Source organism: Mirounga leonina, unplaced genomic scaffold, assembly GCF_011800145.1.
Source record: "Mirounga leonina isolate KUSES-001 unplaced genomic scaffold, KU_Mleo_1.0 Mir_165, whole genome shotgun sequence".
NCBI lineage: Eukaryota > Metazoa > Chordata > Mammalia > Carnivora > Phocidae > Mirounga > Mirounga leonina.
This window is the reverse complement of record NW_023270415.1, coordinates 39,699,397-39,771,485: the sequence shown is the minus strand read 5'-3', so window position 1 is coordinate 39,771,485 and position 72,089 is coordinate 39,699,397.

Sequence of the window (72,089 nt, the reverse complement as noted above, 5' to 3'; positions counted from 1 at the left end):
TATTTAGGCATGTACATTACCTACCACAATACCTATCACTTATTATACAATCAATATATTATCAACTCACCTTCCATTTGCCTTGCTTTTGTTCTAGAAAGCAAAAACAAAAATTAAATGGATCTTTCAAACTTAACTATGCTTTCATTTTTACATCCTATCTAACTTCATATGGTTAGGGCAGTCTGATAGAACAATGTTCTAAACTTTAAGCTACCACTACCAACATTGTAACAAGAATAAGAAGATCCAGATTCCAGGATTCACCAACCCTCCCTTTTTTATTTTATTTTTTTCTAATAAATAGATTTATTGTATTTTCTTTTTTTTAATATTTTATTTATTTGAAAGAGAGAGTACAAGCAAGGGGAGCAGCAAGCAGAGGGAGAGGGAGAAGCAGGCTCCTTGCTGAGCAGGGAGATCAATACAGGGCTCGATCCCAGGACCCTGAGATCATGACCTAAGCCGAAGGCAGATGCCTAACCAACTGAGCCACCGAGGTGTCCCAGATTTCTTGTATTTTCTAATAATAAGATAATACATGTTCATTGGACTAACACAGAAAACCTAGGCAAGTAATACAATTCAGTAAAACCTTTACATAACACCACTACACAAAGGAAATCAGTGGGAACATTATGGAATATATCATAGTTATTTTCTGAACAGGAATCAAGCCACCACTATTTGCTTCTTTCTTCTATGATAGATATTTTTTCCATGTCTATGAAATTATTATTACTGTTTACATATTGTTTAATTTAAACATATTTTACCAATCCTTTATCAAAGTACATTTATTCCTATTTTTGATATTAAAACTAAGTTTGATAAATATTCTTGTGCCTATATTCTTGTTCACTTAGCCAGTTACTTCTAGTTGAATTTGTATAAGTAGAATTGCATGATTAAATATTGGTATGTTTAAAATTTTGATGCATAACACCAAATTATCCTTGAGAGAGGTTGTACCAGTTTGCATATCCATCAGATTACAGTGAACATTTACTCATACACAGGCTATTGTCCTGTTTTTCCTCTTTGCTCAAATGAGTAAAATTAGTAAACACATTTTGTTTTTAATATTTCACTTATTTGATTAGTTTTAAGTATCTGCACATTCAGCTCCTTATATTTTTCTATTGTGATATATATATTTTTCCTATATGTTTTCTTTTTACCTTAAAGGGCATAGTAATATATGTTGAGTATTTACCAGTTAGTCATTTATTGTTGAGTGCTTTTTATCAAGCAAATTTTTGTCTTTTAATTCTTTTTTTTTTTTAAAGATTTTATTTATTTGACAGAGAGAGAGATAGCGAGAGCAGGAACACAAGCAGGGGGCGTGGGAGAGGGAGAAGCAGGCTTCCCGCCAAACAGGGAGCCCGATGCGGGACTCGATCCCAGGACGCCGGGATCATGACCTGAGCCGAAGGCAGACACTTAACGACTGAGCCACCCAGGCTCCCTGTCTTTTAATTCTTATGTAGTCAAATCTATCAGTTCTTTACCTTTAAGATTCCTAGGTTTAGTATAATTTTAAAAATTTTTTCCACCCTAGAACAACTGTGTTTAACTTTTAGAATTTTTATCTACTTTATATATTTATTTTTTCTGACATATATTACAGTATAGAGTATAACAGAGGATTATGATTTTTTACCAAATGCTTAGCCATTCACTCCAACATCAGTTATTGAATAATCCATCACTTTCAAATTAATTTTAGTGGCTAATTTATCACATATACATTTTATATGTACTTGCCCTAGCAATCTGGCATTTTCAAAAGCAATGGATTGACTTATTTTAGAAAGAGAGCATAGACACACTCTAATTCCTCAATTTAAAAAAAATGTATATAGCAATGTGAACAAAGCATAAAACAGATGGAATTATGGGTGAATTTTTTTCCTTTTACTAACTTCCTTTGAGGTCTTTGTTATATATAAATGTTATTACCTTGTGAACAACATTCAAGTCTAAGCTGTTAACTTACTGGGTAGATTATGGTGCCCTTCACTGACACTGGGAATATAGGAAAAGGAGATTAGACAGAGGGACAATGGTACATAAAGTGTGAGAATTCTTTGAACACCCAAGTAGAGGCAGCTGTGTGTGTGAGTATGGAACTCAGGGGAAAGATCATGGAGAAAAACCAAGGCTATAAACATGACTTGGGTATCTGTTAGTGTTGGAGGAAAACAAACATGGATGAGACCACCCAAAGAAACTGTGTAGAACAAAGTAGAAGTTCTTAATTCTGGTTACTTATCCAGACATATCTGGGGAATCTTTTGTGTCTAAAAAGTAAATATCCAGGCATTCTAAGTCAGAATTTCTAGGTAGAACCCTGACACCTGTATTTTTATAAAACTCCATATGTGGGCCTAATTACAGACAAGACTGTGAATCACTGATATAAAGAAATGTTTAGAGAAAAGAACCTTGGTTAACATAAAATTTGAGAGTGAAGATGAAGCAATAAAACATTTTCCAGGAAAAGAATAAGTCTGTATGAAGACCCTGGGTGTAAAAGAACTTGTCATGGTCTATAAATTGAATAAAAGCAGTTGTTTAAATATGAATAACAGCAAACAACTGTAATTTTGTGAGTAGTTATATTAAGCCAATACTATTTATCTATATGTTTCTATCTAAATAGATATGTGGATAGCTATACAAATAGATAAATATAGACATATAATTTTTACAGTAATCTAGGGAGTTAGATGTAATCATAACTACTTACAGAAGAGTAAATCGAAGCACAAAGCGATTAAACAACCTGACCAAAGGCATTCAATTAATTGGTGGTAAAGACAAAATATAAAACCAATGCCATTTTCTTAAGTACTAGAGTATTGTTTTTTAAAAACTGTACACCAGCTGTGTGATAGATGCAAGTAGAAACCAACCTGAAAACAGAGAAACCCAGTAACTGAGGTGAGAAGTGAGGGCCCTGTCTTTCAGGGACTTCAGCTGCAATATGTTACATCTACTCATTGAATCCCCTGTGGCTTTTACCTTTGTTACTATAGTTTCCATTCATTTTTCCCTCCATTTCCTTCTGCCATGTCTTCCAGTCCACTAATTCTCCCTCTCGTGGAATCTGCTGTTAAATTCATCTCTTGAATTCTTTACTTCTGAGTTCTAGAATGTCCATATGTTTCTTTTTATTAAAAAAAAAAAAGTTTCCCATGCTCTACTGAAAATTTTAATCTTTTCTTATTTCTTTGAACGTAATAAAAGTTATTTTAAAGTTTGTGTATGATGCTTGAGTATCTGGAGCTCTTATGAATCCTTTCCTGTTGTCTGTTTTTCTTTATTGATTTTCGTTCTTGTTATCATGTCTCTTAATGTCCCTGGTTACTTTTTACTGATGATAGAAATTACATTCACAAAACTGTTTGTAGAAATAATTTGAGGCCTAGGATGATATCATCTTTCATGATTGGATTTACATTTTGTCTACAGAGCACTTGCAGGCACAAGCCATTTCCTCAATTCAATCTCAGTAACAGAGGTGACTTAAAGCTGAACTGCTCTCTGTTCCACTTCACACTTACTCCCATTGTGCAGTTTTTAGGGCCCTGACACAAGGCAAGAAGCTTTGCTCTGTTCCTATGACTCACACACTGGCAGAGCTTTTGTTCACTTCCTCAAACTCTCAGCTGACTCTCAGGGATGAGCAAATGTCCTCAGGAGAAAAGCAGCCCCCAACACTAAGCTCATTCTCTATATCTCTGTGGTAGGTAAGTCTTCACTACCTCATTTCTTCTTCTTCAAAAAAAAAAATGCTTCTAAAAGAAGGAATCACAAAATAAACCAGAGCAATTCAATTATTAAGAGATATAGTGTAGGTAAAATAATACAGAGAATTACCGAGGTAAGGGAGGAAAAGTACTTTGTCTGGTTTAATCAGGAAAGGCATCTTGGTGGAGTTGGTATTCAAATTGAGATCCGGATGGTGATAAGGAAGCAATCTAAGGGAAGAACATTCTCAAGAGATGGGAATGAGCTTGGCATGTGTAAGACACAGAAGACCAAGAGGCTGCAAACTCAAGGACCATGCACACAGTGAAGGGAAGCAGTATTGTGGAGGTAGAAAAGGGCAAGACCAAGCCAATTAAGAATTGAGGTTCATTTATTCTAATTTCTATTGAGGAAACACTGGAAGATACTAAGCTAGAGATTTATGCCCTAGAAAGATTACTTGGGCAGTGATATGAGGATTGGGCTGTGAGAGGTCAAGAGCAGAGCCAAGAAATCAGAGAAGGGGAGGCTTCAGGAGTCCATTGAGTGATTATGTGGTTTGGACAAAAGGGCAGCAGTGGAGATGGGGATAAGTGGTAGGACTCAGGATATGTTGTATCTCCCTTTTGAGATTTCTACTTGTTCTCTAGTTCTGTGTGCTTGGGTATGATCTCACCATATCTTTCTGGCTCAGACCTACTCAGTAAAATAGCTTGACTTCTATCTTTATAAAGTTCAGCAGGGATAAAGTTCCCACTATAAGGAAATAAATACTAAGTCTAGGACAGATGTGACAAGGCACTGTTTTATGTACATCACATGGACCAACTCAAACTTCTCAATCATTCTATGAAGAAAGTACTCACATCATTATCCCCATTTTAAAGATAAGGAAACAGGAACAAGGACTGAACAATTTGCCCAAGGTGACATGGCTCCTGAAGGGACATTTGCTTGCTGCTGTTGTTGCTATTTTGCTCCACCACGTTCATTTCCTTTTTTTGGTAACATCGCCCTGATTTCCTTCTGAGAATTCACTCCTTCCCCACTCAGACTATTTGGTTTCTATGGTACTGACTTTACTCACAGTTGGGGGGGGGTGGGGGGGCATGTGACTCAAGCCTAGCCAATCAGCACCACCTTCCTCTAGACAGAGGTACTGGTTTGAGAATGAACTAATCAGAAACAATGACATTGCTGACTGTGAAGCTGGGGGTCTGGTGTTCCTGTTGCCACTGTGAGGTGAGAAGTCTCTAAGTCTGATGTCAGCAGAGAGTGAAACACACAGAAAGAAACTGGATTCCAGACATGGTGTCTAAGCGCCTGGGGTCTTGTACTACTTCAGCTTTACAATTACGTCACTCGTTAAATGTCCTATTTGGCTGGGCAAATTTGAGTTGGCTTTTTCTGTCACTTGCAACTGAAAAAGACTTAAAACAGAAACACCCATCATTTGAGGATCCCCTGGGCAATACAGGGAATCTGCAAACAGGGAAACTTGCAATTTTAGGGAAGGTCCATATTTCTCCAGAGCACTCAAACTCTTGCTGTTCCACGAAAAGTTGCTTTCTCTTTCATTAGTGAGACAGGTAGAATAACAAATAGAAGTCTCAATAGCCTTACGCTAACACTTTTGCACTTTACACTTCCAAAAGAAAATATTTCAACTTCACATTTAGTTCCCAGTTATAAATCTTACCTTTGCTTCCATGCCTTTGCAAAAGGCTTGCAAATTGTGGAGGACAAGTGTTGATGCATACTATCTACTTATTGAGTTTTGGTCCCCCCCCCCCTTCTAAAGGAAGTTATCTATGCACACTATTAGAAATGCTTCCTAGAGGCAAAGGAAGAACTCCTGGCCAAGATTTACTTTTCAGTTAGAAAAAAATGAGAGGAGAGGTCTTTTTTCCTGCCTATAGCAATCTCAGCTCATCACAGACAGGCAATGCATTCTAGAGACCCTAAAGAGGAACACAGTGCAAATAAACTAGGGTTTGGGGGCCTTTTGCAGTTGAGCATTGAGATTTACGTGAGTTCTGTGTAGGAAGGAGCACAGCACTAAGAAGTGTAGGGCATAAAAGCAGCAACTCTGAGTGCTTGGTGCAACCTTGCCCACAGGAAAAGGAGGCCCACAGGGGCCAAGAGTGGGGCAATGAAGAGTACAGAAAGGAAACGCCTGGCTGATTTCCAGCCAAAGACCTGACATCTGTGTGAGCTTGGGCCTGGGATTGAGATGCTACCTGGGTGCCACTGCCCTTATTTTAGTTCAGAAACTACTCTCAAATTGCCTTGACACTAATACCCTGGCCCTGCTCCTAACTCAGCCTTTCTATGTTCTCCTGCTTCTACATGGATGAGATCATCTCCAGACACCCATCTTTCACCACTGCGATCTTCCAGGTTTGCTCTTTTCTAGCCCACTCCTCATCCAGAGTGATATAAATCTTTTGTCACTCTTCTGTATAACACTCTCCACTGGCTTTTCATTGCAAATAAAGTGTCTTGAATTGAATGGTGCCCCTCTACCAAATATGTCCACTGGGAACCTATGATTGTGAACTTATTTGGAAGAAAGGCCTTTGCAAATGTAACTAAGTTAAGGATCTTGAGATGAGATCACCCTAGATTATCCGAATGGGCCACAAATCCACTGATGAGTGCCCTAAAGAAGAGAAGACATAGGGAGAAGAGAAGAAACACAGAGAATATTTTGTGAAGACAGAGGCAGAGATGAGAGTGATATATGTATAAACCAAGAAACATCGAGGATTTCCAACAGACACAAGAAACTAGAAGAGAAACATGAGATGGATTTTTCCTTCAGAGCTTCCAGAAGGAACCAACTCTGCCAACACCGTGATTTCAGACTTTTAGCCTCTAGAACTATGAGAGAACGGATTTCTGTTGTTTTTTGCTCTCCAGTTGGTGTGATTTGTTCACAGCCCTAGGAAAATAAAACATTGAATATAACCAATATTCTCCTGACGTTACTAGGAGACTCTATACCTGGGGCCCCCTCATACCACTCAGATTTAACCTTTTACTACTCCCCTCACTACTCACTAGCAGCCTCTCCTCACAGTCTCCCTTCTGTTTCTTCAACACCCAAGCATTCCCCTCCCTGGGGCCTTTGCCTGTTGCCATTGTCTGCTTGGAAGTCTCCTCCCCACCCCCACAGTCTTCTACAGATGGCTCCTTGTCCTGTGAGAGACCCTCCCAAATCTCTCCAACCAAAGTAGTCATCACCAACCCATTTCTTTCCTTCTTTCCATATCACAACATTTCTTTCCTGTACAGACTCATTACAAATGATAAACAACTTGTTTGTGTACTTACTATGTTGTAAACTCAATGAAAGCAGTTTTTGTCCTCTCATTTGCTCAAAAATCATTACATGAACATCTGTTATGTACTAGACAGCATTCCAGGCATTGGGGGAATATTGTGAACTGAACAAAAGCAGTCTCCACTCTCTTTCTTTCTTTCTTTCTTTCTTTCTTCTTTCTTTCTTTCTTTCTTTCTTTCTTTCTTTCTTTCTTTCTTTCTTTCTTTCTTTCTTTCTTTCTTTCTTTCTTTCTTTCTTTCTTTCTTCCTTTCTTTCTTTTTTGATCTCACAACCCTGAGATCAAGACCTGAGCTGAGATCAAGTCAGACACTTTACTGACTGAGCCACCCAGGCTTTCCCCCCACCACTTTTTTTCAGTAGGCTCTACACCCAATGTGGGGCTTGAATTCATGACCCTGAGGTCAGGAGGCACATGCTCTACCGACTGAGCCAGCCAGGTGTCCCAGTCTCTGCTCTTATGAACCTATGTTTTAGCCCATTTTCCAAGGCTGTCTCCCCATCTCTGAGGCACTCCCTGCTATTTATTGGTCATCCATTTAACGTCAATTGAATAATAGATGAAAACTTTATGTTTTAGTCACTAATTATCTGCTTTTCCCCAGTAAAGCTTGGTTTTACCTGTTAAAGGATTTAATAAATCCAGGCAATTTTAGAGACCTTCAAACTTGCCATTCACAAGATCTTTTTCTTACAAAGACATTGGAATTCCTTCTGCAGTCTTGTCTCATCCCCAGGTTTTTGCCATTTCTACTAGTGTGACTGAAAGGAAGATTTCCCGCTAGAACATGTGTGGGGCAACCAAACAAAAGATCAAGCCACACTGGACTTGCAAGGCTTTGCCAAAGATGGCAGACCCCAGGGCACTTGGCTCAATTAACCACTGCCATGTCTAAAGGTCCGCCTCTGGGAAGGTTTAATTGTGGCCATTAAAGTGTTTGAGCAGCTGCTTCAGAGCAGTAATTTGGAGCCCAGGAGAAACCAGAGGCAGCAACAACACACCAGGTCATTTGAAAAAAGGCTGCCTGGACTCCACATACAGCCCGATAACAGATGGGGATTTCCAGATGTACTTAACCTGGCTTTGAGGTCGTGGCCTAACTAAAAGTAGGTCTCCCCTCATTCCAAAGTGAAATCATAAAGTGGTTCTTTGCCATCCCCCTCCCCTAACCATCAATTCATGTCCTCCACATTTTTAATCCTTGACCCAGAATTCCTGAAATCTTATTACTCAATTCATCAATTAATGGATGAACAGGCCTTAACTTAGCAACTGTTATATGCAAAGCAATGGCAAGACTGCTATCACATTTCTACCCCATTCAGTTCATTGCACCCCAGCCCCACTCAGCTCCACACCTTGAAAGTATGGCTAGCTCATCATGGGCATACTTCCCTGCTCAGCCTAGATATGGGCTCAAAATTTTTCTTAACCCAACTCTCCAGGCATTCATTACCCAGTGCTCAGGCCTGGCACCAAGACAATCTTTTTGTTATCCCTGAGTCCCTGTCCAATCTCCTCCTTTGACTAATCAGTTTCAATGAGTTGCTAAAGCTACACAGCTGGTTTGTGGTATACCTGGAGCCCAGGTACCCTGTCTTCTTGTCCAGGGCTATTTATGGTGCTCAGTATAAACAAGGTAAATATCAATTCAAAGCTAACTAGATCTGTTAGCCAAAACAAAAATACAATCTATGTTAATAAGAAGTGCAAAATAACACAGTATATAGAATTATATAATAAAATTTAGAATATAATGTTATATATCACCTGTGCAATATACATATATTGTCATAGTTATCATTTACTATCTTATTACATTCTTGTAGTATCTCTATATGATAGAGATATGTCAAATATATTTCACAGATGAGGAAACTGAACTCCAGAGAGTTTAAGCAACTTCCTGAAAGCTGCTAAATAATAATGGTGGAGCTGGATTTGGACCCAGGTAGATTCACCTGCTCTCCATATGCAATGCTACCATTGTTTCGAGAGAATTCTCCATGGAACTCATAATTCTATACAACTGGTGAGCAGAGACACTGACCACCTTTTGTTCTAAACAGTCTTTTCAAGGATATCTAGAGAGTGAACACTCTTAAAGAGTTGAGCTAGTGTCTCTCGGCAGATAAGAGGACATGTTTGTTTACCTTCCAGTATAATAAAGATAATATCTCCCTCTGGGGCCAAGTTTGGACAGGTTTGCTTACAACCCATGAGAGAAGATTAGAATTTCCTAAGCTCAGGGTTCCTCAGATAGAACTCAAACCCACGGCATACACATTGCCCCATGGGGACCTGGGGGGCGAGGGGAACCGACGCAGACATGACACTTACGGTGCCTGCTGTGCCATCAGTCATAAAGTCCTTTGTCCTTCACTCAGGAATCACGAGTCTCATGATGGCTTGCAAGTAGGGCAGAATCTCAGACTTCTCACAATTCTTAACCCCCATGAGCTCAGCAGAATGAAAACTCACAGACAGTTGAGTTGCTTCTTACTGTCTACTTCACGGGAACCCGTGTTGTCGGTTCATCTTGTTTTCAACTAAGGGTAATCACCTGAATAAATATGCCTGAAGTAGTCTGAAGTAATATCAATGATGACTATATTTACCTCTCAGAGATAAAAATAACATTTCACAGTGACTTAACCTTATATATTAGAAATGTAGCTGTTTTCAGGTATCATGGGAAACCAGAAGAGTTGTTAGTAAGAAGAGAGGCTTCTCCCTGGCTGAATTAAATCAGAGCATATCTGGACTGCACTCTTCCTTCCCATCTGGCCAGCCCTGCCCACCCCTTCAGAGAGGCCAAGGATTAGCGTGCTTTACCCAGTTCTCTCAGGCCAGCTTCATTCATGCTTCCTTCCCCTGGAATGAATTCTTGGCTTTGCTTGGACCGTAGAGACTTGTTCATGTGTGCTTATTGTCAGAATAAATGTATGAAAATCCCCATTCTGATTTTTCCCTTCTCAGGTCATATGAGTCATTAGACCAAATCATATAATAAATAAGGCTGAGAATTTTATTCACTGAAAATGTTCTATGAGACTGATTGACAAGATAAGCTGTTGGAGGGAATTAAATCCACACCTCCCAGATATACCTTCCTACATGAAGTAGGAGACAGGACCTAAAGCTCATGGCAAGGTGTCTGGCCAGTGGGTAGGGCCAGACATGTCATCCTTTCCTCCAGCCAGGGGGAAGGGAAGGAAAGAGCAAAGGCATTGATGACTCAGGTGGCAAGGAAACCAAATAGATGAGAGCAGAGGAGAGATTTTTAGTGGTTATCATGAGTGTGATATTGGAGAGTCTAATGTCTAAAAAGTATTTCTCAGGGGTGCCTGGGTGGCTCAGTCGTTAAGCGTCTGCCTTCGGCTCAGGTCATGATCCCGGGGTCCTGGGATCGAGCCCGCATCAGGCTCCCTGCTCAGCAGGAAGCCTGCTTCTCCCTCTCCCACTCCCCCTGCTTGTGTTCTCTCTCTCGCTGTGTCTCTCTCTGTCAAATAAATAAATTAAAAAAAAAAGTTTAAAAAAAATAAAATAAAAAGTATTTCTCAGAAACTCTGTACAACATTTTTGTGTAAGATCCCTGTGTCATCCCCTTTGAGAAAATTAGTCATAATTCGTATTAACCTTCAAAGATTTTAGAGTCCTCTTCATGTTTTTGTTCAATGTGACTCTGCTCAGAGACCAGCCCTACAGAGCCCCAGACTATTTCTTACACTGACTTAAGGACATACAGCAGTTTGTCACTCCTTTCTAGGAATGGCACATGTATTGAACTGCTTTACTTTTCCTATAATTTTTATCCATCTAGCAAGCAGAGTGGACATCAGAGAATGAGAACTAGAATTATTTTTTTGCTGTGATAAGGAAAAATATAAGTACATGAAAGAAGAGGAAACTAACTGGAAAAAGAAAAAAAAAAGGCACCACCTAAGGGGCCTCAGGACAACCTCATAAGGTATATATGTTAGCCCCACTTTACTGATGAAACTAAAGCAGGGTTTAGTAATCTTATTCAAATGTATAAGAGTAGACTTATACAGTTGACCTCAAAATCTCTGCTGCCTCATCCATGAAAACTTCCTTTTCGTCTCATGTGACATTCCAATTTAGTTTGGCCATGGATGAGGTGGAGGTGATCATTGGCCAGAATCTAATCATGTGACCACACATCATGCAAAGGAGGCTAGGAAATGCAATCTGGCTATGTGGCCAGGAAGAGGAGAAGATGGATATTGAGAAGCAGTTGCAGGCTCTGCCACCAAGGTAAAACAATGAATAAGCAGCAGGGACAGACTTCCTATAGGTCTAGTGGACTCTAAAACCAATACACTCAGCTAAAGTGCTATAGCATTTGCTCTTCTGAAGCTTTATTGACTTTTTGATTAGGACAGATTTGGATAAACAACTAATCTGCTTCTCACCTTCTACTTCTTTAATGCCCTTTTCATAGACCTCTCCTCCTCCCCATATAAGAACTCAACCTCAGAATTTTTTGTTTATGGCATGAATCGTATCAGAATTTTGGTTCCTATTCACCTTTCCCATAGTAAGATTTGGCATTGATTAAAGGGAAAACAGAGTGAAAATAAATTCTTCACCTTTATCATCTCCCTGCAATAGAGAAATGGGGCAGGGGGTGGGGGGGAGGGTTGAAGGTCTCAGCTAGAACAAACCCCCTCCCTGAAAGACAACGAGGGCCAGAGGAGAAAGGGGGAAACCAAGAAGATAGTCTTCTGAAGCTTTTCCAGAAACTTGTGCCCAAAGATTTGCCCAGAAATATTGTATAGTTGCTCAAGTGGCTTATATCAAGCATTATACTACAAATGTTCCCATTTTTATATGCAAATACTTTTCCTTTTCTACATCTGAGAGCCACATGTGATTTTCAATCAGCCAGCACAAACAGACTGACAGACAACATCCCTCAGGAAATGCTTGATATGCCATCAAGTTTCAACACTCTTCTCCTTCCCCCCTCTGGAGCAAGCCTATAATTCTGCATTTGTGTAAATACATATGTGTGGCATATTTATTCACATGCTGCTGGGTAGAGCAAATGACTCTGCATTCTTTCCTGGTTATGCTCTCAAGAAGTGACTGCATGTTCTCTGCATGCTGTTCTCACCCACAATGGGGAATCCAAAGGTGCTCACAAAATATCAAGTAGTGCAAGGCTAGAGGCTGCCTTGCAAGGACCACAAACATCTTCTGACCACCGATCCTCACCCCCAAGAAGACTTGGGGTAGGTTCTTCTTTTTCCATGTTCCCCCCTCACTATTCCCAGGGTTCTGAATACATAACTTTTGATGTTCCTCATACTCTAAATACTTGTTTACATCTGTTGTCAAGTTTATGGGCAATCCATTCAGTTTAGAACCTAGCACAGACCATTACATATAATAATTCTGTAAAATTTTGTTGGTAAATGAGTGAATTAATAAAAAAATATTAGACCCTTAAATAGTAACTTGCCTTAACAATTCAAGAACCTGAAAATTTGACATCAAATGATCACAGAGTGTTCTGGTTCCGCCTAAAACCTTAAGCATTTGTTAAACCTGTGTAGTTATTATAATGCTTTTCAGCTTTAATCATGGTTAGAAATGTAAATGTAATTCTTTAAATTGCGAACTGACTTTTCTGAGTCCATAAGATGTTCCACATAAGCACTGTTCCTCTCTAGTACATGTATTAATTTATCTAATCTTAACCCTATAAAGTAGGTGCCATGAATATCCTCATTTTATAGATAGGGAAACTGAGGAAACTGTCATAAAGAGGATAAGTAATTTGCCCACAGACTTATGGATGTCAAATTGTCAGGGCCAAGACTTGCTCAGGAATAGAGGCTCCTGGTTGAGTTCTTAATCACTATGCTAAACTCATTCATCTAACAACAATTTAATGATATCCAATGATGTTCTCAGTTAAAATAACTTCAAATATCGTGAAGTTCTCTGAAGGCAGTGGTTTGATATGGTGAGAGAGAGGAGCATTAGCTGGTAGGGGCCAGGGAAGTTCTCTCTAAGAGCTAACTTTGGAGTTGAGACCTGTTTGATGAGAGGGACCAGCCAGGCAAAGTTGACAGGGTAACGTGTTCCCAGCAGAAAATACTGCAAGTACAAAGGCCATCAAACAGGGAGAGCTTGGGATGTTGAGGAACAGGCCAGCATGGCTGGAGTAGAGTGGGCGGGGAGGATAGTACATGATGAAGTCAGAGGGACTAGCAGAAGCTAGATCATTAGAGATGCTATTAGATTCATGATCAGTGCCATGGGACACCACTGGTGGATTTTAAATCATTGTGATTCTTTTGTGTAGAATTAACGGAGGTAGGGGGAGAGGATTTGAATGGCAGAAGAGAAATACTGAACTTGCTGCCGTAGTTCAGTTAAGTTCAGAGAGGAGCCAATGGAGGCTCACACTAAGGGAGTAGCGGTGGGGGAGGCACAGGTGGTAGCCAGACAAGGCAGTGGTGATGAGAAGCATTTAGGTGTTTTGGTGATGGTGTGCACATAGGACTTCCCAAATGGAAGCAACCTTCAGGAAAGGGCTATGCTGGGGAGTCAGCTGATCTCATCCACCTGGAACAGATATTGGAGACCAGAATGCGGGGATGACTTTTTCTTGGTCAGCAGGCATCTTCCATGCTCTAGTTCCTAACTTGGAGTTGTGCTGCATGGAGTCTCTTCGGTGAGAGATCATCATTCAAAATCTATTAGAGTGACGTTCAGGAGCTGTCAGGGCTGTTTACCTCCCCTGCCATCAGGGGATCTGTGTATTCATATAACACTGAAGGGCATTCACTCATGCAGAGTGGATGGGAATTTGATAGGTAGATATGTCCCCAAGCAGAAGGAACAGGTGGAGCAGAATGTAAGGTCAGGAGAATGCAGGGAGAATTCGGGGCAAGTGCAGAGAGAGAAAGCCAAAAAGAGAGCGAACTGAGGTGCATTTAGGGAGGATCTGGAATCTTTGTTTGTGTTGCTTATCCTTAAGGTAGTAGAGAATCAGCAACGGGTTTGAGGAAAGGGAGAGAGAGCCATGAAGTTTAGAGCCGAAAGGAACCCAACAATTGCAAATTCCACCTGCCTAGTATTGCACACTCTGTTGTCTCCCTTTAAGGAAACAGCCCCAGTGTCAGCGTGCGTTACCCATGGATAAGCCTACAAACTTCATTATAGCAGCACACATGCCACACAGGAGTCTTGCTGAGAGTAAATCAACAGATAGTTTTGAGTGCTTACTATGTGTCAAGTTCTCAGGGAAAACTAAAGATTACTGAGGCTAGTCACCTGGTCTCCATTCATACCACCGATCTTAAACTTACCCAGCCTAAAAATGTAAGACCAAATGTAAACCCCACCATACAAACTAGATTCTCTGTGCCACCTCCTCCACAGGTTCTCATGTTGGAGTGTTCCTCTGACCAAATCTTCAGGCTCTTCAAATGGAACACCTTACTGTGCAGAAGAGCAGAGAGACCCATATCTTAAACTATGTGAAGTGAACGTGTTACAAAAAGAAACAGCCTGAGAAATTGAGACATTAAGAAGCAATTTGCCTGAGTTTTCTGAATATCCAATGTCTTTTAGCAGATGTATTAAGATACTGGTTTGGTTATTTAGCAAAGAACAAAATAACAATAATTCAAACAAAATAAAAGTTGGTTTCTCTAACTTAAGAATCTGAGCTAGTGGGCAGTTGGTGAGATTATTTGGTACCTGAACTCCTTCTTTCCTGCTGCTTTACCATTCACTAATGTTGCCCTTTGCCACATGGTCACGGATGGCTCATCACTACCCTGTCCATAGACTAGTTAGTGAGAAGGAAGAAGAGAGAAAGGAAAAGCAAACCCTTTCTTTTAAGGACTTGACCCAGAAAGAGCATACATCACTTTTGTTCCCATCTCATTGATCAGAAATGAGTCACATGCCCACACCTTGTAGCAAGGAAGGCTGGGCAACCATGTACTCACTTAAAATTCTGGAATGAGAATACTAAAAGAAAGAAGGGAAAATGGGTATTGGAGGCCAACAGTAACCTGCACACAATGAAAATTTGTGACATGATTCTAGAATGGTCTAACATTATTGTGTTGACCATGCTCTGGGTAACATACCTAAGAACAGTTTTCACTCAAGTCTGGTTCTGAAATGTGAGGATATAAATGAATCATCTTCAAGAGTTATTTTTTAAAAGATTTATTTGTTTATTTGAGAGAGCGAGAAAGAGAGAGAGAGAGACATTGTGAGTGAGGGGCAGAGGGCAGAGGGAGACAATCTTCAAGCAGACTCCCTGCTGAGTGTGGAGCCCAACACAGTGCTCAATCTCATGACCCTTGAGATCATGACCTGAGCCAAAACCAAGAGTTGGACACTTACCCAACTAGTCACTCAGGCACCCCTCAGGATTTTTTTTTTTTTTTTTTAGTGAGAAATTTTAAGCTCCAAATCTTGTTAATCCAAGAATCTCCATTTTTAAAGGACACCACAGGTGATTTTTATGCAGTTTCCACAATTTGGGAGTGGCGGCCACTACTCTGCTGAATAGAATTTAGGAATGGTTTATAAGCTTTGCATAGTTAAAACCTACCACTAGTGGCCTACACATTTAAACTTGAGTTTAGATCAGTTTTATAATCCTGAAACAGTGACCTGAACTGAAGGATCTTAGATTTCCTTATCACTGTTGAGATTATGGTAATCAAACTTTCTCATTCAGATCCAGAATTCTTGGAGTATAGACAGATTATGGCATCTTGAAAACTTGAGTCGTTACTTCATGATGCTGTAATGAACACAATAATAACAAATTACCATTTCATATGGTTTTACAAGCACTCTCATGGACTTTATCTCCTTTGGTCTTCCGAGTGAGCACAGTTTTACAGGTGAGATCGTTGAGAGATCAGATCACCTTGGTCATAGGCCCCCAATCCAGATCTTCCTCTCAATGCTAGTGCTCTTTCCCCTATGCTGCAGTGCTTCTCTTTGCTTCTCTTCTGAAGTGAGATCAAAATAGAAACAGCTCAAAATAGAGCAGGAGCTGTGAGCAGAATGAAGAGTAGACAAATGCATTATAAAAAGCATGAGGTAACAACATAGATGAACCTCAAAACATTATGCTAAGTGAAAGAAGCCAGACACAAAAGACCTCATATTGTATGATTCCATTTATATGAAATGTCCAGAAAATACAAACCTATAGAGACAGAAATAAATTAGTGGTAGCCTAGGGCTGAGGGAAGAAACAGAGATTAACTGTAAATGGGCATGAGGGATCTTACCAGGGAGATGAATATATTCTAAAACTGGATTATGCTGATAGTTGGGCAACTCAGTAAATTTACTAATAATCACTGAATTGTATACTTAAAAATGAATGGATTTTGTGGCATGTAAATTATAACTTAATAAAGTTGTTTTTAAAAAGCATGAAGTGTTAATACTAGGAGAATAGATTTCATTTTTGGCTCTGCCACATAAAACTTTGATTAAGTTGAGAAAGTAATTCAACATCCCTCAAACTCTGGGTTCTTAGCTCTAGAATGGGAATAAAAATAGTGTCTATCTCATACAGCATCGAATTTCTTAGCACACTGGAAGAGCAAAACAAGAGTAAGTTTGGAGACTATCGGTCCACTTTGGCTACCCTCAGATTTGTGAGTACCACCTAACATTCCCTTTCACTTCTTAACCGAAATCTAGAAACCACTCTCCTGTCAACATACACATCTAAAGAATTAACCTCTGTTTTGTCTCATTACGCACTGGTGGTATATGCTGGACAGCGGGTCTGAGTCACAGCTTTTGCGGTTCATGTCAGAGCATTATAGCAACAACGATAACCAAGATGGCGGCTCTGATTACAAAACACTATCTCCATGAGACTGGTGCAAATATGCCAGGCCTCTTCTTTCCCTGGAATTACTTTCTGACGAGAGATGATTTAAATTATTTTAAGTTGTTTATTTTATCATCTCCTTCCTTCCTCATGTGATTATTGAGCATTTAGCTTTAACACATTATGTTCCTCTGATATAAGCCTTTTAATGTCAACTTGTCAAAAGCTAATTGCATTTTCTTTGAGGTCGAAAACACTTGATAGCTGATTTTTTTTTTTAATTATTATTTAAGTCAGCATCACTTTTCTACCTATCATTCCAGGAAATCTCCTCTATATATGCTTAGCCTTCGTCAGGTCCAGGGTGCACTTGTAAAGAATGCAAGGCTCTGCTGGGGCAGGGCTAAATCCTCTCCTGTGTTGCACAGGTTTGCTGTGCTGTTTAATGCATCCTTAGCAGATTGGCACACCAGTTTCCTTGTATAATTTAATGTTAAATAACACTCCTAAAACTGTGTCAGGAAATAAGTATGTGTAAAATGTCACCTTTGGAAAAAAAACAATTACAGTTACGACATACAATTTGCATCAACCTCTTTTGAGATAATTAAAGAAAGATAACAGAATACACTAGCCAATAAATGGGCTAGTGGGGAGGAAAAAAGAAGAGCCTTTTTATTTCCATGGTTCCATATTCCTTGGCACATCCAAGCCAGTCTTTTTCTGAGTCTACTGAACAAGCATTTGTCATAAGCTTTACTGTACCATGAAGTTATGATTAATATTACAGCTCAAGTACAGCGGGTTGAAAGACCACATTCATTTTCAAAGTCACGTCGCATTGATTAGAATTCACTGCAGGTTATTCAAATAACGATCCTCTCTTTCCCCAGGAGAATCTCTGTCTGATTTTTCTTTATCCTCATTAAAGATCCCAGGTGCAGACAAAGCTTTGCGTACTTCTAATTTGCATTATCCTTGGGAAGGAGGTAATTCACATACCTTCAGTATATAGCACTTGTTTTTGTACTTTGCTCTTTCCTATCATCTATTTAAATAAATGAAGAAATTAAGTCTTTAAAAACCATCAGACAATAGAAAATGCCAAATTTTTATTATCTTCAGTAATGTGTCCATGGATCCCAAACCCTCCATGATAATTCAGATAGATTGAGGCCCTTTTGTTCAGGTCTTGGCTGTACTTGGCTTAAAAAGACAATGATTTTTTTTTTTTTCTTTCTTGGGGAAAAAAAAATTCATTTTAGTGGTAAAGAGCAGCTAAGAGCATTTTTCAGCCTTACCAGAGCTGAAAAGCAAAGATTCATTGAACAATAAATGTGGTATTCAGATAATCCCCGACAGAACTAGATATGTTATTTGGCTAATTAGATAAATTTCTACGCAAGGACTGATCAGTTATTGCCTCTGTTGAGATAATTTATTAGCTACTCTTCCCAGTTTAGCATTTTTATAGAATCACATATGGATTTCATTGGCATAAGGTGTGGGCCTCAAAATTGTGACAAAGAATTCTGCCTTGGACTATTTTTACCTTTAGTTTTTGTGTAATGAGTTTAGCCTGAAGCAGACTGACAGCATTGTTGACATTTCATTGAGTTTCCATTTCTCAAGAGAGGGGAAATTTTAGCTAATTAAATAATGTTAGAGTGTCTTAGAAACTACAAAGGCAACACAAAACCACACGGCAGTCATACCATATTTGTTAGGATCACTTGTATATTTCTGAGATCTTCAGAAAATTGAAGTCTGCATAACAAAACTTATAAAGTGACTCAGAGGCTCAAAATGATGTGACTGACATAATTGGAAAGATAGGAGAAGAACAAGTGGAAAAGAATTTTCATAAAAATAATCATTTTTCAGTGTGTGGATAAGGAGTGAATATGATTGTTTCCCTGGGTGGTACAGCAGCTTAATGGCTCTGAAACTTTGTGTGTGTGTGTGTGTGTGTGTGTATGAGCACATGTGCGGATTTCACACTGAAAATCACATGTGCTCTTTACAGGGTGGAATTGTAACTTCCAATCCAGTGAATCAGCATTAACCATACCTTTAGGTACTAATGAAAACTGGTCTATAACCTTCTCATTCATCTTTCAGGACAAGTTGGTTTTCTGTAATCTGCGAACCTGCTCATGAGGAGTCTTTACATACATAACCAATAAAAGAGAAAATTAAACATTTTGCTAGCATTTGTATTTATTTCTTTCTTCTAGAAGGATTTGCAACGAGGCTCAGAACCTCATTAGCTTTGAGTAAAAGGACATGGAGTGTGCACATTTGGAGAAAACCAAACCTTTTCAATTCAATGAGGGACTATTTAACATGGAGTAAAATTTTAATGAAAAATAAAGATTGAACTCATATATGTCTTTTCAGTTGAGTTTAGCAGGGCAGCCCTGTGGATTCAATATAAACATGAGTCAATGGCAGAACCCAAAAGCAAGACAGAAATGTTACTGTGTCCACTTAGAGAAATATGCTAAATCATTCTGATCATAAGATAACAATACAGCTGTTGACATTCTGGAGCCATGTTGAAAATGATGATAAAGTGATATGTGAACCTACTCTGGAATAAATACAGTTTTGAAAAGAGCATTTCTTAATGAACCAGATGCCTACTGTGTGTGTATGTGTATGTGATGTGTATGCATATGCACACACGTGCACATCCGTGTGTGTGTGTGCGTGTGTGCGTGTGTCTCCAATCTGAGTATCTCAGAGAGGAAGGAATGGAGAACCCATTGAGATTTATTTCCCCTTTAAGCCTCAGGGAACCTTTGAGATTTCATTGACATTAATTAAGCCCACCCCAGGATCATGGGCTTGGTGGGCTTGGTGAACTTTTGTTTTAAAAAGCAAGCTTGCTTGCCAGAGGAGTTTTTTTTTCCCAAGCTCTCATTTTATTGTGGTTTCCAGCAGGGAATCTTGTTTCAAGGGATATGATCAAAGTAAAGGACATTTCTTCTGGGACATATTTTACATAGATTAAATCTCATTATGCAACTTACTCTTTAGTCTATATTCTTTTTTATAAGCTCCTATTGTATGAATGAATTTAACATAGAAAAGTGTGAATTTATTACATCAGATGGATATACTAAGCTCCAAGGAAGTTAAGGTCCAGGAGAGTCAAACACTCTTCGTTTTTCTTATCAACAGTAAATTTCAGCTCACAGAATCTTAGTGTAATCTTAAATGAGGTTGCTATATGTATGTGTGTGTGTGTGTGTGTGTATATATACACATATATAGGACTGTGGACTTAAGATTTCCATAGTCTTTGAACAATTTTATTTTTAAATATCAAGTGATATCTTTAAAGAACACTCTGCTATTCTTTGGTTTTCCTTCCCTGTTTTTAAACTATTTCCCTCCTTTTTCATTTGAAAGATAGGCTAATTATTTTAGATACATTGCGAGGTATGCCATATTATGGATCATAAGAAGTTATGTTTTCTCACTGAACATTAGGAACTTGAAAATTTGAAATAGCGTCCAGAAAAATCTTACACTGAACAATAGATATTGGTTAAATCCACAGAGCTAATTCAAGCTCGCACCAAAATTTACAGTTCTGAAGAATGATCGTTCGATACCTAGCTCTTTCATACGTATATATCTTTGCTTTTAGTTTAATATCCTGAGAATCTAAGAAAGACAAACACATTGAGTAGCAAATCTGCTTTCCAACAGCTTCAAAATAGGGGGAAAGTGTCACAAAACACAATGTGAGATTCAGTAGCCCCTGCCCAGAACCCTGATATTTGGACTAAATGAAAATTTAGTCTTTCAGTTATTTTCTGTAAAAATGATAAAATGTGTGTCCATAGTGAACATGTATTTCAGAATGCTAAAAACACATGCTCAGTCTTTAAGTAAAAAAGATGCTCTATTTTCAATAGTTATGTTATTTGATTGCCGAACTAAATTACATATTTTCAGATCTAATCTCACGTTTGTTTTTCTGCAATTTCATTGGCTTTGCAATTAAAATTGCAAGGGTAAGCTGAGGAATTGATATTTTTTAGAGGGATGAAAGGATACGAATGAACCGTCAGGTTTCAGGTTAAACTGTCCTGCTCGTTCTAGAAATTTTCTTCACCATTTGATCTCTAATGGTACAGTTTCCTTCAGTGGAGTATAAGTCCTCTCCTGTTTCAGGTCTCAGGCTCTCTACTGTGCATTTAATGAAAAACTAATTTACAACACTCTTTGTGATTGCAGTTGTTTTATAGTATCTGAGAGGGCCTCTTGCTTCCTGCCTATAAGTTGGGTGCCTTACCCCCATGTCCAAAAGAGGACAATTGTAGGAAGCTAAAATGGTGGTCAGTTAAATGGTTAATCAGGACATAGACTTTTTTTTTGCCTCCTGATCAATGAGAGTCAAATTCCCTGCATAAGTGGTTAACTCATCTTTAGAACTGGAAGCATAATTAAACCAGAAGGAGTCTGTTATGATTGGAGGTGAGAGGCTGGGGCGAGTTAAGCCATAACAAAGAAAATGAATTCATGTTAAGCTTTGCACAAAATGCAGTTTTTCTATTCTGATTATATTATGTAAAATGTATTTCCTATTGCTTTTGAAAAATAAATCTATTTCTATAACTATTCAAAAGATATTTTGTTATGCAGTGTATTCTGTTCTTTGAGGATTTCTGACACAAGGCGTTCCATTGAGTCTGTTCCCAGAATCATCCTCCTCCCCTCTGGTGGTTTAATGTCTTTATGGTGACCTTAATAATCTTCAGCATCCTCACTTAGTTCACTTCTGAATAAATATTTCTCCAGACAACTTCTGCATAGCTTAATAATGGATGGACTATCTACCTTAGACAATAAATTTCTAAAATCTATACTATTTATTGTGTTCTAATTCTTTATGGCTGTAATAATTTCTATTGAATTCCCACTATCTAATTAGATTTTAGAGCTTTTATGGTATAGTACAAAGGACATATTCTTTCTCTTGGTATAAGTTAATCTTAGCCAACTTTAAATAAAATGAATATAATTATCAAATTTGTGAAAACATTTAGAAGGAAATGCATGTTTAAAATGTGCTCTTGTCTATTTCATTATGAAATGTTCTTTTTTCATTCCACTCTATTTTCATTTAGCTATTTTCCCCTAGATAGTTATGCTGCAGTTATTTCAATGTTTATATGTTATTATCTGCTTGTGCATTAATCAAGGTAATGGTACAAGTAAAGATAATCTTGGCAAAAACAAAACAAAATTAATGTCATGTGAATTTTGGCCAGATGCAAAAAGCGCCACATTCCCTGTTGAGTTAACTTGTCGAAGGTGCAATTGGTGACACTGTCCTGAGCTGTCAGGGTAGAATAACATGCTACCTACTGACAGCAATGCTCCCTTCTATAGCATCGGAAACTACATACCTCAGCACCGGGTCAGTTTAACTCTATATGTTATATTCAAGATGAATGGGAATGACATGCTCTAATCAAGTGTTCCCTTTATACTGCAGCAGACAAGGAGATCGTCCATCAGCACTTTCTAGAACCTGGGGACAACACAACCGCCATGCAGCCAGCCCATGCCCTGGATATCAGCCTAGCAGGCTCCATTATCATTCCAGTCATGCCTTCGCAAAACACGACTGAAAAAGCAGTTACACGTGGGAATCTTGAATTTTCTATGAAAATGTATCTGTAAGCCCCAGATCTGGCAGCATATTGGTTAATAATTAGGAGGGGGAGAGTGTGTTTGTGTGTGTGTGTGCATTTGTATAGTCTAATACATAAGGTAATTTGTACAATACAATATTGTATGAAATGTGTCTCTTCCAATGCCTCAAGACTTAAGAGTACAAAAATTTTCTTTTTTTGTGTGATGGTTTTGTTTTAACTTAAAGATAGTCTATTTTAGGCCATTAAAAAAATAAATATGGCATCAAGTCCAGGCTAGGCAGCGTGAGAACAAGGGTTAACCTGCCATCTGGCCAGGCGACACTTGGCCATGCGTCTACCTCTCTGATGGAAGAGTCAACTAAGGTGACCAAACCAGCGACCCTGTAAGGTATCTTTCACCTGTAAAACCATGCTTTCTTAATATTTATAATCATGTGTGTGCCCACTGAGGAAGGAAGGAAGGAATTTATAAAGGAGTTTCAGTCAAATATCTTCCTGGTTTCTGTCATCTAAGCCATGTTCTTACTTTACCATGTAGTTCACAGAGACTCCCACTTGCTTTGTTTTACTTCAGACAAGACCTCTTGAAACATTACTCCAATCTTTAGCAAGAGAGTAGCAGGAATAGTCTAGGAACTAGTATTTGAAACCTTACTCTGCCTTCACTGTTTCAAGCATTCTACATGTACTAATTCATGTCACCTTTGTAACAACCCTATGATTAATATATTGTGAATAGTCCCGTTTTGAAGATGAGCAAACTGAGGTGAGAGACTAAATTTTCTGCTCCTATAAATACACTGAGCTGAAAACCAGCACAAATTCAAACCAGCTTTTAAGAGTATATTTATCTTTGAGCCCACCTTCACTGATGGCGATTACATAGTGGCCTGGATACTGAAAAGTTCTATTATAAAGAAATCTTTTCTTTTTTTTTTAATCCCCTTGCTCAGTTACGAAGAAAAAGTGTCTTGTGCATAGCCGACAGGCCTGTGCTTGGTGCTCTTCACAGTCAGCAACACATCCATAGGCACAGACCCTGCCTAACCTGCACAGTCCAGGAGCCAGTTCCAAGTTGTGCAGTTCTGCTTTGGGGAGCGAAGGGGAAGTTAGGGCCTTGGACAAAAGAAGGAGCTAGTTCCCTGGTTATGGAATGTGATAACCCCAGCTTCTAAGAGTAGTGACTGTTCCTTTCTAATACCACACAATTTTTAGTTAGCAGCTTTGTGATTAGCAAAGGGTTATATAATCCTTTTCTAGTTATTTTATTTCAATTTTGCTGCAATGGAGGTAAGTCTTCAGTAAAAATGCAGCACTCAAATTCCGAAACTCACATCCTGGGTGTGTTGTGGGTATTCATTTGACAACAGGAACCTACTACGTGCAGACCCAGGGTGTGCGAAGGTGAGCAAAACCCACCATGGGCCCTGTGTTGGCAGAGCTCACACAAAGGCCACAACAATAAGAATGACTTTTACTAATTACTGAGGGCAAAGTGTATGAACATTGTTATGAACATTGTTATGAACTTATTGCTCTGTTCTCTTCTGAAGAGATATGTTTCATTTTAACAACAGAATATCCTTTGGAGCAAATGTCACAAGGCAAAAGATGGGTTGGCTTTGAGTGTGGGCAAGACTGCAGAGTGAATGAGGCAGGGAACTAGAACGGGAGTCAGGGATCAGTGGTATTTTAGCTCATTTGCAGCCCTCTCATAAGTCACCACATCTCAATATCCAGATGCAACGAGGCAGGCATCTTCTTTTCTTGTTTGACCATTGCTGCTTTGGGGCATATAAGTATATTTAGAGGAAACCAAAGCTCAGAGTTCAGTGAGTTGCCAGGGTCCCCGGGTCATAATTCAGAGAGCTAGAATTCTAATCTGGATCTTTCGATAGGTAAATCAGTATTTTTTCCTCTGTCATGAATTCTCAATCATATTTTTAACTACTAAAAACTCTAGCTGTATTATTTGTAAAAATATTTAAAAATGCAAGAAAAAACATAACTCACAACATAGCTAAAAAATAATCTCAGTTAACATCTTGTTGTCTGTCTTGCCCGTGTACCTTTTCTTCTATGTAGCTACATGTGGATGTACAGATGAATAGTGTGTTACTTTTGTTTTGTTTAAGTTACTCTACAATGAACATGAGTTACTTTTCTATAAGAAAAAAGTTATTTTAAGCAATAATTCGAATCCTTTGGAATATCTTTGAAATTATTAAAGAAAGTATATAACGTAACTATTTAAGCACCATATCCGTTACACACAGTTTGGGCACTTGTGAGTATGTGTGTGTTTGTGTGATGTGTTTTATTCAATCAACAGTATATTGTAAATGTCTTTCCATATCATTAAATATTGTTGTATATCATTTTAAATTATTGAATGGTATTCAATTGAACTAATGCACCATAGGTTATTAGCTAATTCCTCATCTTAGACATTTAGGATGCATTCAATTTTTTTACTCTCATAAATGACACCATGGGGTCTAAATGAACAGTATATAGCTAAATCTTTGCACACCTTCGTAATTATTTCCTGAGATTAAATTCCAAAGGATAGAGTTCCAGAGTGAAAGGGCATGCAAAACTCTCAAAATTTAAAAACACATAGGCTCAAACCACCTTTAGAAAAAGTGTATCATTGTACATCCCATAAGGTGTATGCATAGCTTCATTTTCCATCACCAATACACAGTTTGATTCTTTTTTCTCATCTTTGACAATGATAGGCAAAAAGAGCTAGGCATTTTAAATCCACGTTCAACGATTAATAGGGAAGTTGAAATTTTAATGCATTTATTGCTCATGTGTGTTTTCCCTTTGTTAATTTTCTTATGTCTGTAGAATGATCTTTTCTTAAAACTCTTTGCAGAATGATTTCCAATATAAGATTTTCCATGTTGTACATTTTATATTAAATCAATATTCAAACTCAAGTTAGCAACTCAGCTCAATATGAAAAGTAATGGCTTGAGGATAGGTTTTCTAAGGAGCGTAGACAGTGGAAGGTGACTGCTTCAGGACTGGGCATACCACTCATGCTGAGATTTGATTTTCCACTGAGTCTAAGGTAGAGGGCAGACAAATTCAAACATATGATGGGATGAGGTCTACTGGTCATCTTCATGGAGGTGATTTGGGCACAATGAACTCCAGTGAGATGGTCCTGGGTAGATAATATTAATGATTACATGTGACTGGTAAACCTACTTTTCTCAGAAAAAGTTAAATTTACAGGACTTAGTGAACACCTCCTAGGTTAGGAGTCTAAACTGGTGGAGAGAGATCAAAGATTTCACATCTAAGATTTCTTTAGACAACAAGAACAATGAAACTGAAGTTTGCAACATTTTGGAATAAAGAAGAGTGTTAAAGCAAATCTCAACTTACAACTTTAGACTTTAACAGAACCGAGTCCAAGTGATTGGCAGAAAGACATGTGTAGATTCAATGGTAAAATAGGCAATGAAATTTTTGAAAAAAAAAATGCACACTACCTAAGTACATCACACTGTATTCATACTGCATAAATTGGGTGACAGGGTTCAAACTCTTTGTTATTTTTTAGCTTTCAAGGTTTAACCAACAGAAGTGTCATTTACTCCTTGTAAATGAAATACGCATACACAGCAACTCCCCACACCCTCTTTGATGAAGAATCTGGACTTCTAGTTCATTTAACATGAAATAACAGATTTGTGTTGATGGTGCTTTTGTTCTTGATAGTGAGAGAACTTGTTACTGAAAAATTAGCTACTCACCCTCAAGCAATCACTAATATTCCAGTTCCTGAATAGAAAAGGGGGGAAGAGAGCAGATGGAAGCAAACAAAAATTATATTAATAATACATAACAGAGGGCTGCTACGAATGATATTTCAGTGGAGGAAAACAATGGAAAACGGCCGTTTTCATTGGATCTTAATGTATTTATCAGTCTCTAATGCTCCTATCTTCAAGCAGTTCCCTTTTATTGACACGGCAACACAAATTGCAGAAGTAAATTGAATCACAGACTCAGAATGTAAAAATCAATGAGAAATAATTTTGTAGCACTAAAGTGAATAGTGTAATGCTAGGTATTCATTTAATTAACCATGAGCCTTTCCACATAATGCACAGTCATTGCCAGCTTTTCAGCTCATAGTTGTTCCAGGAATAATGGGTTTGGGATTCATCTTTAGAAAACCTGCATTAATATTTGAAAGCGTTTAAATCCATTAGTGGGTCATCTGAACACTGCAGGTCACTTTTACATTGCTAATTGAAACAATAGTAATGGGTTATAATCTACTGTCTAATAATGCCTGGAGTGTTTTATCGCTTTTATATCTGCAGATTCCAGGAAATATGTAAATTTGTTGCTGAACTGTTATAAAAATATGGAAATTTAAGCCGCAGACATCAAAGTATTTTTTTCTTAAAAAAAAAAAACACATAGCGTTTAATAAACTGAAGAGTTACACTACATTCTGGTGTCAGGATAAATTCCTTACTCTAGACCTTCCCCTGTTCTGTCTTCGCTCTGGGCGCAGCATCTGGCACTCACATTTTCCACGTTGCCATTAGGAGAAAGTGAATATCATTAAACCAGTGAGTAAACAATCATGTCATTGTTTCCATATGCAAGCTATACATTGACTCAGCCTGCTGGGTCCTGGCTGCTTTTTTATTTGCCCTACATGAATTTATGCAAGCATTTTCCTTTGCATGGGGATTTTTAATATATATCAACATTTTCTTGGATGGGGGCAGTACATGTGGCAGCAACATTCGCATATGAAATGAGAATATGATTTCAGTGTGAAAACATACATGTGTGTAAACACATACATGCATATCAAAGGAAATATGTGAGAAAGGGTAGCTTTCGGAATGCTCCTTGTAAACTGAATGTCATACAAATTGATACTTAACCAGCATTTTCTCTCTTAATTAAACATGCATCGCATACACTTACCTGTATCTTCCTATGCTTAATTATAGTCTGATTGTGCAGAAAATCCAGAAAGATGCATCTGATTATAATAAAGAAAACGCTTTGGCATAGGTAGAGATTGTGGATGCATGCATACTCATTTTATATAAATGGAATATGTTTTTTGGAAGCACTTTATACTGACGCTCAAAGGAAAAGAAGGGCTTAAATCCATTCACTCCACCATCATCGACAAGATCGCATTACTAAATCGGGGGGAGAGGAGAGGACTCAAAGACACGTGTGGGTGGCACTGAATTTGATGCTCTATCAAGAAAAGCAACATTTTAGTTTCTGGCTTTCATGATCTTAGATGTAAAAACGTATTTACATCTGAGGAAGATGCTATAAGTCCATATCAAAATTCTGATTTCATCCACAGGGCACTGGTGAGAGAGCTTTCAAGCAAGGAAATAGAATTGCATTCACAGACTAGCAGAGCCCATGTATTAATTGTGCTGTATGTAGAATTCAAACGAAACATTTTAATGACTTTAATGAGGGTTGTGGATAAGAAAGGGACCAAACATCCCTTGGTTCCTGAAATAGAAAGACAAATCGATTCACGAATGCACAAGGAAATTGCAGAAAGGAAACTTGACCTTGTGAAGTCCTCTCTTAAATATTCCCACCATGTTTCCTGCCTTTCTCCATGCACTATTAAGCTCCCTTTGAAGTCAGTATCACTATACTTGCATCAGTCGTACAGGACATGGAGAAAGATGAAACAATGACCCCAGAAAGCAAGTAGTTTCTTTATCAAAGAAGAACAAGTACCATTAGCCTATAGTGCAATAAATAGCCTCCTCAAAGATATTTTTCACTTCCTGTCAGGGAAGGGAATTGACAAAGGGATCATGACTTGATTTCCCACAATGAGAACCCTGTTGTGATTAAATAGGATGACAAATTGGGCTTTGTGTCCCAGTTACAGCTCTCATGAGTTTTATTGTGCCTACAATAGGGACAGGTACTTAAGGGTTAAGAGAAAATCCCACAATAATATCACATATCTAGTCAACCGAGAAATCCTATGTGAAGGTCAGAAATCCTTTTCCAACCTCTGGGAGTTTCTACAGCTTTACCCTTCTTGTCTAGCTGCATTGGGACAATACTAAGCATGTGAAAGCCCAAGAAACCAAATTCTTGCCTTTTTCCTGTAGACAAATCTGCGTAACTTTTTAGCCACAGATACAAGAGCTTATATAACTGACCTTACACAAGTAGATCCTATCATTTCTCGCTTGCCATTTCCAGTCTTACTGAGTACACTTTGTTTTAATTTTTTGGACTTTGGATTTCTATTTGTTTCCAGAGTTGGGAACGTGGCTGCCAGTCATGAGTGAATATTTGCCCCAACGTGTCACCAAGGAGATGCTACCTTCTTTTCCTTTAGGAGTTTAGTCATCGTTCACTTTCTTTTTAACTAAACCCTCGATGCCTATTGCAAGATGTAAAGGAAGCTATCTAATGGAAAAGCTCTTCCAGTTCTAGGTTGCTGATCATTTCCATTTAGTTCATTGAAAGAACATTCATTTGGGAAACCCAATTCCTTCCCATAACTTAAGACATCCATTAATGGTGTGCCATCCATTGGTTCACTGGCTATTAGCAAAGGAGATGCCCAACCTTACTGCTGTGAGTCAGGGAAACAAATCTCTCCATTTTAGTAGATGCTCTTCACTTTACCTTCCGGTGACTTAGCTGAGCCATTTTTTTCTGAGTTACTCTGGTAGACATTGTGTTTTCCTGTCCAAAAGTCTTGTGACCTTGGCTCTGGGTGAGATGACAAAGCCAGCACTTGGGCTGAAATGGGACATCTCTTTTTCGGCCATTCCATTGGATCTTACTGCCTCGTTCATTTATTTTTCATTCATTCATTCACTACACGATATTGATTGCATCCTACTTATGAAAAGGACTTAGGAAACTATTGTATTCAGGTGCTTATTTATTCTTTGTTAAAGTCATCCAAGTTTTAGTCTGAGAATATATGGGTGAGGAAATGTATATATCACACATATACTCAAAACTGTTTGGTTATTTTTACTGTTTATTTCTAAACTGTTATTCTTATGGAGACTTTAATGGTCTTTGTATTATCTATCACAGATTTTTTTAGATAGGAGCCCTGAGAATATTTTGGAGTTCCTAGCAAGAAATCTTAAATTTGACTGAAAGACAGTTCTTTTGTCCAGCAGGGAAGGCTCTCTCCTCAGCTTTCCCGGCTTTGGGAGGTGTGGCCCTATTCAACCAGCATTCCCTTGAGTCATCCGTAAATCACAGTGCCAGCAAATATTGTAAGATGAAACATTTCCCTTTCCAGTGACCTGGTTTGTGGAAGAGCACAACTGTCCCTTCTCCAGAAGCTGAAAAAGGGAAACAATAAAATTCATCTTACTGATGATTCTTAGTATGATTATTACTTGAGCCTTATAAATAATAGCAGCTACCATCTAATATACGATATGCAGTTTGGCAGATACTGCTCCAGATGTTCATATGGGTCATATTTTTTATCAATTCTCATTGTCTATTACATTTAATATCTCTAAAACTGGGGTGTGTCTGACAATCTCTAGGAAGTCACAGCTTATCAGGTATAATTTATTTGGTTAACAGAATGAGTCATGTTCTATGAGATAAAGTATTAATTCATTCAAATGTCACAAGAATTCTATGAGTTAAGTCATCTGTTATTACCCATTTTACAAATGCAACTGAGATGCAAATGAAATTGAAGAACTCGCTCAAGGTTAGCAGTTCCTAGGTTATAGAGGTAGGATTAGAAGCCAGGCGAAGTGGTTCTAGGGCCTGCGCCCTTCACCTCAGTGCTCCACTACCTCTCCCAGGAAGAAGTTTTCTCATCTGGGCCTTTTATTTTCCTGCTTGCATGGTGTGTGTGCTGTCACAGAGATTTTTACAAACATGCCCCTCCCCCTCTCTTGTTCTGCTCCAGGATTGGCTGAAAGTGAAGAAGCCACACGATTTCCAACTTCAGTATCTGCAATGGAAACACCACATGCTGCCTTCTTTGTGTGTTTATTTCTTCTCTTCAAAACCTGGTTTCAAATCCTGAAGATGTCCAGCATCGCTGTTGAGTTAGTGACATGACAAAATCTATTGTCATTGTATATTGATTTCACAAATTGGACCCGTGATGTGAGTTTCAATCACAGAACTGAGGACAATTGGGATGAAGAGAGATATGATTGTGGGAGTAATTGAAGTCATGAGGCTTATCGCTTCAGTACACTTAATAACTTAGGTGACTTTAGAATATTTTTGTTTTATGTCCATTTGTGTGTGTGTTTGGTTTTCTGCTTTTAAGTCAGAGAAGATACTGAGTTTAAGAGCTTCCTGGGAGGGCAAAGAGAGATGCAAATAAAACTTACTTCCAAACAGAACAATAAATCATAAAATAAGCATGTTTGTATTAATATTGTCACTCTTACCTTCACTATCAAAAATCAAAATACTCATGTAAATAGAATTAACAGATGTAATCCCACTAACTCAGCCTCATGTGCAGTGATATCATTACCCGTTATACCAAACAGCATGACAAATTTATCATCATTATTTAGAACGCCAACATGACAGTCTCCAGTTCATAGTATGGCTTTGTCCAGCAATGCAACTAAAGTTAATGAGTTGGGGTGAGTGTTCTCACTAATTTGACGGTTTAGATAAAGGCCACTTGAGATGTATACACTAAGCAGTGATCTCTGAGCATAGAGAGACATAGGGTTCCATAATGAAGGCAAAACATGTGCAATATATCATATTTGTTAAACAAATAGACAAGAGACAAGTTGTATCATGTTTGTATGTGTCTGTATGTAGACTTCAAATAAAATGGATGTGTATAGGGCGCCTGGGTGGCTCAGTTGGTTAAGCGACTGCCTTCGGCCCAGGTCATGATCCTGGAGTTACAGGATCGAGTCCCGCATCGGGCTCCCTGCTCGGCAGGGAGTCTGCTTCTCCCTCTGACCCTCCTGCCTCTCATGCTCTCTGTCTCTCATTCTCTCTCTCTCAAATAAATAAATAAAATCTTAAAAAAAAATGGATGTGTATATAAAATTTCATTTCACGATAAAAAGTTACCATCTTATTTGAGCACAATTGGGAGATGTTGAGTGAACAACTTACACTCTCCTTTAGACTATTGTCTTTTCTATAGAATCACTCTTAACAAACTTAGAACATGTTCCTTTATTAATGACAATTGTAAATAGAAGAAATCATGCATACATTGAAAATACCACTAATTTCAAATAATTCATTTCTTCAAATTACTCTTACTATTTTTATTCATGCACAGAAATGCAACTCTGTCTGCAAGAAGCCACTGGGAATAAATATAGACATGCACTTACCTCTTTGTCCAACATAATCATTCATCAGTGTTTGTGGAAGGATGGAGGGAGGAGGGAGCAAGAAAGGAGTGAATCATTCTATATCCTTCAGGTGAATAATTTACTTGTTTGGTTTAAATAAACCACATTGAAGAATATCAATTATTTAAGATTACTTGTATGCAACTCAGTATGTTATAACCTTGTGTAGCAAATTCTTGGCCCTGGTGCCAATGGTTTCAAAAAGGTTAATACCCTCTTTAAAGTACGAATAGGATTTTTCACTTTAGGATCTAGACTCATAGGTCATTTGGTCTCAATCACAATTTGGTCATTAGTTTAAACCTAAATCAAGTATTTTGTTATCAACTGGTAAGGGTTCAATCATTTCTGTTTATTTTATCTATTTTTCCCTATTATGTAGTACATTTTAATGGTAGATTCAAAATTGAATAGTTTTATTCATATAAAAATACTTCTTATTTCCTATGTGCCTAATATTGTGCTTGGGGCTGTGATTGTTAGCAATAAACAAATGATTCTTACCTTTAAGAATCTTGCTATTTCACTGAGAGGTAAATTGGAAATTCATACAGAGTATGATTAATTCAACATTCTGTATCTTTCCCCCATCCAAAACAAAGTTAAAACCTACAGCAAGGCATGATTTGATTAAATGGTAGTGAATTATAATAAAATAGAAAGTTTGTGGAGGATATAGTCACAAGAGTCTCAGATAAAACTCCATGGTGAAGAAGAACTTGAGTATTTCCTGACTTAATGGTTAGAACCCACATAGGTGTGTTGCCAGAGAGGGTGAGGGAAGAGATAAGGATTCCTCATTTAGGGATAAAACAAGCAAAGTCATAGAGGCAGGAATAAGCAAGATGTACTTGGGAAATAGAAAGAGACTAATGTAACCATAGCTCATGGTAAGAAATATGGCTGGATGAAGACAAATTCTGAAGGGATTGGAATTTATTCATTCAATAAATATTTACTTGAGTACTACTAAGCACTGAGCTAGGAACTATGAACACAAATCTAAAACAAAACAAAACAAATAAACAAAAGAACCAAAAGAAAAAGAGAGAGAGACACACACACACACACAAAGACACCATCCCCGACTTCACAGAACTCACCATCTTTTCAGGATGAGGGAGATAAGAAAAGTATAATGTTTGGCTAACATGATATTGAGGTCAGAGTAATATGAAAGCACTAGCAAGGTACCTAACTCTTGTTTGGTGGGTTAGGAAGGCTTCTTGTTGGAAGCTTAAGACCAGAAGGATATGAGGGAGTTTGCCAGTCAAAGAGGTGGTGAAGGAAAGGAGGACAAGACTCCAGCTTAATACAAAGGCCCAGAAATAGTGAGAGGAAAGGTTGACTGAGTGGCAGGCTCTGCAGTTCTTTCCAACAGGGTGGAACAGTTGGAGATGAAGATGGAACAATGAACAGTAGTAAGATCATAACAGACCTTGAGGGTCATGCTAAGGTGTTTGAGTTTACATCCTGTGGGCAGTAGGTTAAGTGTTCCTGTGATCAAAAACATAACTCTACCGGGTGCCTGGGTGGCTCAGTCATTAAGCGTCTGCCTTCGGCTCAGGTCATGATCCCAGGGTCCTGGGTTCGAGTCCCACATTGGGCTCCCTGCTTGGCAGGAAGCCTGCTTCTCCCTCTCCCACTCCCCCTGCTTGTGTTCCTGCTCTCTCTGTCTCTCTCTCTGTCAAATAAATAAATAAAATCTTTAAAAAAAAACCAAACACAACTCTACTAATGGAAAGTGGATCGAGGGAGTCAAAAGTGGACAGAGGGACAGAGGAAATGATGGGGACCTGAATGACAGTTAAATCAGCAATACCTGGTGAGTGATTGGATGTGGGGACCCTGGGAGACAGGACCCTGTGTAAAGAAAATGGAACTTTTTCAGTAGGCAATAGGGAAGGCACAAAGTCAATTAATGGCCTTTGATGAGGTAATCAACATAATGAACCAGTATTTTAAGGATATTAACCTTTGGGTGATTGAGGAATGGTTTGGGGCTTAGAGGTAAGAAACCAGGTAGAAAGGACAAATAAGAGGTTAACTCTGGAGGAAGGAGAGAGCTAAAAGTGAAGATTTTGGAAATGCTCACATTTAGAAGACAGAAGGAAGAACAGAATCTACTCAATTAAACTGAAACATGTTTGATGGATGGCAGGTATATCAGCAGAGTGCAGAATCAAGCAGGCCCCCAGAGGACGGACTGCTCAGGGGTGGTGTATGTCTCAGAGAGAATTCTTACAGTCACGAACGGGTACTTAGTGTTCACTGTGGGGCAGACAGCAGGGCTCCCATTGTAGGGGGAGAGGCACACAGGTGAGACAAACAATCCCCAACCCTCCCGCCCCAACAAAACCAAAACAAAAATAAAACAAACAAACAAAACGTACAATTAACCCTATAAATGAAACTACGCACAAGGTAAGAACAACTTAAATGTTTTGGTTGTTTATTTTACTTCAGGCACTGTGTTAAAAAGCTTACATATCCTACCTCAATTCGTCCTTACAACTCTTCCCAACTTCTAGATAAAGAAATGAAAGCTTAGAGGGCTGCAAACTCATGTTTGCAACAATTTCACTAGACGGCTCAAATGTCACGGTAGCGCAAATGAGCACGATCCGTTTGATTTGTTACGGAAGGACTATTCGATTGCCCAAGATGCGGTGAGTATCCAGGTAGATGAAATAATATGTGAGGAGGTGTGAGAGTGAAGAGTGATTACAGATGGGCACTCTAAGGAATTTTTAGGGGGGATCATATACTAGGGTGGGACCCGGCTGAAACTGAGATTGGAGATTTATATGCTTTACTAGCTAGGAGTTTGAGCTTGACACTGTAGATGGTAGGGCACAATGATTTTAGATGTGTGCTTTCCAAAATTTAATTTGGCATGAAGAAAGCATGGAGGCAAGGAGACCAGTCAAGAGACTAGTGTGATACTCCAGATGAGAACGGGTAAAAGTCTGAAATAAGGTCAAGGCAACGGGGAGAAAAAAAAGAAGGAGCAGATCCACGTGATGCTCTGGAGTGCAATATTCTGAACCTGGGCGCCAGTGTGACATCAGAGCTGAGAGACAAGATGAGATTCAGGTGTCTGATTGGGGCCTGGGAGTGCCAGGTGGCTCCAGTCTCTGAGAGAGGTCTTTATATAATCTTTCCCATCATACCCCCACCTTCACCCAAAACTGCCTCCTGAGCAGAACTACTAAGCATCATAATAAATAAAGAGAAAATGTTGCAATATTCCAGGTGAGGGGATTCTATAGAATTGTGGAAAAGAAATTCAGATTTCAGGATTTTTCACAGTGAGTGGAAAGGAAAAGAGAGTCGGGGATTTGACCATCAAGAACCATACAAGAAGGTTGGTAGAAAAAGTAGAGAAATAAAACCACTGAAGACTATGAAGAACATTTAAAATGTTTCAAAAAAAATTTCTCAGGTCACCTATATCTCAAGAATTTTCCAAATAGGACTATACTTAAATTTTGCTAATCAGGGTTTTACTTTGGGGGCTTATCTGTATGGGAGGTAAAAGGCATGACACTGACCATAGGATGTTATGGAACTCTCTCCCTAATGGCCTGGTTGTGACAGGGAGCATCAGATGCTCTTCTAGGCCTTCACGTCATGATGGCATGGGGCAGAAAAGACCACAACTCTAAGTACAGCCTGCATCTACTCGAGTACATTTCAAAATTATTTGAAACAATTATTAAATTATTTTCTGAGGTGTCTAGCAATATATCTTCTATCTTTTATCCAGAAAGAAAAGGCCTGTCCATTCTCAAGCCCCCATACATCAGAATCCCACTTCAGTAGAGACAGAAAGTGACCAAGTGCATGGCGGGTGCATATATGTGAAGTGTTAGACTTTCCATTACTGGCAGAATTACCTTGACAGACTGTCTGTCTCAGAGGCTTGATCTGAACCACTGCCCTTTGAGACACAAAGAAACATAGAGCTGAAGTAAGCAGGACCACACTAACTGCCCAATTCTATGATCCCTTGGGAAACGTATCCCCATAGAATACTTGCCCCCTCCCTTGCCATCCCCTTTGGTAACAGTTCTGAGCAAGGATCAAACTTCAGCTGTGCAACATGTTGGCCAAAATTTCAGAAACCCTGGAACCAATTTATTCCATCTGGAAATTAGTTCCAGCTTTTATTGGTGCAGAATTTAGTCCAAACCAGACCCAATTTCCAAAAGGAGGTCCCTACTCCTTTACTGTCAGAATTTTCTCTTTTCTAAAATGCACTCACTTAAGGGATTTAAAATGATAATCAAGATCAAAGATCTGTGCCTTTTGAATGCCAACTACATTTTTCCCACAGAGGGCTTCACCCAGTTTCCTTCTTTTCAAGGACATGAAGAAATTCTAACATCAGTTACTATAAAAGGAAGAATTTGAAGAATTTAAACTGCTCTTTTATAAATGTATATTTTAGCCAGCTTTTCCCTCATGCCAGGTAGTGACTCAGTTGCTTTCCTAAAACAGCAGCTGGACAGACTGATTAATCTTTTTTGGAACAAAATTTTAACAATAGAGTTTAAATAAAAACGTGGTTCCCCAAATCCATTTTTACAAACATATTAAAAGTGTGCAACACTGAAAATTTCAAATAGTCTTATACATAAGATCTCTTTGTTTCAGTCCATCTGTTACTGATTAAATATTTTATATTTCCATTGTGATTAATTATGCTATTTATATACTTGAAAATGATTTGTTTGAAAAGGTATGGTCTAGGGTAAGTCTTTCATTTCTGAGAATGACAGCCCTTCAAAAAAGTAGCACAACACTATGCACTCAGGAAATCCACCATCTGCTTTCTTACACTCTTATTACAAATTACAAACCTATAGCAAAATGGAATCGAGAGAAAACAGAGTATAAATAATGCGAATGGCGCTCATTTGAGATGTCCAGAAATGTCAGAAAATTGCCACTACTTTTGCTATCTTCACTTGGGTTTTGATTTTAAGTTGCCAAATGGCCAGAAACATTCATCCGGGTCTAGGAAGCATCCTTAATTCATTGTAGTCTAGGCTCAGTTTTTCAGGTGTCAGAACAGACCAAGATGGTATACACAAGGCCGAGGCCTAGCCTTAATCCCGTAAAGAGACCTGGATGAGGGTTATAGTCAATATAATGGAGGGAAAAAAAATGCTCTGGAAAGTGTGCAATGGATGATTTTTCAACATGAGTATGTGTTGTGCCAACTGACAGTCAGGACCTAGTGCCAGCAATTTCCCACCACTTGAAACTTAGCTATTGTTTCATTTTTGCATGACCAAACAGGCATCTGAAACCACAGAGTAAAACCATTTTTATTCTGCCTAGCCAAACCGCTTTTAGAGAAATTTTGTAAACCAAAACAAAATTGCTCTCAGACAAAAATAAACTTGGGCCAAATCTGTGATGTTGTTTTGTTTGTTTGCTTGTTTTAATGACCATTATTCATCCCCAGAAAAAAGGACTACGCAACAAGCAATCCGCCTAAGGACCGTTAGCAAAGGTAGCCGGGAGCCACACTGACTTACCTTCGGCTTGCTCCCTCTTTCTAGAGCATGGCCTCTCATTAGCACCCCGGGGCCTCTGGGGCTCCATGCACTGCACACCATTTGCCTTCTCTATGTGTCTCTGATTGTCTTTCCTCTCTTGTTTTCTCCATCCCAACCAAACGCTATCCTATGGCTTCTGGCATCTCTATTAAGTAGTGAGCTGCATGGAAATGATTAACTTTTGAACTGCAAAACTGAAAACACTCTTGTGCGCACTGTGGAAATGAAACATGTCATGTAGCAAACGGGTTCCCTTGATGGAGTTTGAAGCAAGAAAGCAAAATCATGGGCTGAGGTTTCGGTTTTGTTGTTGTCATTGTAGATCAAAAGGATGTGATCATCCTTTCTGATAGCTCTTTTCCCCACCCTGGTAAACAGCCTCTGAGTGAGTTCATTAAATATTTAAACAGCCCTGGTATCTATTAATGTTATCAGACACATGAAATATGTCTGATGGGTTTATTCTGCCGTTAAGGAGCCATACCCCAGTGTCTCTCCGGGGACAGTGCTCCAGCTGTTTAAACTATAATTCCATCACTGGGAGGAATGGTGAAAGCACTGACCTCTTTGAAACGGACTCATTGCTACTCAGCCTGTAAATTGCAAATGAAACCTTTCTGTAATAATGTTAAAATATGCATGCATAGGAATTAAAGCACTTGGGGTCACCAGCAAAGCCTGGTGAGTTTTCTGTAACCTCTAAACAGCTGGTAGAAAGAATCCAATAAATCAATGCCTGGAGAAGATTAGTGATGAGGGGGTGTATGAGTCTTTTTGGGTTCAATAGTTCTACACCAGGTATGGGGGAATCTTAATCAATTCTCTGAAGCTTTTAAGTTTTTTAAATTCCATTACTGCTTATTTGATCCTGTTTCTCAAAGGAAATAAATTATGTTGATACCGTGGTCCATACTTATCCTCCATAAAATCAATCTAATATGAAATTATGTATGAGGTCCTTCAAACTGTGAGCTAATTTGTTGTCCTGTTTTTACCTATTTCAGGCTTATAAGAAATAACAATCCATGGCAAATAAGATAAAGGATGTCTGGCCAAGTCTTCCACATGGAGGAAAGAAGTGTATTAGTTTACTGGTAGGTTTTCCATGTCGTCATCACAAGTGTATTTGTTTGTTTGTTTGACATCAGTTTGACTGTGTGTGAATGCCTTTAAATGATATATAAGAAATATCGATAAAGCCAGGTGTTGATGTCTCCTGGAGATTGTAGCTTCAAAGAATTGGGCTAATTATCTTAAGAAACTTGTTCTTTCTGAAGACATCAAACAGATGACAGACCCAGAAGGTGGAATATGAGCCAATTATTTAGTATTGCTAAATATTGGGTATGTACAACCTTGGTTGCTAATTGAAAATAAGCAGATCGAACTGGTAAAAGAAAAAACAAACCTAAAAAGTATAGTGAATACATGCAATGACAAAATAAAGATTCCAAAAGTTCTGATAAGTAGAACAATGATCTAAATCTAGCAAGATGATAACAGTCATTTGATTCTTTGGAGACTATTCTAAAGAAATACAGGGTTGGGAAAAGACAGGAGGGGTAAATGCAGAAGAAGATGCTGCCCAGTGAAGTTTGAGGATCACTGAATTTCCCCCAGCCTTTGTACATTCTGTGTCTATGAGGGAGATTAATGCTAAAAGAGACAGGTGAGGTAGAGATTCGTGGCACCAGGTCTGCAGTTCTTTGCTTCTCTGTGTTGTGCTGGAATGGCTTCAAGCTTAGTGTGAGTCAGCTCTACAAAGACTTCTCATAAGGTTAGTATAAACTGGTTTTTCCCTGGCCCGTATAGATGCTAGCCCAATGTCGATAATAATCAGGCTTACATAATGCATTGGTCACATTACTTCTGGCATATCATTGTGTATGTAGAGTACTACCTTTTAGGTAGGATGGGGATAAACTAGGGCATCCCAAGGTGAAATCAGAGAGTAAGAGAGCTAGAATGATCTCAAATGAGCAATGACTGCCAGCACATAGGCTCGGTACCTGAATTAAACTGACCTGGGGACGGGTACTGGAGATGTGAAAGAGGGTTCAACTGAGCTGTGCGGTACCAATTAATAGAATGAGGTTAGTTGGTGAGTGTTAGAAAGGAATCAACTTCACCTGAACATGAAAAAAGAGCTTTCTAACAAGTATAGCTGTCTGAAGATTAAATAGGCTGCCTCAGGATACAATGACTTCTCTAATATTGGAAGTGCAGATTATAAAGTGATTTGGTTTGATGGAAGATTCAGGCATGGCTCAAAAGGTTGGATGAGATGACCTGCAAACACTCAGATTCAGTGAATCTACAACCTTTTAGAGCCCCCGAAGAAGGGACTAAGAACATTCCAGAACATATAAATGCAACTATCTAAAAGAGAAATGTATTTAAAGATGCTTCCAGGACAACACTTCTAAAGTAGTAATGCTCACTTCTTCCATGGAAAAAAGAAAAAATATATATATATGGCATAGGAATATTCTTACAAATTCAGTGTTCCCATTAAACAGCAACACTTTAAGCAACTAAAATGCTATTTGAATTTCACTGGAGCTTTGGAAAAAGATATATTTAGTGGTTATTAACCCAGTACTTATACTTCCATTGCAAAAATGCCTCTTTTCCTGAAGAATCCCCCGCAGAGAATTCCCAGGCTGGGACAGGGCAGCCGCCTTACAATTGGCATCCAAACCACAGGGCATAGCCAATAATGATTTGCAGTTAAAGTAGCTGCAAGGAAAAGATGGTAGTCATTTAAAATAATTTCTGCCACTGGATTTTTTTTCCTTTTCACTTTTAATCACTTAAGGGTCAGTTCACCTAGAATTCTGGGTTTAACCCCTTTAAATAGTTCTGTTTTCAAAAGGATCAAGGGTATAGAATGTATAGGCACAAAGCAATATGAGCACTCCTTCATGGAACATAAGCTTTAGGGAACTAAAGATAGGTTAATTCCATGCCTGATTCATTCCATGGGCCATTTAACGAGAGCCTCTGGAATTGTTCAGCCAATAATGAACTCACAGGATCTAAAGGTAATCACTGCTGCAATTATTAAAATTTACACCAGAATTCATTACCCTTTCTACAGATAAGTGTCTTGTATTAAGTGGTCTAGAAGGGCTGCGTGAACTGGTTCAATAACATCAGAAATCTCTTATTTGTTCTTTCTTACATTGATTCTCGTCTGCTCCCCAAACATGAAACCAAACTTCTAGTTAATTTTCAAAAAATATTTGTTATTATTTTGTATAAAAATTAAACCTACATTTCTCACGTATAGTAGCTCATTTAATTCCTCCAATCCAGGTTCTTTTTTCTATTAATAATACTAAAAGCTAACCCCTGACGATTTCATAGCTACCTAAAAAGCACCACTCTAAGCATTTTTCATGCATTATCTTATTTGGTACTCACAACCATCACCAGTAGATCAATGTTATTACCATCCCCCTGTTTTACAGATGAAAAATGCCAAAGCTTGAAAAGCTTAGGGATCTCACTCCAGGGCACACAGCTTGTAAGTGATGAAACCGGGATTTGAATGCAGGGAGCTGGCCCCAGCACTCAGGCTCTGAAGAGCTGCCCAACAGACCACGTCACCTTGTAGCCTCCATTGTGTATTCGTGGTACGTGTCAGTACAAAGGTTGTACCAAAGTAATGGAAATGTTTGAAAAGAAGTTCGCCACACTTGTCTTCGTTTTGGGTAAAGACAACCCTGTGGTTCTTCTATACTAAGACACATAATCTGAATACAAAATTCCCTGAATACAAAATTCCTCTTATAAAGCCATCAATAGCATTTATCATTATTATAAAGGCCAACAGTGTGAAGCATTCAGTGGGTCAATGAGTTCTGTAGTGTTGCTATAAGAAGACAAAAAAAAAAAAAAAGAAAAATCAATCTCTGCCTTAGTTCAATACAGACAAGAATTCAGACATCAACTGTGAGCAAGCACCAAATAAAATTTCAATAATCTTGTGCAGTTATTTTAGTACTAATTCAGAAACCAAGGAATTCTCAAAATGACCTCAAAAATGTGATTATAACTCAAGAACTTCACGTTTAACATGATGTATAGCATTTCCTAGCATGCAAAAGTATGTATATCACCTTGAGAACTTATGCAAACACTCTAAGCACAGAATCTTTGAAAAAGTTGGTTGATTATCAGCCCACAGCACTGTAAGCTGCACGTACTACCATCAACAAAATTTAATTCCTCCTTTTCTGCTAATCCGTATTGAAAATAAAATGTGTTCAAAAGAAAAAGTATGAGTTATATTCTACAGACATTTCAAAATAACTCTTAGTAATTATAAAAGAAGACTGGCTAGACAATTTTCAACCCCATTGTTCATATGTTGTGGGAAAATCCAGAAGAATCTGAATCTCCTTTGGTCTTTGTTATTCATTTTAAAAATGAAATGTTATCACTGTAGACTCAGTCAGTGGGTGTACTCAAGATTGGGAGAAGTCAAGCACATTTGATTCCCCCGATTGCTTCAAATTATTTTTCAAACATTTTGGTTTTGAGTAAACTCAAAACACATTTTCCAAGTTCTCTTTCCCTTTTAAACCCATGTGTTTGGTAAGAGAAATGTAATCCATATGTTTCTGATTCATTTTGAGTTAACTCATCAAATTGTTGATTTTTAAAATCTATTTGATGTCCAAAAGCTTTTTGATGGTTGTGATTTTTCCCTCTGAAACAGTATTTTGTTTTTTCATGTGTAAACACACGTGGGTCTCCAAGATTCATGCTTCATGTACCAAGGATTTGAGTGGGTGCTAAACTCATTCAAACCCATTTCAGTCATCCAGGAGGGATTCTGACATGTATAATAGCTCAGACTGCTCAGGCCAGTCTTTATTTATATGACTGTCTTTTCAAACCCAACCTTAATTATGCTATGGCTACATTTGATGAAATCTAAAACTATTTTTTTTAATTATATCTGATTTCATTGAAGCAGGAGATAAAAATCCAAATAACTTTTGTTGAAATGTGTCATAGGTGGGAAGGTATGTCCATATTGAAGATGAAAGGAGAGAAAAAATTACTTTGTCACGATACTAATAAAAATTCTATTGCTCATCCAATGGACCCACAAATGAGATAGAACCATAGCTTCTTTGGGGGAGGTTTAAACAAGTCTTTGTAATTCTTGTTACACCATTCAGAACAAAGGAAATCAGCAGTTTTAGAGACTGGGATATACATAGGGGAAATCGCCTACCTTGCTTTGCCTTTCTTTCCTTGGAATTGAAATGGAAGGAAATGACTGATAAATGTTGGTCTGCCCACATGATTAAAATACTCTAGCCCAAGGCAATGTGTCCCATCATCAAATACCATTGGTTTTAACACCTCCACTGAAAGGAAGGCTATCAGATGAGGCCTCAATGAATTATTTCCCATGAATAAAGAGAGGGTGAGGAAAAAAGGATTTCACAGATCTTGTGAAATCCTAGACTGCCCTGAAGCCTAAAGCAGTCTGCACATAAAAGCTAGCATCCATCTTCTCATGGTCAGGGAAAATACATTCTTTTTCTTGCCATGAAACATCACAGAGAACTGATTTTCATGCACGGATGTCTGCCCAGTGTGCAAATCTGCAAAGCAAACATCCACAACTAGCCCAACAAATTACTCTTAGGTTAATCGGTGGATGTTTGCATTACAGATGTTTTTACTGTGAATAATACACCCTCAAACTGGAGCCCTTAAAGGATTCCTGAAACATGTGGCCCTCAGCCTCAAATGTGAAAAGTAGGGACATTCTAGGGCTTTGGTTAACACTGAAAAATAAAGATGAAGAAAATGTTTCTTCTCCCTACATCAACTGGCTGATATGCCCAGAGAAACTGGGCTTGCTAGCCCAGAAGTAAATGATGCCCATTCCTCTGTAGGAGACAACTCTTGGAAAGACAATGATGATCAACACTCTTCCTGTTCAAATAAGAAAACCAGAAAAAAACAAAACAAAACAAAACAAAAAACAATAGTTGTTTTCAAACTCTTTCTTTCAAATGGACACAAGCCAACCTCTATTGGATATTCATTTTTTCTTACTGTGTCTTTGTCATGGCATTATCTCAAGAGTGAAAAATTTCAAAAATAGAACATTTCATCCTAAGAAACAGTAGCTTAATATTAACCCCTTGATATTAAACTCACTTATCAAAATTACTTTGCAAGAAACAAGGCAGAGAAAACTTGAACCATGATAATCTTTATAAGAATATGCAAAACACACATGCATACACATACACACTCTAGGATTTTAATATTGAACAAGAACCCTCACTTAAAGATTTTTGATACATTAGTACTAATAATTTTTAAAGTGAGAACAAAAACTCATCTAGGTAGCCTGCTTTTCCTATTTTGTATCTTGAATTAAAAGTTTTCTAAGCTAAATGTGAGAAAATGATTGCATAACTCTGCAGTGAGTATGCTTGCTGTATTATCAGAAACTATCAAATTTACCCAACAGCCTCACTCGTGTCTCAATCTAACTGATGGCACTATGGGACGAATTCTTCTCTTTGAGGAACAGGTGCAGACTACTTCTAGCACAATGGTTCTTAATCCCATTACGTATCAGAATCTCTATATCTAGAGAGCGTTTAAAAAATTTCAATGCCCAACTCCTATTCTAGACAAAATGTGTCAGAATTTCTAGGGTTGGGGCCCCTGCCTCAGTATTTTAAAAATTCCCCAGGTATTTGTAATGTACAGCCAGGCTTAAGAATTTTCTTTTTGAGAATTTTGTATCTCCTTGGTCCATCAGCTCCAGGGAGTGATAGTTGGGGGCTGCTGATGGGAGGAAAAAGAACGGTACCCAGAATAGCTTCAGCTGCCCTGTGTAGACAGTGATGCCTGCTTCCCCCCAGCAGCACACACACATTCTATAATAAAAGATGTAAGCCCCAATAAATAGGCCTTTAAAACTGAGCTTCCTGTTTGCAATATTTGAAGTGCACTTCAAGGGGAAAACATTGCTGAACTGCTGGGACCTTTTCATTAATGCTGTGAAACAAAATGATATTTACAACCCCTTTTCATCATAAGCCTTGTATTTACCACCTTTTGTAATATCTGAAATAAAGATTCATTTAGGTTTTATGGTCCTGGGTAAATCTCTCTAAACTTGGAAGTAACTCCTCAAATCTGAATATCATTCTCTATGACAATTTGGTGTCAGAGAGAAGCTTGGTTTTTTGGTGTTCAAAACATGAAATTTATGAAGCAAATGTTGCTATCCTTTTTTCTCCAGTGAAGACATTTTAAATGCTAATATTTGAAAGCATCACTAAAAAAAAGGACATTTCAAAAGTCCTTTACCCCATAATTTAGGTTCTTGTACTTCCTCATTAAAAAATTCTAGTTACATGATTTTGAAAAAAATATTTCCCATAACAATTTAATAAAAACACATGAGCAAACGTTTAAAAATCACCTGTCACTGAAGGTCATTAGTCTGTTTTAAAATGCACAATTTTTTTCCAAAGAGCGGGGTCTAAAATATCTGATTGTTAAAATCAGATGGATATGATCATTACTAAAATAAAATAATGTATCTCCAGAAAGAATAATAAAAGTGCTTCAAGAAATGTCAGAGATCTAAAATTTCTTAGAAAAATATCCAGGTGTAAAGGCACTTACTGTACATCAGATGCTGATGTTGTCACATGTCATGCACCTTGCACTGATTCTCAGTGCCCTGAAAGCTGTCAGAATATTTTTCTCCTCACTTATCAATTACTTTTTTTTTTTAATGGGCAACACCCATTAGTCTATATCTTCTGTTACAGCTCTGAAATGATTGTTCTATCAACCACACCCTTCTTTTCTTGAACCTTCTTTTTGTCTACCATGGAAACTGCTGTTCTTTTTATATCTCTGGATAGAAATGAAGCTATTCCCCAAGTTTCTGTCTTTAATCCTTTTCTCTCATCATAACTCTCAATTTGCATATTATTTAGCCCCTCTCGTTGCTTCCATTTTCACCTGTTTGCTAATGTCCCCTAATTACCTATTTTTAGCTTATATCTTGCTCTGAACCCTCGGGATATCTAAGCACACCTCTCCCCTTGGGGATCTCACAGACACCTTCACTCACGATCCTACCCCATCCCATTTCAACCTGCTGCTCCTCCTTTGTTTTCTAATCTCAGTGACCAGTTGACCCATTCACCCTGTTGCCCCCAAGCGAAACTTGAAACTTGAGTCCTTCTAAATGCTTACAGTAGTCTGAGTTTATACCCAATCACTGAGCTAGACTGCTGGATTCAACCTTGTCAGCATTTCTTGAACCCACCCCCCCTCTCTCCAACCTCACACCCACCGTCTTAGTTCCAATCTCCATTATCTTTCTCTTGGATAGTTTGTAATATCCTCCAAACTGGTTGCCTTACTCCTCATCTTGTTTGTTTCAATCCATATTTCACAAAGATGCTACCCACCATTGTTAAATGCAAACCTATGTTGCTTCCTGATTAAAACCCTCCTGGGTGTCTTCTCAAGCCTTCCAGGTAACATCTGGAATTCTTGTATGGCAAACAGCCCCCCAATTTCTCCAGCCTGGTCTCCCCTTCTGCCTACCCACCCCTTTTGCCCAATATAACCTTGACCATGCTGCCTATTTGCCTTTCTGTCCCTGGAATGTCCTTCCTCTCCTTTGCTTTGTCCTAGCCTTCCCCCAACCCCCCTCTGGCCAATTTCTGTTTCTCTACCAAACACCTCCATGAATTAGCCTCTCTAGAAGCACTCCTTGATTTGTCAGGACCTCATATTCCTCTTACCTTTTCCTTTGCCCCAGCACTTTTCCATTTACTGAGACGTTATCTTTCTTCACCACCAAACTGTAAACCCCAGGAAGGTGGGGCCATGCCCTGTTGTCTTTGAAGAATTTAGCCTTCTTAGTACTAAGCTTTAATAAATGTTGTTGATTGAATGAATGAATGAATGAATGAATTGATGAATAAAAGCACTCTTTCTCAAGGAGTATGGTTACATTTTTACATTTTTTTTATTTGAGTATAGTTGACACACAGTGTTACATTAATTTCAGGTGTACAACATAGCGATTGGACAAGTCTATATGTTATGGTATGCTTACCACGAGTGTAGTACCATCTGCCACCATACAGTGCTATTACAATATCATTGACTATATTCCCTATGCCATGTCTTTTATTCCTGTGAGTTATTCATTCCATAACTGGGAGCCCGTGTCTTTCTCTCCCCTTTGCCCATTAGCCCATCCCCCACCCTCCTCCTCTCCGGCAAGCATCTATTTGTTCTCTGTATTTATAGGTCTGATCCTGTCTTTTTGTTTCTTTGTGTATTCATTTGTTTTGTTTTTCAGATTCCACATATAAATTAAATCATATGGTATTTGTCTTTCTCCATTCTGACTTATTTCACTTAGCATAATATCCTCTAGGTCCATCCATGTTGTCGCAAATGGCAAGATCCCATCCTTTTTTATGGCTGCATAATATTCTCCCTCCTTCTGTGTGTATAACAAACATACCACATCTTCCTTATGCATTCATGTAGTATACAGTCACATTTTAATGCAAGTGTTTTTCATCTGGGCTCCCTGAATGGACTTCAGGGGGAGTCTAGATGTAAGTCACCTGAAAGGTATACATTCATTTCCTGTAAAAAGAAGGCTCATAGCTTTTTACCAGTTTTCCCTCTGCCCCCTTAATTGTTAAGTACTTTGAAGAAGAAACCTTAAGAGGTTCACAAACCCCCTTAATTTTAGATATGGGAAGCCAGAGCCATCTTCCAAAAGTTTATACCAATTGGCAAAAGAATTAAGTATTAAGAACACATATTTCTGCTCCCAATTAAATCAAGCTAGCACTTACAAAATGATCAACCATAAAATATGTACAAAGCTTATTATCTATATATTTGATGCATTTGTGTATGTTCACCCAAACACATTTACAAAAATTATTTTATTTCTTGCTCTCAGCACATGTTGGGGTTATCACCATCTTTCATTTAAAATCGAGAAATTCAGTCTCAGAACTGGATGAATGGCTTGACCAAGAATATATTCGTTTTGCGGGAAAGTATCCCAACTTACACAGTTCTTTCCCAAATTAAAAAAAAAATCTATGAAGCAATGAAATATCCAGTTTCTAATTCAGATGTTGCAGAATCACATATTTGAGCACTCAACTTCAATTTAATCAATAACTGCAGATGACCACTTGGTGCAAGACATTGTATTAGGGACTGGCATCTGAGAGTTCATGGCATTAGCCCCTAACATGATGTCTCAAATAGCAAAGACCCAATAACTCCTTCTGAGTAGCTCAGTGTTTTTTCTAGGTTTTTAATTTTTTATTCATTTTTATTTTTAAAGAGGTTTCTGTTTATAACAAAATTGAACAGAAGACAGAAAAATTTCCCGTCTATCTCTGCCCCCACACATGCACAGCCTCTCCCATTATCAACTCCCTCCACCAGAGTGGGACTTTTCTTGCAATCAATGAACCTACACTGACACATCATTGTCACCTAGAGTTCATAGCTTACATTAGGGCTTGCTCTCAGAATGGTACAATGTACAGGTTTGGACAAAGGCATAGCAATATATATCCACCATTATAATATCATACAGAGTAGCTTCACAGCCCTAAAGAGCCTCTGTGGTCCACTTATTCATCCCTCCACCCCACTCTACTCCCCACAATCCCTGGCAACCACTGATCTTTTTACTGTCTCCATAGTTTTGCCTTTTCCAGAATGTCATGTAATTGGAATTACACAGTATATAGCCTTTTGAGATTGACTTCTTTAACTTAGTAATGTGCATTCATGGTTCCTTCATGTTTTTCCATGGTTTCATAGCTAATTTCCTTTTAGCATAGTCTGGATGCACCACAGTTTATTTATCCATTCACCTACCAAAAGACATCTTGGTTGCTTCCAAGTTTTGGCAATTATGAATAAAGCTGTTCTAAATATCCATGTGCAGGTTTCTGTGTGGACATAAGTTTTCAACTTCTTTGGGTAAATGCCAAGGACTGTGATAGCTGGATCATATGGTAAGAGTATGATTAGTTCTGTAGGAAACCGCCAAACTGTCTTCCGAAGTGGTTGTACCATTTTGCATTCCCATCACCAATAAAGGAGAGTTCCTGGTTCTCCACATCCTCACCAGCATTTGGTGTTGTCAGTATTCCAGATGGCTCAGTGATTTTCATCCAGACTAGTGATTACTCTATGAATCACCCACATGAGGTTACCTACACTGAATTTGTGAATTTAAAATGTAAGATGTAAATTTAAAAAATTTAAATGTGAATTTAAAAAATTATATATTGAAATATTTTCTTTAAAACAAAAATTTTTCATTTCAGTGACATACAAAGTGACTCTTAAATTTAGGATTGAGCTTCCTTCATTTCTCTGGAGTAAATTATGTGAACCCAATATCCTAACCTTAAGCAGCATCCTCGAACACCAGTGAGAATCAAAATCACTAGCAATTTCTGGGCCAGCCTTCTTCCCCATTCCCCTCAGATGATGGTTTAAGCAGTGAATCGTAGGCCTATAAATCTGCATTTTAACTGTGTGCATTTCAAGTGATTGCAAGGCAAGTGCAGAAATCACACTTTAAGAATCATCCTTGGAAACTCAGGCCCTAGCCATAAATTCCAGGTACAACAGCCTGCAGTAAAAACCCTTTCAATGGCTTCTCCTAAGTGAATATATGTCCCGAGAGCCCATCATAGCCTCGACTGCCTTTGACTTTCAGTCTCATGAAGCCCTCTTAGTAGAAGGGAGCCAGATAGTGATGCCGCTTAGTTCCTAGATCACCTCCAACAGAGGAAGTCTCGGGCCTAATTTTCCTTATCTTACCACTGTTTACTGAGCAGTTAATTAAATTCTGCTATAAAGAGCTGGTTTTGGCTTATGACCAAATATGAATTGATGACTTTGGAATGTTCATATACTTTAAAACATTACATAATACTGCCTATATACTTAATGGTAAATTAATTACTTTAGGTGGATGGCAGCAGCCTGTTTTAAAATATACTTTTTTTCTCTCACAGGGCCACAGGAAATAACCTCACCTGGTGCCCCACATCCCTGAGGCCAGGAGGGAGATGCATTAAGTTGTTATGGTACCATGGCCTTCCCCTTGCTGGCAATTATGTATCAGCATTTGTTAGCCCCTGGTTGTTTCCAAACTGAGTAATTGAAAGCCAGTGCTCCTTCATTTCTGGTCCTTCCATGTGAAATATGGAAGTCCTTCTTAACTGCGATATGTGAGGTATCCCTGCCTACATCCACTTATGCCTATTTATATCAAGGTTGCTCTGAAGATTCTGGCTGGGATGTGAGTGCTAGTCTGACTTGGGTTGGGGGAAGGGGATGTTCTGTCTTCCAAACCCCAGAGTTCACTAGATGTGACTTGCAAAATTTCTTCTCTTCCTTCCCTTTGAGTTCTGATGTGATTTTCAACTCCTGACTTCAGTAAAGCCTTATCACACAAACCTTTCTTTTTATGTAGCTACCATTAAGGCAAATGGACTTCGGCCTTAATGAAGAAGAAAAAAAAAATAATTTGACTACCTGCTTTATCAGATCACATCCATTTTTCTCAGGGCACCATTTTGGAGGATTCTGTTGTCTCTCATCTTGAGACCAAAGATTCTAATAGCCTTTGTAGTAACTATGGAATTGTGACTTTGGTTTCTCAAAAGGATATTCCAAAGCAATCCTCATACTTACTCTTTGGAGCATTTGGTCTTTCAGCTCTTGTAATCTACCCCGTGTTGGATCCCTTGCCACACTAGCCTTCAGTTTGTTCTGGGAATACACCAAGCATGTCCTACCTCAGAGCCTTTGCATATGTGGCTTCATTGCTTAGAACACACCTATCACTCTCTTCATGGTCAGCTTCTCCACAACCTTCAAGACTCTGCTTGATGTTAGCCCCAACAAGAAGTCTTCCCTTCCCATCCAGTTTAAGACAGCCTCCCCCATTACTTCTTATAGGAGATTTTTTTCTTCCTGCATGACAATTATGATAATAGGTAATATATAGTGTGTCCTTCCTATATACCAGAACAGGTTCCAAGTTTTTGCAGATATCAGTTTATTTAATTCTAATTTTAATGGTAAGATTATACCTACTTTTATTATGTTAAAAATAAAAAATTGAGGAATGAAAGGTTTAATAAGTTGTTCACAGTCAAACAGCAAATAAGTTTTAGAGCCACAATGTGAACCCACAGAGTCTGATTCTAAAATCATACTCTTCAAATATTACTACTGTCTCTTGCAATTGGTAATTATATATGTATGCATTTATTTACATGTTTATTGTCTGTCTCTTCCTCTCGAGTAGAAGCACCATGAGGTGAGGGATTTTATTGATTCTGTCCATTGTATACCTTTTACCTAGCATAATATTTGGCAGATAATAGGCACTTAATGAAGGAAGGGAGGAAGGAAGGAAGGAAGGAAGGAAGGGAAAAAGGGAAGAAAGAAAGAAGGAAGGAAAGAAGAAGGGAAGAAAGAAGGAAGGAACAAAGGGACAAAGGAACAAAGGAAGGAAAGAATGAAGGTGGAGGGAGGTGAAGAAAACAACACCTAAGTCAATACTGAATGATTTGGTAGCTAACCAAAAAGATGTCATAGCCCCAATAGCATTCATACTAGTTTCATTCATCTCAGGCCTGGATGATATTATTCATGGAGTAAAAAACTCAAACCCCATCTTCCAAGTGTAGATTGGAGGATATGGCCCAAACTGCCCTACACTGCCTAGGTGTAATCTCCTTACTTCAGAATACCACTTTTACATTTCTGAAAGTTCAGTGGAAAGTAGCGTATCTGAAACGTACCTGGGCTATGGGCACGTGCCCCACCGTAGCAGCAAACCTGACTCCTGGTGCCATCACTGTGGACAACGGACTTTGTTCAAAGTCTGCATCTGCAAAGAAAAGGCAGAGAGTCCCCCGAACAAACAAATACTAGACATGTCTCATAAATTGCTGCAGTGTGTGGGTAGGCAAGACTGAGCAGGGACACTTGGCCACACCCCTGGCAAGCAACTCAATGTCAAATAAGTTGGTTTGAGTTCAGGGCGACAGAATGGCAAATAGAAACCCGGCTCCCATGAGATCGGGGTTTAGGTGGCATGCACAATTTCTTATATTTTAATTGAATAGAGTTTTGGGGAGTTGGGCAGGGGAAGAGAGCAGTGGCAGATGAATGAAAGGGGGCCTAGACACAGAAGAGAAGCAGGGCTTTGAGTGACTACCAACCCACAGTGTTGCCTATATGCTGTTTGGGAACTGAGGCTTTCAGCGAGCGCAGATCTTGCTCCTGTTTGTAGAGCTGACGTTTGCCGGTACATGCTTACAGGAACATGAATTATACTTCTCTGCATCTGATTTGTAACTACACCTGTACACTCTTAGAAATGCTAATAGACAAATATAAATTTAGGTACAAAGGAAAATCTAATAAGAAGAGCATTTGAATGAGTAAGAAATGTCGAATTTTTTTTTTGCAGTCATTAGGACTGGAGGAACATGCTTATAGTAATTAGGTAAGATTGATTTCGAGGCCGAACACCACCCACAATTTGTGTAGTCTGAGGGTCAGGCGGGCAGCTGCAGAAACCGCTCGGCTAATTATGAGAATTCACTGTTCGTTAATAGAATCTCTCTCCACAAACAGCAGCTGTGTGTTTGCTCACGCAAATTATTAATTCTGGCCTCGCCTCAGCTGCAAGTTTCTGCTGCGCAGAAAGGAATCCTCGGCTAGAGAAGTGTCAGTTATCACCCAAGCGATGCTGAGGAAGGAAGAAAAATATGAAATGAAAGAAAATATCCTCTAATCACAGGTGGATAAAGATTTGGCATCTACCTCCCTTTTCTGCCTTTCACTCCCAAACAATTGAATGCCAATTCTGGAACTCATTAATCTGTAGGCAACCTAGCGAGATCTAATTTATACCTGTCAGGAGCAATGGGCAGCAGCTAATAGGAAAGTAATTGCAATATAAGTCTGCACGATTTTAATGACAGCTCTTCTCCATTGGAATATCAGACTGGCCAACAGATACATTCTCTCTTTTGCAGAGTCACACTGTGAACAAAAGAGATGTCTCCTTGGGTTTTATTACATACTACAACTAAAGTGATAACGGCAGAGTAGATGGAACGTGGACGTTCACCTATTTATCCTCTGGAAGAAATGAAAGCAATATTCTTGCAACACAAACTGTGAACTAGTATTCTCACGTTTTTATTTTGTTAGAAAAAAAAAGTATCTGGATGGAATCGAATACCCACACAAAATATTATTTCCTATTTCAAATTGAATTGAATATCTGTATTCAATAATAGCTTGAAATGTCTAGGCACTTCAGGGGACTTAGGATTTTCCATCTTACACTGGAGTGTTTGGAAACAAAGGGTGGTATTTACTACATAAAAGGGGCGAAAGTGTCTATTTATTCCGCACTTGTTTCTGTTCCTCCTGGGATTGTCTGAAGAGATGTTTGTCCGTGAACAAATTAGGAACATCAAAGATAACCTAAAGTTACAGAATATGTTGGGCAAAACTGTTTTTTCAAACATGACTTCTTGTTTCTTTATCCATTGTCCTAATTGGATGATCTTCTAGGTGGTCCCTTGGATCAAGGCAGGACCTGAAAAGAACATGACTTCTGGAACGGGATGCCCAAGTTCCAATCCCCTGCTTTACATGTATTCCCTGCATAGCTTTGAACAAATCCATTGACCTCTCCAAAATGTACTCCCTTCACATATAAACCTTCATGTGGTTGCGACAGAATCAATAAGAGCATGTGTGCAAGAGCCTTGGTCAGGAGACATACAAACATGTGTTGTTACCATTCTGTGACAACTGAAAGTGCTCAGGGAGAGTGCATATATTAAAATGCAAATTTCTTGAGGGAAGGAAGAGAGAAAATGACTTACTCTTGTATACTATGCATCTGATGCCATCATCCTTGTTTCCAAACCAGATTCCACCCATCCTCTTGGGTATTTGATTTGAACTTAAAATCCATCCTAGGCATTATAGGAAATAACAAAGTAAATAAAACATAATCCTTGCCTTCAAGTGGCTTATGATAGAAACAGAGTTCTGATACTGTGTATTTATTCAGTAAACATCACAGACAGGTGTATGGCACACAGCAGTTAAGAACACAGCGTGGGCAGGTACTGTCTTGAGGTAAACAGTCAGAAAGTGTGGGTCCTAGACCCAACTCTGCATAAACTAGCTATGACTACTGAAATGTCACTTCACTTCTCAGAGACTTAATTTCTTCATTTGTAAAAAGGAACATTTTCAAAGATTTTCTTAAAAGTCTTTTCCAAATCTTAAAATTCTAAGGTTCTTGGATTTTTTTAAAAAATTATAGAAATTAAGAGTTCCAAATTACCATTATATTTAATCCTTGACTTCAGTGAATTAAGCAAAAAGTTTCAAAGGAAAAGGTCATTAAAATATAGAACAATGAATTGTTAACAAAGTATTCTAAAATGACCTATTTGTTATGCCTTGATGGTGGAAAATTAGAAATTACCCAGGAAATTTGCTCCATGTTCATAATCAAAATAGATGACGCAGGTCAAACACTGATTTGGACAAATCTCTTATAGATTCTGAGTCTCATTATTCTAGACTACAAAAAAAAAAAAAAGTTACTTGAAGCTCAATCCTTGCCCTATCCATCTCATTAAGTTTTTGTGAAGAACAAATAAAATATGTGTGAACTATTTAAAATGATAATACTTTATAAATATAAATAATTTGTTTTAATTATTATAATCTTGAATTGTCTACTTTGATCACCCCAAGAAAATCTACAGTTTCAATAACAATGGTCAAGTCTCTACCTCACTATGTTCTGTATGATTGAATATTGCTTAGGATGTGGAGAGGCCAGGGCAGGGTACCTAATCATTTCATTCACTGATTGAATAGATGATGTTGTGAGAGATACCTAAATTTACTGCACTTCCACTTCTTCATCTGAAAAAGAGAATAACCATTCCTACTTGAAAATATGTGATGTATTTGCCTCTAAAGAAGAATCTCGTAAGACACCAGGCCCTACACAGGGAAATGTGACATTGTAGGACATCACACCTGAGAAGTGGCTCAGGTTACAGCAAATGACAACTTGTTGCCGGAGAAGTTGACATTCCTTGATTTGCCTTTTATTGCACATAATTCCAGTGCTTTGTAATATACATTCACCCTTAAAATAAGGTTCTTTCTTTTATATAGGTGCCTCCATGGCAGAAAACATATTTTACATCATCAAACTTAAACAGAGATAATACTATACTAGCTCTGTGATATGATGTGAAAACTGCAGGAGAACCTCATGTCTTCAAATTCAAAATTCCCTCCTATCTTGTTCTTCACATCATACCCCCACCACCTCGCATCTGGGTCTGCTTTAGGGAAACCCAAACTATGACAACACTTTGGCCTAGATTTGACATCTTTGTTCTAATTCTACGAATATTCTGGTTTAGAGAGAGACTGTTCTAGATATCCATTGCTGCATAACAGATCATGGCAAAACCCAGTGGCTTAAACAACAGCAGGGTCTTCTGATGTCTTTATCTGAAGAAGAGGAACCAATTGTTCACATTTAGTTAATTTCACCTTATTTAAGTGTAATGTCCATTACAAAACCCTGGAATTAGTTATAATAGATAAATCAAAGAATATCAGACTTCTTTAAGAAAGATGACTTTTGCTATGAACTGAAAAATCTTTTTTCTTTTTTTTTTTTTTTTTTTTTTAGCTCATGAGTCTATTATTTGGGCAGAGCTCAGCAGGGAAGACTCATCTCTGTTTTTTGTGCCCTGAGCTGGGGCAGCTTGCCTGGGGCTAAAGAAGCCACATCCAAAATGGCTCCCTTATATGGTCCGTAAGTTGGTTGCTGACTATTGTCTGGCTTTCTCACAGACTAGTGTCTGGGCCCCAAGAGCTCGTGTCCCTGGAGACAGGGAGTAGAGGTTGCCAATTTCTTAACCTGATCACTTCTACTGTATGCTATTGGTCAAGCAGTCATAGAGCCCAAATTCAAGGGAAGGGCACAGATATCCCACCTCTCAATGAGAAGAGGTTCAAAGAATTTGGGGCCAGGTTTCAACACTGCCTCAGAGAATATCTCAGTCATGGTTTAGTGTAAACAGATCCTGTTCCAGATATTTGAAGCAGAAAGTGTTTAATATAAGCAGATGCTCATGAGATTATAGGAAGGACAGAAGGAGCAAGTCTTCCTCAAATGACTTCCAGAACAATACAGGTGATCTACTAAGGCAACTCCAATTTTGGAGTCTGCCTCTAGAACTGTGCTGAACACAAGACATCAAGGCAAGAGGCATAACCATCTCTCACATCCAGCAAAAACAGAGAATAGACACCCACCTTTTCAATTAGGAAGTCCAGAAGATCAAAATCAAGATGTCACTGCCACCACCACATCTCAACAGCCAGGAAGCTGGAGAATGAAGTGCTGTGCAAGGAAGCCTGGTAGTGATTTTCAAATTTGACTGTGCTTCAGAATCAAATGGAAGGCATATGAAAACACAGATTGCTGAAACCACCTCAACAATTTATGCCTCAGTAGGTTGAAAGTGAGCTCAAGAATTTGATTTTCTACTCAGTTCCCCAGTCCTAGTACTGCTGGTCCAGGCACCACACTCAGAGAAGCACTGGTCTAGAGGTATCAGAAGGTGGCCATCCCCTTGCTTCCCTTGCCTTTGGCGATGTGTCTAGGAAGAAGTTGCCGCAGCTGAGGTCGAAGACGTTGCTGCCTGTGTTCTCCTTTAGGATTTTGATGGACTCCTGTCTCACATTGAGGTCCTTCAACCATTTTGAGTCTATTTTTGTGTGTGGTGTAAGGAGATGGTCCAGTTTCATTCTTCTGCATGTGGCTGTCCAATTTTCCCAACACCATTTGTTGAAGAGACTGTCCATTTTCCATTGGACATTCTTTCCTGCTTTGTCGAAGATTAGTTGACCATAGAGTTGAGGGTCAATTTCTGGGCTCTCTATTCTGTTCCATTGATCTATGTGTCTGTTTTTGTGCCAGTACCATACTGTCTTGATGATGACAGCTTTGTAATAGAGCTTGAAGTCCGAAATTATGATGCCGCCAGCTTTGCTTTTCTTTTTCAACATTCCTCTGGCTATTCGGGTCTTTTCTGAAAAAAAAAAAAAAAAGAAGAAGGTGGCCATCCCCTCAAGTCTACCTTCCACATCTCTGATTGAATGTAAGGGGTAGAAACTGATTTGCAACCAGAACCATGGTTGTGAGGCAGCATAAGAAATGTAGTTTTCAACTTCCTCACCCCCCAACTAGGAGGTTGTAATGGAGGATGAGGGAGCTGATCCAGACACTGAATCCTCAGACCTATCACATAAACCATTGATGTATTATTGCAAGTTAATTTTCAGAAATTCAGAATGGGTTCACATTCAAACAGACTCTACTGCATGCATTTATTGCAGTTACTGTAAGAGGACTAAAGCCATCATTGTGAACATAAAATACCACTCTTCTCTATGTATGTACATGTGAAAATTAAGTTTACAATGGAGTTTTTCATGTTTTGGAGTTCAAAAACGTCCCAATACACACACGCACTCATGTGCAGAGAGTTTTCATGGGAACTGAAGGGAAACTTATATCACTCAGTCTTAAACCAAAATGCCATCTTCTCTGGGTAAGAGAACAAAATGATTTCATTATTTGTTGATTCTCTTTACAAATAAGAAGATTTGATGCAGGGGTGTTTCCATCATGTTTTTGCATCCCTTTCCCCTTCGCAGAGCAGTTTGGGTGCCCATAAACATGACCATCTTCTACCCATTCCATATTTCAAACAGAAAATTGGAGATGGGGAAATTTGAATTCAGTGTTGGTTTGAAGATAGTGCAGATGAATTTTATGCTGTTTGCTGAGTTAGTCTTCATTTGATTAAATAGCATGTTGGTGCTGAAGAGAAGAAGCCGGCCGAAGAAGGTCTGAGGAGAAAGACAGCCCACCAGTGGATGATGAGTTGGAACATCTGCTGTGCCGAGCATCCCATGGGTGGTGGTGCATTGTGTGATGGTTATTTCACAGGTGCAACAACTTCATTATTCAGGTACATCAGGAAGTGCTAAGACAATTCCTAGCAGAGGTAAGTGGGGAACTCAAACAATAGTGACTCAGCTGGGTGCAGCAGATGACCTGGGGTTTCTGTGCTTGAGGCTGACCAAGCTCTACAGTCTCGTTATGATAAGTTGCCTTTCCTCTACATAAGCAGACACCTTTGCTTTTTATTCTTGTTTTGATAGGCACCACTTTAAAGAGTGTCTCACTTAAGAGGATATGACTTCTATTTAATTAAGCAGATATGCATCCACAGCATAAATTTTCAGCTAGCTAATCCATAACTCAGTCCTGATTTCAGGATGCATATCTCCAGTGCCACTAGGCATTAATCAATACTTTTAAATGGCCACATAAATTAGGGCACCATAAGAGCCTTGCTGGAAAAAAAAAATATTCCATGACTATCTTCTGAATGATGATTGCAAAACCAGTTTCAGCAAAAATGGCCCATGATAGCTCTGCCTTTACTGAAATATATTTCTCAAACAGCTCTGCTAAGTCACTGCAGCATCTCGCATCTTGTTAATTTTAATTTCCTAGCATTTTGTTTAACACTAATAGAAAATTTTTCAATGAGTCAAAAGCTATGGGAAAGTGAAGAGTAAGAAAGGGACCTGAATAGGGAATCCTTTTGAAATGTGATTAAAATGTAGGTAAATTAAGATTTGTGAGGGCAGAGGTGTCTTTTTCTGGATAGTACAGGTCAGGGTTCCCTTTCCTCTGAACTTTCCAGCATCAATTCATATTGAATTTATTTGGAAATCAATCAAGAGGGTACTGCCGAACTAGTCATTGTCAGCACCACAAACCTGGCACTTCGGATATACCATCTAAAGTGGTCCCTGGTTTGTAGTCTTCAGATTTGCTAAAAATGAACATGTATTTTTTTTTTCAGTCAGGGAAAAAAGTTAATAAAAATAAAACAGTTTACTCTGTGACTTGCAATGATTCTCTGTTACTGTACTACAGTGAACACAAGTGTTTTGAATAGTTTATGTTTGAATAAGATCCATTTTTATCCTGGAAAGGTATCAAAGGCTCAGATGGGTGGCATAGAATACAAGAACAGAAAGAAAGGAGAGAGAAACAGAAAATGAAAACAGGCTAATGGAGGCAGAAACTTCTCCCCGCAGCCTTGATTAACACAGCAAATGAGAAACAGCAGGGTTTACATACTTTTGTTTTAATCTACGTTCTTTAATTTACTTTCATCTAGGTGCAGAAGAAAATGAGGTTTTGGTAGGTTGTGCTAATGGACTAGAGTTAAGGTATTTTTTAGGGTCAAAGCTACACAATTTTTAAAGTCGCAGAGTTTTGTTTTAGCAGCAATGTTGAGGTGACATAGGTAGGTACGGGTAGAAAAAAAATGGTGACACAACATAATTTTTAGTTATAGGGAGAACTACTTGTGCTATTGAATTTTGGGTGTGGTTCTTGATAGTTCTTAAAAGCAATGATTGGCAAGATGCTAGAGGCACTACCCTGTGAGAATCCAGAGCTGGGCTTTCCTTTCATTCAACACATACTTACCGTACGCCTATTCTGAGCCCAGCTTTTGCTGTCATGTCGCTAATAGTCAGGGTGGATCAGGAGGGGAAGGAGGACCAGAAGACATGACCATGTACCTGCATGTAGCCAGAGACATACAGCAGACGGCTGAAGTGCAGAACCAGGACATTAATCCTGAGGAAAAGTTAAAGTTGGAAACTTGCAAGTAGGTAGAACCTCAAAGTACATGATAACTGAAGAAAGCTCAATATTAATAATCCCTGACACATACGCGATTGTATTAATTACATGTTCATTTGTCTCACTAGACCTTCAGTCTTTCAAAGGCATGAAATTGGGTTTACCCATTTCTATATTCCCTGGGCCCAATATGGCAGGCATCTAGATCCTGGCACATGTGTAATAAATAGATGAATAAGTAAATAAACAAACAAAATTATGTAATTCTCCACAGAACCCTGTGAGCAAGACAGGGATGACCATCAGTAACCTGTGTGGTTGTATTGGCTATTTATAGCTAGTGTCCATTCTGAATGGTCAGTGCACCCATTCTGTTTGATCAGGATCCATGATACACTAGTTGTGAAATATTTTTAACACCACCCCAAGAGACAGTTGTTATTATTCCTAGTTTGCCAAATAGGGAACTCATGCTTGCTAAGTTTGGGAATTTGTGCACTATATAAACCAGCAAGAGCTAGAGGTCGGCTTCATATCCTCTTCTCAGGTTGTCTGACTCCTAAACTAGTCATCTTTCATCAGCCTTTTCTTAGAGTTTTCAACAAGATTGCTAAGAGGGAAAAAGGTTTAGCTGAAACTGAATGATATTGTGATTTATAAGAACTGTATATTTGGTCTTTGTCCCCAATTCTGGCACACAGTGCCTAAAACCCTTGTGATGAGAGCAATAAAGGTGTCTTTTGTTATGTTAATAGAGTGAGATTTGGAAAGCACCAAAGAGTGGGGACTGGTTGCCAGGACAGTCAAGCTTGTGATTCCAGGGTTGGAACTTCCAGTCCCATCTCTTGACCTCCTGGGAAGGGGGAGGGGCTGGAGATTGAGTTCAATCACCAATGGCCAATGATTTAATCAATTGTACCCACATAATGAACCCTCCATAAACCCCAAAAAGGATGGGGTTCAGAGAGTTTCTGGGTCGGTGAACTCGTGGAGGTACTGGGAGAATGGTGCACCTGGACAGGGCATGGGAGCTCTGCAAACGGCCCTGTGCATCTCTTCCATCCCACTGTTCCTGGGTTATATTCTTTTTTAATTAACTAGTGATCCAGGAAATAAAATGTTTCTCTGAGTTCTGTGAGCTGCTCTAGCAAATGAATCAAACCCGAGGAAGAGGTTGTGGTTATGCTGATTTATAGCAAATGGGTCAGAAGTACAGGTAACGACCTGGACTTGAGATTGGCATGCTGAGTTAGAGAGGGTTGTCCAAAACTCCAATTTATAGCCAGTCGGTCAATAGCACAAGTAACAGCCTGGGCTTGCAGTTGGCATCTGAAACAGGGCTGGTGTGGGCCAGTCTTGTAAGACAGAGCCCTCAACCTGTGGAATCCGATGCTATCTTTGAGTAGTGTAGTGATGCTATCTTCCTGTGGTGATGAAGAATTGCTTGTTAGTGTGGGGAAGCCCCCTCCCCACATGTTGGAATTGGGTCCAGGAACCCAAAAGAGCTATACATTGTTGAGAATCTATTTTCGACAAAGCTTATCTGTCTTATTTAAAACACACACACACACACACACCATAATTTTATCGAGCCTTGTTAATTTTAATTTCCTAGTAAGGTTGGAAATCCCAGGACTGCCTTAAATTTCACAAAACACCAGAATATTCTGTAATGCTTCATTTTATTAAAATGACTGAACAGGGTAAAATATACTCCTCCTACTAAGTTGATTACAATACATAGTATATGAAGATTTCAGAACAAGGAAGATGAATTCCCACAGAAAGAATGCTCTGTGCTGAGTTTAAACTCCTATTTAAACTCCTATTTTGATTTTCCACCTTTACCTTTATTGGTAGTCCAGTGAACTGCTCTCTTTCACTTATTTACCAAGCTTTTCACACTTGAAACACTCACTCTGTGTCCTGCATTAAAGACTATTTCCTAGAGTTTCTCTCCTCTCCTTCTGTGCATTTCTCTGATTGGCTTGTCTAATAGTACTTCCTGTTACTGGGCATCTCATGGCAGGTATTAAGTATTTGTATTCTCATGACAGTGTGCTTTTCTAGATGTCCAGTGATCCACATCATCTTTGATCTTTAGAGTTTTCTCAACTGCTGTGTGCTCTAGGACCTTCCTCCATCCTTAATCTAAACATTCTCTTTTTACTATTTTATTTTAATTACTTAATTAATGATTAATCACTTATTAATTATTTAATTATTTTAATTGTTGCCTTCTCTTGAGGACTGTTTTTACTTTATTCTCGGGCTCTGTTTTCTCCTATTTTTCTTTCCATTGTTGTAGGGAGACATCTCAATGCTTTCAAACTAAAAATTCGAGTATCTATGAAGTTGTTTACTTCTATTTTTTTGATCGCATGTTTACAGAACAGAACTTCTTAACAACGGTACCATTACATTTTCAATCAAATAGTTCTGACTTATGAAAGACTGTTCTGTGCATTGTAGAGTGTTTACCTTGAACTCTACCCACTAGCTGCCAATATCACCCTCCAACACACACACACAAGTTGTGACAACCAAAACACTTTCAAACATTGTTAATGTTTCCTAGAGGGCAATATTGCTCCCAATTGACAACCACTACTGCAGAGGTTATAAGTCTAGCTTATTTGAGCTAATTTGGTAGGCACTTAGGAAGAGCCACAGAATCTTAGGTTGAGTCCTGGCTTCTTAATTTATTAGCCTATAACTTTGAGTACATAGTTTCATTTCTATGGGTCTTCAGTTTCCTTTTCTGTAAAACAAGGTGTGAAAAATTACCCTACCTGGCTCAAAAAATCACCTGAGGGTCCAATGAAATAATGTGTGTAAAAATCTCACTGTATACTATATAGCATCAAAATAGCAGCTCTTTCTGATTTTTTTTTTTCCTTTTGGATTATGAGAGAGGGCCGGAAAAGAAGTCTTTAAAATTAGATTGAAACAGACAATGAAGTCTTCTTTAAAAAAAAAAAAAAAAAGATTTTATTTATTTATTTGACAGAGAGAGACATGGTGAGAGCAGGAACACAAGCAGGGGGAGTGGGAGAGGAAGAAGCAGGCTTCCCAGAGAGCAGGGAGTCTGATGTGGGACTCGATCCCAGGACCCTGGGATCATGACCTGAGCCAAAGGCAGACGCTTAACAACTGAGCCACCCAGGTACCCCAGACAATGAAGTTTTCTATTTAAGGGGAAAAATTGCCCCATTTGGCAGGTTAACTAGATTGCCCACCCACTCCTTCCTTTTCTAATTTCCTAGACTATGAAGAAAACACTCAAAGAGCTTTGTTTCCATTGGAAAATTTCAAACCCACTAAGTTCTCTTGGGTGTTCTAATCCCTCCTGTCCAATGCAATTACTATGTCAAGAACCAGAAAGAGTTATGTTTATGATGGCTCAAAGTTAAAATGTCAACCTCTAGGCACTGGTATTATTTTTATATGGAGCAAATAGTTTAACAGTAATTATTACATGCTACCCACAGAGCTTTGGGTCTAAAACATTTTTGTATATAAACATTTTAACACCAGAGTTTCATCAATTAACATAAAATGCAAAGAAAAGAAAAAAGGCACATAGCATGAAGAAGATATTCTTAACCTCTGTCAGAATAATGAAGTTCAAAAGCAACATCCTCTGGAAATTTGGTTCTCTCATGGAGTACCGGTTACAAAGAGAAAGACAGGTGCCATTTAATAAGAAAAGAAATCGAATTCCTTGCATTTCATTTATCCCTTGCTCATGTTATATTGTAATTCATTGCCACTTTAGCGAAGTAACCCCCTTAAATCATGTCATTTACACCTACACACTTTTTTTTTTTAACTTGGTCTGGTTTTCTTATACTAACATGTGTTGTTTATACATATAAGTTGCTGAGCTTTTCATATAATAGGGATCATTTCAAGACCATAATGATACCCCCTGAAAAAATTATTTAATATAGTTTTTGAAAAAAGAAGTAAAGCAACACTTCTGGGTAATTGATATGAGGTAAGCTACAGGATTGGCTGTATATTCATTTTTCTCCGATGTATGCAATTATCCACTCAGCCTGTACCCATTAATATTATTTTTCTTCCTAAGCTGGAAGTATTTAAAGCCATTAGAAAATAATCCAAAGAATTCTATTTGCTGAATAAATTTTAATTTGCATGGCACCAGGAATTTTTTATTAATGGGAAATAAATTATTGCAATCTTTGGGAAGGAGACAAGTTAATAGCTTTGTGAAAAGCAATGGAGAGAAAATGATCTTGAAAAGGTCAGGTCTCCTGTCACAGTGTCTTTATGCACAATTAAAACAAGTCAAGAAAGTGGCTATATAATCAGGACCATGAATATGCATTATATCTTAATGAGAGTGTGAAGATCTAGCAGGCTTAGTGCTAAAGTCATGGTGAGGCAGTGATATAAAAATGGTAATTTGTGATGTAGTATTTAACTGTGTTTTTCTTTCTTATGGAAAACTTAACTCTTCCGTAGCTAGCCCATCCTATCTTGTCTTTAGGCTCCTTCTACTTTTCATGGAAATTGTTAATTGTGTGAGAGAAAAAGAAAGAGCCAAACGTTATCTACTGTCATGTTTGAGTTCACTGGCAGACTGAATTTTTCATTTTGCCCTCAGTTGCTTTGATCTTTCAGATAGTTGTGCATGTTTGTGTGTGAGAGTGTGTGTAAACACACTTTAATTCACAATAAAATCTTTACCGATCATAACCTGAGCTATCTACATCGCCTTTATTTTGCTGTCACAATTTTTCATTTAGTCCTTGTAGGATATTGCACGAGTCCCTAACAAATGATAAGGCAAAATACAGCATCATGCTTTGATGGAATTTTAAAAATCAAGAGCAGTTTTTATCTTGAACACCCTATTACAGGGCATATTGTTTATACGAGTGCTCTTTCTGTAGGAAAAGCCTTTAGAAATGACATTAGCAGAAATAACTGGCTGCATCAAGAAGTTAACTTAAGTTCTTAAGTGGTCAATTACCTCTGGGTAATGGCTGCTTCGTTGGGTCGTATTGCTGCAGCTCTGTATGCTACTGAGTCCGTTCTGGCTATTCTACATTTTAATTGAAAAGCAGTATGAACATTCTGATTCAGTGGTCATTTAATAAAAGATAATGATCACTGAACAATGGTTCTGATTAGCTAATGGCAATTTAAAGGTTTATAGAACCTTTCACAATTCTCCCTGCTTATTCTGTAATATTAATAGAAGACCTTGAACTAAGATTTCTGTTCTTACCTCAGTAAGAAGAAAATTGTTTGGAGAAGAGCAGGGTTTCTTCTTATGCATTTTTGACAGCAACTGTAAATAGATAACTCTGGGTGTCTTGACCGACAGAACCAAGAGGGGAGGGGCCTTTGTCTCCAGTTCTGCTGGAAGTGAATGAACAAACACCAGTCCTCCTACTAGCCAGATTCCATTTCCAAAGAATTGTTTCAGGGTTTCTCTCTAGTATCTGTTTACTCGCTTAAATGTGGGATCTTACCTCTAGGATGGTATGAGGCAAATGCTGAGGGATAACTCTTTCTCACAAATCCTACCTCCAGGCTGTGATTTCAGAACAAATTAACCATCTCCCAAATATCCTCTTCTATTTGATGCATTTCACAAGCAGAGATTCATTTATTTGGCTGCTTCAGTGTGTGGCCATTAAAAATAATAATATCTGGTATACGGTGCTACAAAGACTTTGGAAAGTGGGAGCTAAAAATGTTGAAACGTTAAGTTTCATCCCTTCATGATTTCCCCCAAGGGTCAGCCCTAAACATATTCTATCTAAATTATATAACCTTATACACTGCATAGTCTTCTTTGTGTAGAACTTAAATACATGAAGGCTGAAATAGTTTCTTCCTTTTCATAAATGCTATTTTTGCTTTGTATTAATCATTAACTATACATTGCTAACTATAGGACTGCATGGGAATCAGGACACTGAAAACAAAAGAAGTACCTACACTGGAACAGGTTTTGAAACTGAATTTATTCCTAGCCATACAATGAATGGCATATAATTCCTTTTGGGAAGGGCATAGACTGGGAGGATAATTAGGTAACATACAGTGCAATATTCACTGGCTGTAGTAAAAAAAACAAAACAAAACAAAAAACAAAAACAAAAAAACGCTTGATAATCCTTGATGAAGTATAAAACAAAAACACAGTTTGGACTTAGTATCATGACAGCCCCTGAAATGGCAAACATGATTAATAACCCAAAGACCATGCACCTTGAAAGTTACAGGTTTTGTTTCATTTTGTTTGTTTTGTTTTTTGTGTATGAGAGCTTTATTCATAGGAGGGGCACCTTGGCCCTTTGTCAGGGCCTATTGACATTTAATATATGCACAATTCTAAAAGTTACTTACTTGGGTCATTTTGCAGAGTGTATATCTATCTGAATTTTTTTTTTAATTTTTTTAAGATTATTTATTTTTGAGAGAGAGAGAGAGACAGGGAGAAAGAGAGAGAGAGCACTTGTTGGCCGGGGGTGGGGGTGGGGGCAGAGGGAGAGAATCTTCAAGCAGACTCTCCACTGAGCAGGGAGCCTGAGGTGGGGCTCCATCCCACCATCCATGAGATCACGACCTAAGCCAAAACCAAGAGTCAGAGCTCAACCCCTGAGCCACCCAGGAGCCCTGCTTTATAAGTTTTTACTTTACTTCCTGTCTATATGAATTTTAAGTCATTTAACACTGAATTTGATTCCAGTTCTTTTTTTTTTTTTTTAAGATTTTATTTATTTTTTTATTTATTTGAGAGAAAGAGAGAGAGAGCATAAGTGGGGGTTGGGGCAGAAGGAGAGGGAGAGGGCAGGAATCCCAAGCAGATTTGTTGCTGAGCCTGACCCAGGGCTAGATCTCTCCATCCTGAGATCATGACCTGAGCCAAAACCATGAGTCGGTGGCTCAACTGACTGAGCCACCCAGGTGCCCCATGATTCCAGTTCTTATATTTAGTTTAATTATAACTCTATTTCTTAGTAGCTGTGCGATTTACCCACGTCGATTAAATTCTGAGCTTACACAATCTCTTTACCAATGATAAAGTGACAATAACCGCTTCATAAGGCTGTGGCAAAAATATGTAAACTCCTTAGCAGACTATCTGTTTAATAGCAGAACATCGATATCTGGTTCATTTCCTTCCTTTTCTCTCCATCTTGCACAGATGAGAACTAAGATACCTGCTCCAATGCCTCTGGCACTTCCTTTTAGATCCAGAGACCAGCAGTGATGGGGTTGTGGTGGGGTCCCCTGCCTGGAGGTGTACTCCCTCCAGTGATTCCCCAGGAAGAGGGAAGAATGGACATTGCCTGATAGCTTCCTCCCTTCCTCCTCCAGACAGATGAGGCCAGAAAGCAGCTTCCTTCAATCAGCAAGGGAACCCGGCAGAGTGGGAGCCATGTGGAAGTTGTAACTCTGTCCCCTTCTTCCCATGACTCTTTACCCTCCGTTTCCTCTCCCAGCGTGCACCTGTGGAATGTGTAGGGGCTAGGAAAATGTCCAATCCAGACAGAGCAACTGTGTTTCTCATCAGACAGAAGGCATAACATCGGACCCTCTTCAGCCTTAGTCCGGGGAAAATATGGCAGAATTAAGGGAGAAAGGACAACAAACAAGCACCCATAAAAAACAAAACGCAAGATAAACAGGGTTATTTTAAGAAACAGGGATATTTTAAGTTTATCAATTAGATATTAAATCTTATTGGGGATGGATAATTTTTTAATGTTGCTATTGTCATGATAAAATAAATTAGCAATATACCGATAAAGCAAAAGTGTATTTTCCAGAACTATAGTAATTGAATAGCAATATGAAATAACTCTCAAAATATCACTTTAATAAGGCTCAGAGTGCCATGAAAACAGCTGCATATTTTGCAGGAAATGGGTCTCACATCACACCATTCTCTCATTAAATAGATAATTTTTAAGGGTCTAAATAGGGAGAAAAGATTTACAGATTTTAAACAAGTACCCACTTAACTAAATGCTTCTGAGCGAAAAAATAAACAAGTGATTGATACTTTGGTACAGATTTTATTATAAAATGTATTTTAAGAAAAGCTATTTTTTAAACTTTTTTTCCGTATCCTACCTTATTTAATATTTTCATAACCCCCTAAAATAGGAATTCCTTAGGTAGGTTTCCCAAGGAAATGCTATAAAATTGGCTAAACTACACGTACAATTAATCTTAGGGCTAGAAGTTGATGGAATTTCTATGCCTTTATACAACACTAATTGATTATAGGAATTGCCTTTAGGACCAGAATACGAATCTAATGTATAAATAGCAGGTGCCCTACCTGATATTTCTGCTTTTCAAAGTTACTAGATCAAAATACAATTTAATTCAATGTCTATTTTGGGGGCTTTTATAATGTTGTTGAGTTTAGATGATTGGCCAAGGTTTTTGTTTTTCCTTCAAGAAACTTACAATCTAACAAAGTTCACTAACAGGCAAGTTTACAAGCATCTTTGTGATGCTCACTGTTTTCCAAATTCTGTTTAACCTGATGTATGTTAAATAAAAAACCCTCTGAATGTTACACTTAAGAAACATATGATGATGCACATGTTCTCAAATTTCCATCTACTTCAGAACTCATGGTCTGGTGGGTCATTTATGATTCTGATTTAGTAGGATGCAAGGTTCTCAATGTTCAACAAAGCACCTCAAGTGATTCTGATGCCTGTGAAGAGTGCCCCATTTTCAAAAGCTCTGCCTTTAGCTTCCCTCCTTCTCCTGCACTCACTCTGTCACCGCATTATGCAGACAAAATGTAGGAAGGCAGCACACACTTGGAAGAAATTTGTCTCCTTCCTGGATCCAGACGGATATACAGTTCTACCACTTATACATCAATATAAAAATTATAGTCAGCATTATCAGGTGGATGGCCCTCTGGAAGTTAAAGATCTAAAGTTTCAGATAAACAGACAAAATGGTTGCTTAGAAAGAGTCTTCTGTCTACCCATCCCCTTCTTTTTAAGTCTTCTTACTCCCCAGTAATGGCTATTTGCAAAGAAGACCACAAAATCTTTCTTTCCTTAGACATGTGACTCTTTGCCATGTGGTTTTGCAACCTTCTCATTGAGGGGGGCCAGTTTGGGGAGTGGCTTTGATTAATGGAAAATGGTAGAAGTGATGCGGTATGAATTCCAAGGAATTCTGTCTAGGAAGACCTTGTCTAGGAAGACCTTGCAGCTTCTGCCCTTGATGCCTTGGAACCAGAGACCACTGTGCGGTGAAGACACCACAGATGCAAGGATGTGTGGAGAGCCCCAGCATCGCAACTGTCCACTGAGCCCAGTCCTGCAACTGACTAAAGCTAAGTGAGGACAGCAAAAAACTGCCCAGTCAACACAAGTAATAACTTGTTGCCATTTTAAGCCACTGTGGTTTGGGCCAGTTTATCATTTTGCAACCAACAACTGATAGAGGGGTCAAAAATATGACAGAGAATACACAGAAGGAATATCACCATTTTTTTAAAGGCTATCCATTAGACAGTGGTAGAAGCAACTACAGCACTCATTTTTACTCATCTGTATTTATGCTATTTTTAAGTGCCAAAATATTATCTATATCAGTGCCACGTTACATCTTCTGTTTACTAAAAAATCTAAAATCTAAATCATTTATGCCTCAAGCCTTACCCAGAGAGTAAATGCTATGATGCAATGTTGATTCTAGCAAGTTTACCCTCATTTAGAAGGCATTCTGAAGATATCTTTCATGTGTTTAAAATATTTTCAGGTTATCTTATTATTTTAATTTTTATTTCTTAGGTTGGTGGGAATCTTTTATGTTTATAATTCATTTTCAATTCTTCACGTCAATTTGGGCCAACATCAATTCCCAGGTCTCTGATGGAGCAGTCTTAGGGTACAGGTAGAAGACAATACTGAAAGCAGTAAGAACATACGGTTGGATATTTAAGAGAGGAGGAAAGAAGAGGGAGAAGTTCCTGGGCCCAATTCTCAACCTCCCAGTGAGTCCTGCTACCCTCCTTCCCTCCAGGACTGAATTCCCATAGAGTCCTTCTACTTCACTTGCTTTTTTCTTCCAGAGCCTGATTTTGTTATAGAGGCTGGCCGACTCCTCTGCAATAAAGTTTATCTCAACCAAAACTTGGCTCCCCCATCATCTTACCTAGAGAGGCTCAGTGAGGGAGACACAGGGTTGAAAGATTGGGTCAGACTTCTTCTCAAGTGCAGTTGTAACTGAGAAATCAGAGTAGAAAATTATGGTGATTATATCTGATTTTCTTCCCCTGCTGTTTCAACATGGGGACAAATAAATACCAAATTCAGACATGCTTATTTTGCTCCAATATTAAAATCACTAAGTGAGAGCTTGTTTACTCCTGCCAAGAGATGATTTCAGTCTTATTGTCAAGGATGATCACTTCCATTGGCTTTAAACTCACCACTAGTTACAGCTTCTGGCTTGTTTCCTCACCAGTCAGCCCCTTCCACCCCCAAACTACCACCAACCACTTTTCCACACTTGGACCCTTAAGTGATCCATGACCATCATTCAGAGTCACACGTGAGAGGGGACATTTTGATCACTACCAGGGCAGATCTGAGCCAGCCCTCCAGGCCCTGTGAGGACACTCTGCAATCTTGGATTTCATGTCACTAGGGCTTAGACAGCATCTTTGCTTCTGCTTGGCCAAGAGTGTCTCAGTATCTTCTACCGCTAATAGAGTGGCCAAGAGTGACTTCTACCACTAATAGTTCACCAAGTCCCCAAATAATACATAACTATCATGTTTTTAGCACTAACCATGTGCAAAGCATTGTTCTAAGAGTTTCGTAAATATTCACTCATCAAATGCCCACGCCATCATCATCGTTTTGTCACCCCTTAAGTCCTATGGCAACATGGTTAGTAGCAACTCCTTATAATACAAAGCTACTTACACCAATTTTTCTCTGCCTTGGGGTTTTCCTAAAATCCCAAATGCTTATTACAAAAGCTTAACAAATTCTTTATCCATTTCACAACCTTTTAGAGAATCACAATACACATTAACATAGTAAAAGTCTTTCGAAGTCTTATGATTGCTGTTAAAACATATTTCATCTTATTTAACCCAGTATTTCCTAAACCCATTTCCATGGAACCTTTCTCCTGTGGCCAGTTAGCAGTTCTGCAGAACACACTTTAGAAATAGCAGCATAAATGTAAACAACAGAATGGTGGGATTCTGATATCAACCTTTAGCTCCTGCTCACTGAGAATCGGTGAAATCCTGGTAGCTAGGAGGACAAAAAGAAGCGTTTATGTTCTGGTTCCATCTGTATCTTTTTCTACTTTTTATTCTTCAACATCCCACACCTGTCTAGGCCTTTGCTGGCCTGTCATCAGAAGTCACTTTTCCCTATGAAGACCTTAATCTTAGTCATGATGTATAATTTATTAAAAACTCATTTTAAGGGCCTCCACCAGAAGCCTCTTAAAGGTTCACTCTTTTTACAGCCCAGAAGTGTTTGGGCTCTGTTTGTAGAATGCTGCATCTTCCCCCCCACCCTAATTAGAGCGATCTGTTTGTTATCTCTGTCTGGGTTGTGGGTGATCTGTTTTCTTTTTGTGATACAGGGAGGGTGCAAGTCCTTAAATCTCCTTTTGGCAGGAAACATAACTTCCTGATACAGATCTCAACTGGAAAATGAGCCTCTCCATAGGCAGGGACACGGATACCAGAACACTTCCTTTTGAACACTTGCCTTCAGCAGCTATGAGAGATAGGGTTAGCGATGAGGTATCTATCGTCAATATTCCCAGTGATTTTTGTCTCTATTTGAGGACAGGCTATCCAGAAAACGTGCCATATGTATGAAGTTCTCCATGGTCCAACAGCAATCCCTTACAGAGACAGGACAAGCCAATTTCTAAAGACATTGGTGTATGTTTCAGACTGCTAGGAAAAGAACCAAGAGAACCACTACAAAGTCATTTGACAAATATAGCTCCTGGCATTTTAATCTTACTCTGTGATTTTTGGTAACAGTCCATTTAATGTCATTTTGATCCACTTAGCACCAGGAATGGTCCTGCCTATATTGTTGTAGATCTGAGCTAGCAGACATTTCCTAAAGCAATATGAAGTCATAAAGGAAAGAATTGTTTTTTTATCATTCCACAGTAATCTACTTGGGGTGCTCTTCTAAGAGAGCCTTCTAGGGCAACACTGTCCAAAAGAAGCTTCTACAATAATGAAAGTCTCTCATAATGTGCATTCTTCAATACATGGTAACTAGTAGTCACATGTAGCAATCGAGTACTTGAAATGTGTCAGATGCTGTAGAAGGAATGAATTTTAAATTTCATTTAACTTTAATTAAATTTAAATTTATATAGCCACATGTGGCTAGTGGCTCCTGTATTAGACAGTGCAGACCTAAGGAGTTTACAGTACAGTTAGCCAAGTCAAGTATCAAATCAAAAGGGTTCATTGCTTTTGTTTTCCCAAATTAATAAAATTAAGGGAAAAACATACCCATCATAATCTTCAGTGTGCCGTCCATATTTC